The sequence below is a fragment of the Leptidea sinapis genome, chromosome 22, assembly GCF_905404315.1.
Source record: "Leptidea sinapis chromosome 22, ilLepSina1.1, whole genome shotgun sequence".
Classification (NCBI taxonomy): domain Eukaryota; kingdom Metazoa; phylum Arthropoda; class Insecta; order Lepidoptera; family Pieridae; genus Leptidea; species Leptidea sinapis.
In genome coordinates, this window is record NC_066286.1 from 13,249,530 (window position 1) to 13,321,618 (window position 72,089).

At 36.7% G+C, this 72,089-nt stretch overlaps 4 protein-coding genes across 5 annotated transcripts; 2 read left to right on the top strand and 2 right to left on the bottom strand.

Moving 5' to 3' along the window:
* Positions 1-4,891: 4,891 nt before the first annotated feature.
* Positions 4,892-27,296, bottom strand: LOC126970821 (probable cytochrome P450 301a1, mitochondrial). The gene is made up of 8 exons (XM_050816952.1): positions 26,608-27,296; positions 13,180-13,373; positions 11,966-12,167; positions 11,721-11,883; positions 10,720-10,889; positions 9,803-9,881; positions 9,119-9,316; positions 4,892-5,818 (listed from the first exon to the last, which is right to left on the bottom strand). The coding sequence occupies exons 1-8, from the start codon at positions 27,141-27,143 to the stop codon at positions 5,711-5,713; spliced, it is 1,650 nt and encodes a 549-aa protein (XP_050672909.1). The 5' UTR covers positions 27,144-27,296; the 3' UTR covers positions 4,892-5,710.
* Positions 24,123-26,106, top strand: LOC126970852 (tigger transposable element-derived protein 4-like). Its single transcript, XM_050817001.1, has one exon. It carries the CDS (start codon positions 24,915-24,917, stop codon positions 25,953-25,955), a length of 1,041 nt encoding a protein of 346 aa, XP_050672958.1. The 5' UTR covers positions 24,123-24,914; the 3' UTR covers positions 25,956-26,106.
* LOC126970880 (uncharacterized) lies at positions 27,287-30,198 on the bottom strand. Its single transcript, XM_050817029.1, has 3 exons — positions 29,731-30,198; positions 28,756-28,857; positions 27,287-27,806 (listed from the first exon to the last, which is right to left on the bottom strand). The coding sequence occupies exons 1-3, from the start codon at positions 30,001-30,003 to the stop codon at positions 27,501-27,503; spliced, it is 681 nt and encodes a 226-aa protein (XP_050672986.1). The 5' UTR covers positions 30,004-30,198; the 3' UTR covers positions 27,287-27,500.
* Positions 30,199-35,976: 5,778 nt separating this feature from the next.
* On the top strand, positions 35,977-45,688 carry LOC126970830 (gastric triacylglycerol lipase-like). Of its 2 annotated transcripts, XM_050816974.1 has the most exons (6): positions 35,977-36,456; positions 36,579-36,708; positions 37,533-37,686; positions 38,128-38,230; positions 40,281-40,575; positions 42,648-43,530. In XM_050816974.1, the coding sequence occupies exons 1-6, from the start codon at positions 36,256-36,258 to the stop codon at positions 42,758-42,760; spliced, it is 996 nt and encodes a 331-aa protein (XP_050672931.1). In that variant the 5' UTR covers positions 35,977-36,255; the 3' UTR covers positions 42,761-43,530. The 2 variants fall into 2 exon arrangements, with proteins under 2 accessions (XP_050672931.1, XP_050672929.1); XM_050816972.1 differs by lacking the exons at positions 35,977-36,456; positions 36,579-36,708; positions 37,533-37,686; positions 38,128-38,230; positions 40,281-40,575 and adding an exon at positions 40,822-42,187 and having other exon boundaries at positions 42,648-45,688.
* The last annotated feature ends 26,401 nt before the right edge of the window (positions 45,689-72,089 follow it).

The following is a 72,089-nucleotide window of genomic DNA, read 5'->3' on the forward strand; positions in this document are numbered from 1 at the left end:
CACAATTATTCTGTTTCGCCGCTCTTTAGAAGAATGCACTTTCCCATTGATTTGGAAAAAAGCGTTAATTGTACCAATTCATAAGGTAGGCCAAAAAAGGATTATTGAAAACTATCGCCTAATTTCTAAATTTAATATTTAGAGACGGTTTATGACTTTATTCTACAATAACTAACGGCATTTCTTACGCCCAACATGATTTCTTGAATAATAGAGAAAAGAGCTTATTTAAGTGAATTTTTATTGATGAATATGGAAAGGGGTGGGTTTCGACCATGAGGGCCACAACACTCTGTGCAACACAAGTTGCATTTATTAGGTATACACGGTGACCTCTTAGATGGATAAAATCTTATCTATCTAACCGTTGCCAAGATGTTTTTTAGGGAGGATTTAGGTCAGACTATGTATCTATTCCATCGGGCGTGCCGCAGGGCAGTTTGCTATGGCCCCTGTTTTGGAACGCCTATATTTACACTATAGGAGCTAGTATTGTTAACTCAGACTATTTATTGTATGCTGATGAAATTGATTAATAATTTTAACGAAATATTTATATGGATATGACGATTCAAAAGCGCCATTTTTGTCTATTCGATTGATTTATACGGGGAACGGTATTAGGGGCCTTGCTAGATACCAGCGTTTATGAGTGTTCAGGAACCCTTACGTATTTGGAGGTTGTCTGTTGTGGGTATAGTATGGTCGTCAACGTAAATTTATTTATTTTATTTATTTATTTATTTAGGTTCACCAACAGATTATACACTATTACTAGCTTATAAAAATAACAAAATAAGTATAAATTATGGTGTAAATCCAATTACAGGCAAACCAGCATGCATTTTTGAGTTGCACAAGTGCGGGGTTGCAAGTTTACAATGAAAGAATATTGTATTGTACTATTATAGTACTATAATGTAGAAGTAACAAGTGAAAAAAAAATACTAAAAATTAAATTTTGGATATAAATAAAAACAAAGCATACGTTATGTGGTTTCTGCACTCATAAATTGCTGCAATAATTTTTTGTAATGCGGAGGGGAGGAGGAGTGGATGTCAACACGAGTAGTTTTGAAAAGATTATTGTGCTCCCGGCAGATCCTTTCTAAAACACTATTAGCACCGAGTTCAGTTCTATATAAATTTCCAATAAAAGGTTTGAAATTTGTGAAACGTGCACTTTCGCGTGGCACTGAAAATTTAATTTTGGCTAGGATATTGGGACAGTCTAATTTGTGATTTAAAATTTTGTATAGAAACATTTGATCATTCACCCAGCGACGATTTTCTAGTGACGTTATATTAAAGAAATGCAATCTATCATTATAAGAGGTTAACTCGAACTGTTTTTTTTCATGTACTGACAATAAAAAAAGAAAGCGTTTCTGGATTCTTTCGATTCTTTTGATAGGATCCTTATAGAATGGATTCCAAACGGTGGAGCCGTATTCTAATAAACTACGAATTAGAGCAAAATAAACCATTTTAAGGGCTAAACATGATTTGAACGTTTTGCAATTACGCCAAACAAAGCCTAATAATTTGTAACATTTATTGATTGTTACATCTATGTGTGTATTGAAGGATAATTTCTTGTCTAAAATAATTCCAAGGTCTCTGATTTCATCCACTTCATCTAACAAAAGATTATTTAAAGAATATGAAGTATTAAGCGGAATTCGTTTCTTTGTAAATTTTATATGCTGACATTTTTTTACATTAAGGGGCAATTTATTTTTAATAGACCATTCGGAAATACTGTTTAAGTCATTTTGAAGGGAAATCGAGTCTAACGGATTTTGGATAGATTTAAAAATCTTTAGGTCGTCAGCAAATAACGAAAAATTTGAAGATTTTATATGGTTACACAAGTCGTTAATAAATACTAAAAATAATATAGGACCTAGATGGGATCCCTGAGGGACTCCAGATGGAGCCATGAATGGATCTGATTGATACCCGCAAACCACAACTTGTAGTTGTCTGTGCGACAAAAACGACGAGAGCCAGGACAGTAAAGTTCCTTGAATGCCAGCGTTATGTAGTTTACTTATTAACATTGAGTGGTTGACCCGATCGAAAGCTTTACTAACATCCATATATATAGCGTCCACTTGGTGTCCCTTGTCTATATTATCGATTACTTGAGTTGTAAATTCAGTTAAATTTGTTACGGTAGACATTTTATTGCGGAAACCATGCTGTTGAGGGACTAAAATAGATTTCAAATGAAAAGAAAGATAAGGACATATCAAAGATTCGAAAACCTTACCAAAAATTGACAATATAGAAATTGGCCTGTAGTTCATTATATCATCCGCTTGTCCGCTTTTCGGAATTGGCACAACATTAGCGGACTTCCATTTTTCAGGAAATATCCCAGTAGCCAGAGATCGATTATATATAAGATATAGCGGATAAGACAGAGATGAAGCGCAGTTTTTAATGAAATTAGCCGGTATTTTATCAGGACCAGCTCCTTTTCTATCGTCTAGTTTTTTCAAGGCTTTTTCTATTGAATTTTGGTCTAATAAAATTTTGAAAAGAGATTTGTTTGCTGAATCTGCAACTGCGTTATTATCTGTGGTAGAAAATATATTAGGCTTGATTCTAATGTCCGTATGATCTGGTTGTGTATAAACTGTGGAAAAGTGTTCAGCAAAAGCATTACAGATTGATGAGGGAGACGATACTTGTGTGCCTTTAAATGTCATTACGTTTGGAACCGTTCCCTGACTTTTTCTTTTAGATTTTAAAAATGACCACAGTACTTTCATGTTATTTTTACAAATTAAATCTTCTATACTTTTTTTATAATTAACGTAACAACTATTTATTAGAGTGTGACATCTTTTTCTAGCTTCTTGAAAATCGTATTCTGTGAGAGGACATTTTGTTTTTTTGTATTTCAGACGGAAGGCCTTCTTTTCCTTAATTAACCTGATAAGGTTGTGTGTAAACCAAATAGGGTATCTACCTCTACTAGCTGTCATTTTGGGGACGTGTTTTTCCATAAGTCCTTTAATAATGCTATAAAATTTTTCTATCATTTGGTTAATAGTGTCCGTTGTTTCGAAAATATTATCCCAATTATTTTCCCTTAACTCTTTGTTAACAATTTCATAATTAGCGCGATGAAAGTTGTATTTTATAATTCTGTTTGGACTTAGTAATTCCTGTTTGTGGAAATTAAATACGGAAAGTAATGGTGAGTGATACGGATCAATTTTACTTAACGAGATATCCGAAGGAAGTACTTTAGCTTGCAGTGACCCACTGCAAAAAACTAAATCTAAAATTTTGTTGCCTTTATTAGCGATGTTATTATACTGTTTAAAGCTATGAAGGGACATAAAATCTGTAAGAAAATAACCTAAATTGCAGTTAGTGTTAGTCGATTGGGTAAGAGTTACGTCTAAGTTCGACTTTACTGCTGCCCAATGTATAAAGCTGAGATTGAAATCACCGAGGAGAATGACATCACTTTCGTTGTCAGTATTTAATAAGGCTTCACTTATTGAAGATAGTTGCTTATCAAGCTTAATTAAAGTTATGGGTGGAGGTAGATAAACGCCGCAAATGTGTAATATTTGAGAGGATTTTCCTGTATAACCTGTAACCGTGACCCAGAGGTCCTCGTTATCACTTTCCCAACATGTGTTACGAGAAGAGCTATATTTCTTTGAAACAGCGATTAAAATCCCCCCACCTTCATCCTTCGAACTACTAGTGCTGCATCTATCCCTCCGAAAAATATTATAGTTGTCATTTATTATTTCAGCATCTAGCACACTACTGTTTAGCCAAGTTTCAGTGATAACTATAATATCGTACTCGCGCTCCATGGTATTCAAGTAAAAACTTTGTAATTTACCCGTATACTTCTAGCGTTTTGGTAGTATTCACTAAATTTGCTAACAGAGCCTTTTATGCATTTACAGATAATCATTAAACCACAAAAAAAATATACGAATAAAATTAGATCTTAATTTTACTAAGAAAATCACTATTTTTAATCCATATAGCAGGCGACGAATCATCCTTTCTCATCATAATGCGACCGTGACGCACCCAAAGGTATTTGTAACCTTGATCCTTTTTATAAGTGCGAGCCAAAGCATGGAGAGTACGGTTCGCTGGTGAGAGGTGTTCAGACACGTAGATAGGGGTTTTATCGGCCGCTATGCCGAGGTGAGAACTGTTCAGTTTGTCCAATGGGTTCGATTTGTTGAATTTTAAACATGCACCAAGAAATCATCTCGTTTTCGCGGCGATGTGAGCTTGAGGATAACAGACCGCGGCCTGCTGCTATTTGTGTTGACCTTAGCTATCCGGGTGCATGAGATAATATCACTTTCAGCGATTGGATAAGAAATGGTTTTACCCAGTTGTATAACCGTAGTAATAAGATTTTCCCTAGGGAACTCTGGAACACATTGAAGGTCTAAGTTGGATTCGCGTGCCCTCTGTTCTATTTCCGACATTTTATTGTTTAAATCACACACGCTATTCTGAAGTTTAGTATTATCCCCGAGAAGGGTTGACACCTCCGATTTTAGACACTTAATTTCGCCTTCCATCTCGTCGAATTTACTAGACATAAACTCGACGGTTTTGATAAGTTCTGGTATCTGTTGTATTAGATTCTGAAGTGTCGCCAACTGTGTGTTGATGTTGTGTGCCAAAGACGATCCCAAATTATGTATTTTTGTCGATATTGCCTCCTCAATCCGATGTGACAAATGTGTGAGTGAAGCCTAAATGAAGAGTGTTCTGGTTAGTGATCTCCAGTTCCGACCGACCAGATCGAGTCATCGGATGCCATATTTTTCTTTATCATAACAAAGTTAGAAATATCAGGTAGGTGGGCAATATAATAAAACGCATGTTTCTATACAAATATAAGTACTGTATTTACAAAATAGGACAACAGATGAAATAAAATAATCTAATTAAAAGGCGAACTATATTATAAAAAATATTAATTTAAACAATTAACAATGCTTCATACATGTATTTTAATGTTATGTTATTATTTTAATAACAATTCGTATTTTCGCCTTCATTAATAAAGAAAATAAACATTCAATGAGGTGTCTTGATCATGTTTGTTTTATAACTTAATACAATATTCATGGATTTAAAAATTATTCCATTTTAAAAATTAGTTTTAATTTTAAAAACATGAGACTGATGACATTCGGAAGATAAAACTCTTCTTGTAAAAACAACACAAATTGTAGGAATCTTAGATACTCAATAAATTTGATAATATCGAGAATATGAGAGCTTTCAAGTAAGAGAGTCCCATTGTGACACGCTGCCTGCTGCCTGCTCACTTTTGTTACTTGATAACAATAATTGTCTCTGGGTACATTCACCACTTGAAGAATTGGAAACCGAAAACAAAATACAACTGAAACTTTTTGTCTGGTTCTTGATTTAAATTGATTATAGGTTTTGATGAATAAACGGGTTCAGAATATTTTCTCACTACTTTCACGGTCGGGTTATTTAAGAGAGTGTTTACCTCATAATTAACAAGTATATACGCGCCATTTGCAAGACCCCACATCAATAAACAAATAAGGATTAGGCTAATTAATAAATTATGGTAAAAATTTTACCAAGGTGGCGGCTTGTTCGAAATGTGCTTCACATCATGTATTTGATATAGTTTGCAAAAGATGGTAAGTTTGTGGAGCGCCTACCGCGGCACCATGCGCAGTCGGAGCGGGCCATCGGGCGCGTACATGAACGTGACGGCATACTGGAGCGGCTCGTAGTGGTACTCCAGCCGGTATCGTCGCAGCAGCTGGACATTGATACCAAACATAATAATTAATAATTTACAATTATGTGTGCCCTGTTTTATGCTTCCCCGGGGCGTAAAAAGAATAGGGGAGTCCCAGGCCCAAATGTGTCGTAAGAGGCGATTCTGGCTTTTTAAATGTGGGAGAGTCACGCTGCGGTCTTATGACGTCAGCACAATCGAGCCAGACTCGTCCGGGTTATTATCTCAATCGCACAGAACACGGCGTGAAGTAGCGGCCTATGTTTCGCATAGGTTAGTGTCGAGGACCAGAGGCCAACTTGAGCATAATTTTTTGCCTCATGCCGGCGTATGTGTGTACGTTAGGGAGGATACCTGCTGTCGCCGTCTCGGCAATTTTGAGGGTAAGGACCTGTCAACTCTCTGGCTCCGCGTAGATTTAAAGGACCGCGTCCACATCTATGCGTGTGTCTACAGGTTCCATAGTGGTAGCGCAGAAACCGATCATCTCATGGGCTGCGTTCAAGCGGCAATTGACGACGTGTTTGCAAAGATCCCCTCCGCTGAAATAGTAGTCTTGGGTGATTTCAACGGGCACAACGCCGAATGGCTTGGATCACGTACCACAGACTACGCAGGGAGAACTGTGCATAGTTTCGCAATGGCGTATGGTCTGTCCCAATTGGTTGAGTCGCCAACGCGGCTCCCGGATGTGGATAGCCACATGCCGTCCTTGTTGGATCTTCTGCTGACTTCACATCCCGATAGTTACCAGATCTCTGTCGACGCCCCTCTCGGAACGTCCGACCATTGCCTGGTCAGGAGTGTAGTGCCTATCGGACGCCAACTGCAACATCGCAGACCACAAGCGACCCGCCGCGTTTGGCACTACAAGTCAGCATATTGGGATAGGATGCATTCCTTTGCATCCTACCCTTGGGGCAAGGTTTGTTTCCCTTCGGATGATCCTAGTGCCTGCGCCGTATCGCCGCAGTAGCCGATGTGATACTGCAGGTCATAGATATTTTTATAGCAAGCTCTGTAGTACCGATCGGTGGCACAGATCACAGCCCTGGTTCGATGTGTCAGCTAAAGCAGCATCTGACTGCAAAATAGGCGTATCGAACTTGGGTTGCAGCTATGGGCTCAAAGGATCCGAACTGCAAAGTTCTAAAGAGGAAATATAACCGTGCCTCCAGATTTTTTAAGCGGCAAATCGCCCGTGTGAAGTCAAAGCACGTCGTCCAAATCGGCGAGCAGCTTTCCAGTTCCCCGACTGGAACACAAAAGTTCGTGTCGTTGTCAAAAGCTGGTAACTTCAACCAGCCGTCCATGCCGCCGTTGCACATGAGCAATGACACCCTGGCCCATACGGCAAAAGAAATGCCGATCTCCTGTGCGCTCTTTTCGCCTCCAACTCTACTCTTGACGACAACGGAAAAACACCGCCAACCATCCCGCGGTGTCAGAGCTCTATGCCTGAAGTACCTACAGTTCAGACAGAAAACTGTTAGGCGAGCTCTGTTTTCGTTGGACGTCAGGAAGTCGAGCGGGCCGGATGGCATTTCTCCAAACTTGCTTAGAACGTGTGCCCCTGAGTTGGCGCCGGTGCTAACGCGTTTATTCCGGCACTCTTATTCCAAAGGCGTAGTCCCTGACTCATGGAAGTCAGCCCTTGTCCATCCGATCCAAAAAAAGGAGACAGTTCGGTCCGGCAAACTACAGGCCTATTGCTATTACCTCCCTGCTTTCCAAAATCATGGAGAGCATAATTAGCCACCAGCTCTTGGTATACTTAGAGTGTCACCAGTTGATCACCGACCGACAGTACGGCTTTCGCCATGGTCGGTCGGCAGGTGATCTTCTGGTATACCTAACACATAGATGGGCGGCGGCTATTGAAAGCAAGGGGGAAGGCCTGGCAGTTAGTCTGGAGTCTTTGATCGTGTATGGCACAAGGCGCTCCTCTTAAAACTTCCATCGTTTGGGCTTCCCGAGAGCTTATGCAAGTGGACCTCCAGTTTCCTCACTGGGCGCAGCATAAAGGTCGTTGTCGACGGTTGTTGCTCGAACCCGAAACCCGTGAACGCTGGAGTGCCCCAAGGCTGTGTGCTATCTCATGCTGTTTCTTCTGCATATCAATGATATGTTGAACACTTCCAACATACATTGCTATGCAGTCGACAGCAATGGCCGTATTCACGGGCCATGCAGGTCTCTCTCGGGAAATCGTTGACCAGTGCGGGGAGAAACGTGAAGACACACGTTACCGAGTCCTCTCTTGAAAAGGTCGCGGAATGGGGTCAATTGAACCTTGTCTAATTTAACCCCCAGAAGACTCAAGTTTGTTTACCACTAAAAAACCCCATTTGTCGTATCACTGCTCTTCGACAACACTTCCCTTAAAGCCTCGCCTAGTATCGGAATACTGGGCCTCGAAATCTCGAGCGATTGCCAATTTCGTGGCCATCTGGAGGGCAAAGCCAAATTGGCTTCGAAGAAGCTGGGCGTCATAAATAAAGCGGCAATACTTCAAGCCGGCCCACATTCTAGCGCTATATACAAAGCGCAGGTCCGGCCACACATGGATTATTGCTGTCATCTCTGGTCTGGCGCACCCCAGTATCAGCTCGACCCATTTGACGCGTGCAACGTAGAGCAGCTCGAATTGTCGGGGACCCAGTGCTCTATGAACGGCTGGATCACTTGGCGTTGCGTAGAGATGTCGCTTCATTGTGTGTCTTCTACCGCATTTATCACGGGGAGTGTTCCGAAGAGCTGTTTAACCTGATTCCTGCCGCCGAATTCCACCTTCGCACGATACGCCACAAGTTAGGATATCATCCCCACCATCTGCATGTTTCTTCCACGTACTACAAAGTGGAATGAGCTTCCTTCTGTGGTGTTTCCGGGACGATACCACATGGGTACCTTGAAAAAAAGCGCGTACTCCTTCTTTAAAGGCCGGCAACGCTCCTTTAATTCCTCTGGTGTTGCAAGAGATTGTGGGCGGCGGTGATCACTTAACACCAGGTGACCCGTACGCTCGTTTGTCCTCCTTTTCCTTAAAAAAATAATTTACAGGGTGAACCTAATGCGCTATTGTAGTTGTCCATAAAAATACCCAACACAGGACACAACACACACACGACAGTATAATTACACAAACATAATTTAAGGAACAAGTCTAAAATAATTTAAGGAATCCAAGATGGATGGATGGAATATGCTTTTTTGCACGCTGTTTCTAGGCACAAACGAAGGGCGTTCAAGTTCCTAAAATGCCGGCAACGCTCCTGTCGTTTCTCCGGAGGTGCAGGGGAGTGTGTCATCAGCAGGTACCTTGGCCAGCAGCACTTGTATCTCGAGGTCGGCGAACCTTCTGCCCAGACAGATGCGGGCCCCGAACCCATACGGCAGTGACGCGAACGAGTGCAGGCGCCCGCAGTCCTGGAGCCAGCGCTCAGGCTTGAACACGTCAGGGTCCGACACGAACTGCTCCATGTTGCCCGTCACTATGGTGGGGAACACCACTTGCACCTATAATTGGAAGTATTCTGGTTTGTACTCGTTGAGCTTCAATGTTTATAACGAACGTTCCCCGCTGTGTGTGTGATTTATTTTAGATAATGAACAAAGGTTCAACATCCTGTTTGCTTATAATTATATTAATATTATAACAATAAATGATATATTTGAACTTACATCTTAGACTTGTTTAGTTAACATCAAGAGAGGCCAGACCTACTTGTACCGATCATACATCGGACCTCGTCAAATGTTACAGCACCGGGTTCAAGTTACCACACGGTACCAGCTGACTAAAGACATTTATAACGTAACGTAATTAAATGTACCCAAATAAATGTTGAAAAGAAAAATCTCGAGCTTTCATATAAAATGCTAAGAAATTTTTTCCCAATCTATCAATATAGATATGTACGTATGTATACGTATAATTGTTATATTTCATCACATAAATAAGTATATATAATGTACCTATATCTATATATTTATCAAACTTACTCCTTTCGGTATGTGATACCCGCAGATGACGTCATCTTCTTGCAGGGTTCTTCCGTTACCGATGACGGTGGAATACATTCTGCAATTTATTATCTATGTTTTACTTATTTATATATCAATGGCACAAAAAATACCTAAAAGAAAAGAATTGTAATTCACAGACCTAATAGTTTGCACATATATCTACAATAGTTAGTAATATGTTTCGTTTTATTTTAAATATAGTACTAAACAGGTATGTGAAGATTATCTGTAGATAATATATAAGTGGTCAGTAAGATGCAGGGCCAGCCTCACGTACTACTGTACGTACAATACAGTAAACATACTGTATTAATGATGGCTCTATTACCTCGTACCCTCGACCTCACGGGTTCCGTCCGTGCGCTCTTCCAACTGAGCCAACCGTTCGAGTGGTAATTGTTGTCGTTATTATTAATAATTTAATTAAGTGAAGGATATTAAGTGATTTAAAATTAAAAGTTTAGTTAAGTTGAATTTAAATTTATAATAACAAATTGTTTAATACCTATTATTAATGCAAATATGACATAAACTATTTGTTTGTTTGTTACGCATAACAAATAAACATGCCGTAACTACTAAATTGGTCATCATGAAATTTGTATCTCTGACAAATGACAACGTATATTATGCTTTCTGAGGGGTACATGAAAGGAGGGCACGAAGAGTTGAACATCGGTTATCACAAATCTGAAAAGATCCCGTGGGAGTGCGATAAAAACTTAACATTGAAGAAGTCACGGGGAACCATCAGCCGGCAAGATGGATGAACAATTCTACCACTTACTTCACTATTGTTTTTTTAATTTGGCACTATTTTCATAGGTTCGTATAAATTAATAATTTAATATATTTAGTTAGTTTTTTATTTTCAATTCACGTTGCCCTCTCACCTGAATACTTCCCTCACGAAGGCTTTAGTGTAATGTAGCTGGTCCAGGTCGGCGTACGTGAGCGGCTGGTCCGGGTCCGGTACCACTCGCCGTATCTCGGCCGCCACCTGCTCCTGGTGCTCGGGCCGTGTGGCCGCCTGGTACAGGATGGAGCACACCGCCATTGATATCTAAACACGGTATAGATATCATAACAAGTGTATCTCTATGACGTACGTACAATAACAATAAATATATATTTATTGTAGATCCTTATACTAGAACACCTAAATTGTCAATATATTTGTTCTGTCTGATCTCTGGCCGCAAATATTGTTAAATTAAAAATTTCAAATATTTTTTTTAATTCGAACTTCGAACGCGTTTATTATGTTATAAAATTCGATAATTTCTGGCCATTTCACATATTATTGTCCAGGTTAGTATGTAATTACAATATTGGGATGGGGTGTGTCGTGACTGGCGGCGGTGATTCAATTATTATATGCGGGTCACGAGCGGCGCCGTATGTGACCTGCCCTGGCGTCATATATTGTGCGGGCTGCGGGTTGATAACAAATAAAGTTAATTCTTATACTTTCTGTGTTTTCTTCAAACAATACCGAAGCCTAGAAATTAACTTCAAAGAATTTTTGTGTGTAAAAAATAAAAAATGGCGATATAAAAAATTCAAAACAGAAGGTGACTGAGATGGCTACTGAAGGTATTAAAGTAAGGACTATTAAATATTAGAAGCATTAAAATTAAAATATATTTTATTATTTGTAAATTAAAATAAACAAATAAAGTCAAATTATAATAATACTATCTAAGTTTAAATTGCAACCTGTTGTTGAGTTGCTGCCTGCGTGCGTTACAAAGTGTTAAAGTTACAGTCCAGTGAATGACTTCTTATTATAATAGTCATCTCTGGAGTCTGCCTCAGTTAAATACTCACTGAATGACTTGTTCATGGTGCATAATAAAACTACGTTAAATGAGAACATTGTAAATCTCGTTACCGTGTCGATCCCCACCAAGATGAGGTCCAGCGCCATGATGGTGGCGATCTTCTTGTCTCCCTCGCTCCTCAACACACGCTCCAGCAGAGACAGCTCGTTCTCCGACGTCACCTTCTTGGTCTTCAGTCGCTCGAACGCCTCGTCGATGTAGCGCGAACAAAGCCTACGAGTACATCATTGAGTTATTAACATTATATCGAGTAGCCCGCGTGCCAGTGAAGCCACAGCTTACAGCGGCCACTCACTCCACGAAGAAGTTCATATTGTTGACGTATCTGGTCCACAGCGGCGTGGGGAAGTACCGCCAGTAGGGCGCCTTCAACTCCAACACCGCCACGTTCCGCAGGGCGTACTTGGCCGCGTCGATGATCCTCTGTGGCTCCGACTCCTTGCCCAGACCCCGGCTCAGACATCCCAGTCTTACGTCCAACGCTACGCGACCTATGCCTGAAAAGATCACAATTACTTTTTTAGTTCGAACAGTAATATTATACCTGCTATAAACTATGTTATATACAGCTCTAACATAAAACAACAGCCGCCTGTACTTTTAGATATGTCCTTAAAATATACTTGCTAATTAAAAAAAGAACAATAGAGGACACCTAATGAAGAAACCATCACGAATCCACAAAATGTGAAAAAAATATTATAAAGAATGAAACAAAATGAATGGCTAGACGATGTACGACTTTTTTTCAAGGCCTTCAATAATATATAAAAGACATATAAATAAGAACTGTGCAATCGAACACACACACATTTATAATGATGGGAAAGAACATAATAAATGAAAAAATAATAAAAGTAAAAGCAATGGATAAATATGTCGCTCCTTCGCACAAAGGCGGGCGGGCGACGAGTGATGGTGGGAGAGAAACCCTTGTCAGGTGAACAAGACGCGTGCTGTGAGCCGAACTACAGTCGCCCTCTTTGTCTTTCGTTCGTTAGCTTTGTTCGGTGTCGTTCGTTTATTTTCCGACTTCAAATATATTATAAAAAAGGGTAATTAAAATAAAATAAAATAAATATCTATACAACCTTCTCAGTTTAGTATTACTTACAATTTCCAATAAATTTCTCATTAGCATACTTGTACTATTATATATTCTTTGGCATTACTATTACATTATTCGTTATTATTAATATCTAATTTTTGATTGTTATTAATTTCAAAGTTGTTGAATTGGTTGCAAATTAATTTATTGCAAATATTTTTTACACTCTTTTGTTTTGATTGTCATTTGAATCTTAAATAGATGAAAATATAGTGTATAAGACCTTAATTTATCGTAAAGATATTTGATTTTTTTTAAATCATATTTAATACAAAAAACGATTACTAACAGTTAATGATACGAAAACAATTTTAAGCGAACGTTTCGTCATCTCATCATCATATATCATGGTAAACACATGGTCACACGATGGAGCTCGAGTATTAATGTTTCAGACTTACATTCAAGTGACCACTTGTGTATATCATTATCAAAATCCATCGGCAGATCCCCCTTCTCATCCCTGACGTCCTCCATGTACCGGATGAAGTCCACCGTGACCGTTTCTATGGGCGCCACGTACTTCTTGACGGTCTGCGGCTGCAGGATGGGTCGCTGGACCTTCGAGCGGAAGGTTCGCCATTGTTCACCGTGTCTGGAAGAATAGCACACGGCGGTCAGCTGGCAGGCAGACGATACATTCATTATTGTACGAGCTCTCACCAAATAACAATATATTAAAATTTAAAATATATTCGTAAATTTTAAGATTTCTTAATTATTGGAAAATGTATTTCAATTTTTAATACGAATACTGCATCGCTCATAAAAAGCACAAATAAAAATTAAAGCTCTAAATCTCTCTCGAAATAATTATTTATTTCGATCATCATATATCTTAAAATTGAGTTATATTTTTAATTTACGAGTTTGTTGCGTTCGTCCTTCTCAGGTCTGAGGCATACCTTTTATAATGGCTAGTAGTTTTTGACTTCAATAAGTGATTTTATATCGTATTTAAAAAAAATGAATTTGTATTTACGAGCACAGTTATTTATTCGATGTTCATGTACTTACAGCGAGTCTACTTTGAGTACAGTTTAGGACAACACAAGATAATAGAACGGCAATAAATGAAAGTCGAGAGAATCAGAGGTCTCGACAGATAGCAGCTCGCTATGTTAATATTCATCTAATTCATAATGTCACATGTACTTATAGTTTTCCGTGAGATCGTGTTCCCATACACCACACAATATAACTCTCTCTTTGTATTTCAGCCGTAGATCTGAGTGTGAGCCGCGTGTGCTCTTACATGTGGTAACAGAGCGAAGTCTTATTGGATATTATACAAATATAGAGCAGTGTACAACATGTCTTATAACAAACACTACAATGTTGTGTAAATCGTCTTACTAACGGACAATACAACTACCGTACGGACCTACTTCCATACTGAGATACATTGAAGAAGGTGACGCTGACGAACACTCACACATTTACTATTTAAACATTATTTAATCAGTATGTAGTAAGGAGATGAGCGTCGCTGCGCTAGTAAGTATAGTGGCACCGGTTGATACCTACAGGGTACACAGCCCACTGGCTTGTCACTACAAGCGTTATTATTGTATCGAACATAGTTTATAACAACCACTATATATTCATAGAACACAACTTGTTATTTCCTTAGCACGTAAAGCCCCATTCATTAATATTCCTTCATTTCCAACAACATGCCGTCAACATCGCCTGCGGAATGTGAATGTGTTACACGGTGTGTCACAGTGGTCACCACTCACGGTCGTCACTCGTCACACTATCTCACATATTATAATGATTCACTTACACTTCATTGAATTTGTACTGAAATTATTATTGGTAAGTAATGGCACTTTCCACAGATATTCAATGTTGAATGAACAGATGTTAACAGTAATAAATATTTTTTTCCAAACTCAAAACCAAAATGCATAAATTTACATTACATTTATCATATTATACACTTTGCATATAATTATATAAATATATATATATTATACAAGCTGACCGACAGACGTTGTTGTGTTGTTTTATTATGAATTTATCAATAATAATAATATTTATCAACAATAATAAATAAAAGGGAATGTATGTTCCCTAATAACTCCTAAACTATTCGACGGATGTCAATGAAATCTTTTGTAATAGATTCGTTGAAGCTCAAGGAAGGTTTACATATATAGTTTGTCGTGTCACGATCCTACCCACGCATTTACCATATCTCCCGAACCGTTTATTGACAGAACAACGTCTGTCGGGTCAGCTAGTATTTCATAACATTAAGAATTATTTCGTAAAATAAGCTCCCTGTTGTTATAATGAAAATGTTTCACAGCAGAACTGTCAAACCGTACGTCAATAAATTCTCTCATAGAAAATATGTTCATACAAAACAAATATTGGATATAAAAATAATTATGGGTCCCAAATCAAAATAAAATGTATCCTATCTCTCAAGTTGGAATAAACTACACTCCATGAAGTATTCCTCATCAAAATCCGTTCATTAGTTTAGGAGTTTACTGGACACAAACATCAGAACACTGTATTTATATAAATTAAGAAAGAGAGCCAGGTTTTTTGTTCGGTTGTACTGCGAAAACTGTGAACCGATTGAAATAATAATTATACCATAAGCTTATCGTGTTTCGGGGAAGGTTGTATACAATTTACGTTGATTTAACAAAACAACGTTTGCCGGGTCCGCTAGTTACTAATATAATGTTAAACATAAGTTATATATGTTAATTCATTAATTATGATCGTTGTAACTTAATACGGTCATAAAGGATGTTTGCCAACACATTAGTCACACATTAGTGTATTTAAACTTGTCCCCATAATAGCTATATTTGTATTGCTAAGTTAAATAAGTAAATATGGCTTGTATTATTATCGTCATCTATCTTTACATACCCAAATTTTGATTTAATAATTATTAAAAAGAAAATATTTTTATTCGAAAATCACATTTACGTCTAAAATTCTCAGCGAAGTAGTATTAAACACAACTAGGTCTCTAGAGAATTTCTCAAGAAGGTAATGTATGGTAAACACCGAAGAACCGGTTGGAAGGTTCGGCTGAGCTGCGTCGAGAGTCGCTCTCACAACTTGTTTTGAATGTATTTAACTCAAGGATTGTTAACAAACATGTTGTTATAACTACATCGTATTCAAAGGGATCGCTATGGACTACTTATTTTGACATTGTGTGTTAAATGGTTCTTCCACTCTACTCAATAACATTTTTATATTTCCACATATTTAATAAGTTGAAACGTTTCAGTGTTAGTTGCATCATTTACTCACGGTCTTGATACAAATGACTGTCAGACATGAGTCTGTCGCCACTCATCATTAAAGCTCAACGTCGTCCGGTGTGTTTCCATTCTATTCTATATATCGTGGCTTTTGCACAACAATCACCACAATTTCGCAAATTTTAAGTTGCTGTTACGTTACGTTACGTTAAGTTCCTAAGTTCCAATGAATTTTCCGTCAAATTTGGTCGTCCCCGGTTACTTTGAACCAAAAAAAAACCAGTTAGACAAACGTGTTAATAATTGGTTTTGCACGATTGTTATATTCAAGATATTTTTCTGTTGTAAGTAGTACAATTTAATTTTGTATTTCGTTTTCACCAACACTAAGTGTAAGTGGCCGCTAAGGGCTTGTTGGTGAATACGAGCGTTACGGTTTCATAAACAACACATATTCCTCGCTCCATAAAATAATGTTACACTAACTCTACACCGCTACACGTCATATATATAACAGTCGTCTTAAGATTCTTGACCTCGATGCTATGTAGAGCAAAGCGAAAGCGAGCAGCTCTATATAATTCTACGTGATTACTCTAACGCGTTATTTATTTATTTGTTGCCTGCTACGTAGTCTGCCGAGTTCTACGATATTTAATTAAGAAAAGAACGTCAGTAGCGAATAAATGAGTAGGTACTTGCAGTGAAACGTGCTAGAAGTCGACCTAAAAGACAAAAATAATAATTAGCTAGGTACTATATTATCTTAATGTTATGGGCGTTTGTAAGGGGCAGGGGCAGTGAGAGATGGGCGGTAAGTAAGGAACAATAAACTATACACCAATTACCATCAAGATCAATGAAGTCTCTTCTAACAACCTCCAGACAGCTATATTCTTGTGACGGTGGACTGTATCCGAGTGAGTACCGCCGGCCCTCGTGCAGGGACCGTCGACCCTTCCTACCAGTGACGTCTATTTAACACGAACTTGTTCTACTTAAAAATTTCAACTCACTTTGGTGTTATCGTTAATTGTCATCATCTATCTATCATGTATTACAATTGACTTGGAGCTGATGATGAGTGATACGCCGCGCCCGCTACCTGCAATATACCAACGATGGTTGGGACCACACAAAGGACATGCCGCATGCTTACAAACTGACCCAGCACTCGTGAATACTGAGTGTATTAGAGCATTTGTGAAGGAGTTATGTCACGATTGTTAACATAGTGTTCTACGCGTGAACTGATAAACATTCTGTAACATGTTAGCACCATTGTCATATGTGTTAGCACGGTTCACAACACTCACATACTAATATTAGCAGAGCCACGTTAATACTTTGTTACGAAGGTCAAGGTGGAGTTCTGAAAAATTTTAAAGATAAAGAGAGCGAATAGTACCGTAGTAGTGGAGATATATTTTGAGTGCTTTTTTTTGGCGTTGAGTAACCAATTATATTTATTAATATCTCCTTTCGATAAATTTATTCATTGGTACAAATTAATTTTGATTGTATGATAACATTACTTGTAGCAGTTTTGTTGCAAGTTTCGTGCTGTATCAGTGAACATTAGTGGAATATATCAACTAGCCCCGCCCTGCAAACACGACTCAAATGACAAGCGAAGCCGTTGCAGCTATTTAACAGAATTGTCCTGCTGTTACAAGGTGCAATTAGGTCCGGCTAACACGAGAGGAGATAGCCGTGTGCCAGCCGCAAGGTACGCCGTACCATTTAAAAAGGCATTTATTTTCTCAAAATTGTTTCTTTTAGAATTCTTTTTGATGTCATTTCAAATATACTATTACCGCTTCGGAAACAAATGACGCTTTGAGAGAAAATCGGGGAGATTTCGCATTACGCTACGCCTAACGTACATTTTTTTATGTCACATTGTCACAGTTACGACGAAAAACTGTCAAGCGACCAATCACGAGCCCACTCGTCCCCGATGACACGCGTGTGAGAACACTAAACCAATAATATGTTCACTCTTGAAGATTGTTTATTACTTTTGTTAAACAACCTCAAAATTACTAAACATGGAAAATAGGCGCACGCGCACAGTAGTGGTCCGCGACGGGACAGTCTGCCAAATGTTGACTACCGATAGTCAATACATAACAGGCGACATTGTCTGGACGAGGTAACTTCATTTGATTAAAGTTGTCAGCGGCTGGGTGTGAACTTGAACCCATCAATGTAGACAACTTATTGAACACCCTTGTGACTTGATACTCGTGTTACGAAACACCAACAACACAGGCATGGAAACAAAAGTCAATCATATAAAGTAACATTTACACTAGGTGCGGCTCTCGTCATTCATCTCAAGCTCCTTACGATGTGTGCTGCCTGCAGTCGTGACCATCCATAAGTGACTCATAGTTCATACAGTGGCGAGATGTTCCTGTACTTACCAGCTTTATGGCAACACGTTCTTTGTTATGACATACTTTATGGTTTGTACTACATCAACATCTTGTAACACTTTAGTACTATACCGTTATTTATAACTTAGGTCCTGGTGAATTATTAGAAGAAAAATTGTTGCTTCGCGTCATACCATTGATAGTTTTCCATATAAGAGGAATACAATCGAGCCCGATGTTATGTGATCACCGCTGCCCACATTCGTCTCACTCACTCACCAGCTTGGTGGAGTTTGTGTCCCGTTGGTGAGTACATTGATACAGGAATGGATTTGGCATTTCAGTAACCGGTTTATGGAACTTTATAGTGACCTGTTCTTTTAATAAATGTATCTTACTATTTGTATGAATGTGACACGAGTACACGACGGACGCAAAAGTTAAAAAAATAAATACATTTATAATATTATGTAGTAATAAAATGATACTTGTGATACTATCATATTTGTGTAAACAGCTTTTACATTACCGATTTATAATTGTCAATTTTTTAAGTTTTAAACGGTATATAGTATGTTATCGTTAAGAGATAGACTTATGCCATCTCGGACTTTTCTGTACATCTATATAAAATACACATTTCCACCATACATTATTTTTTAATTTCTCAAAGGGTTTAGAGAGCGTCTTAGTTGAAAGCTCCCAGACGGCTTATTTTTTTCCAACACCTCCAACATATATCGTTAATATATAGAAATATATTTACAAATCTGAATAGAGTATATACTAAAGCCTTACTCGAGAACCACGATATCCATTGGTTAAAACAGCATGAATGCAATAAATCGGTGCAGTAGTTTTACCCCCTTATTCATAATGGTCCACTAACTTTAAACAGCCGCTTAGTAGTGTTTTTTCTCATTCTGACTTAGGTCAATAGAAGAAGACAGAGTGATAATTAGCAATGCTTCAAGTTAGCAGACTATTATGAATAAGGGGGTTAGAGTTTATCGCGAACAGACAGACGCGGCGGAGGACACTTGTTTTATAATATGTAGTGATAATCTCACAATATAAAAAGTGTAATTTAATTAAAAAAGACGTTCGTATTTATAACTTTTATAAGATCGCAGTGTGAGGCTAGTATGTTTCAATGAGGTAACATTTGTCGGTGTTTTAAGTTAAGACACCGCGACCGCTCCATAGCTTACGTTTCGCAACGCTCAAGGTAATTTTTAATAGTTTTATTATTTGTAAACGTGACCGACGATCACTTCAACACGACACTTGCTAGCTGTGCCCCCCGGCGTCACCCGCAGCCCGCTACTTGAGAGAGTTTAGAGGCGCACCTTATAATGTGCATATTGAATGTCTGTATCTCATTCATCCCAGTTCTATCTAATATTTAATTCCCTCTCCTACTTTATGTATCCCAATAACCTTTTACAGGACGTTATTAAAATCCGTCTGTGAAGTGGTGTGTGTGTTTTTTATCCAAGTCTGTGATGATATGACAAGATAAGCGTTTTATAAACTGTATTCAAATTTAAATATTTTTTATTATGATATCAACAAAAAACGTTTTTTAACATTGTTTTTGTATTTCGTAATACATTTATTTTGAACATTTTTTATGACAATAAGGGACGAGACAAGCAGGACGTTCAGCTGATGGTAATTGATACGCCCTACCCATTACAATGCAGTGCCGCTCAGAATTATTGGGTTTTTCAATAAACCTACAACTGAGGTCGTCACCTTTAGACTTAGAATGTTAACTCTCATTTGCCCAGTAATTTCACTAGCTACGACGCCCTTCAAACCGAAACACAGTAATCGTAAGCATTACAGCTTCACGGCAGAAATAGGCGCCGTTGTGGTACCCATAATCTAGTCGGCATCCGGTGCAAAGGAGCTCTGGATTTTGTTGTAAAAGCATATGCAACGCCCCTAAAAGACTGATTAACTCGACTTAACCGAGTAGTAGGCATTATAAGTTTATGATTGTTTCCGGTGTAAACATTATGGTTATGACAGTTTCTAGCAATACATAACAGATTGTAGCCAGCTGCACCAGAACCACTACGAACCATGCCCGAGCGCGTTGTTCCAACTGCCTTCATCATCAATATATATGAGTAGATGGGAGGTCAGAGATCAGATATGGCTGGCTAACTAACATCGGATTGCGGAGTCATCCTTGTTGCTCGAGCTGGTATACCTGCTCCGGGTACTATCAATATTTATTTAATAAAGTCAGTTCACTAATATAATGATGTTCAGGTGAAGGTTGAACCTTCGTTTGTTACCTGTCCTATGTTGTTAATGACATATAAAGGTATCTTCACACAACTAACCAATTGTCTGGTAATTATCACTCATTGTTAATGAATTTATGATAATTGTAACGACATAATAAAAATTATTAAATCTTGTGTTATTATATATCTAACTAGCAGTTGCCCGCGACTTCGTCCGCGCATAATTTATGATTTCCTATGAGATTATTTTCCTGCTGGTATCAAACTTATAAACAAAAGTCCTAACGCTAGTAAAAACCGCACTTCATAATTCATTCATACCTAAGGAGGTCGCAATTTACATATTTATTTTTTGGAATAACGAGAGCAGACAGTTCTTTTTTTCTTCCCCGTAAACAAAATTTCAATTTACATATTGTTATAAGCCTCCACGTAAGTACAACTGGTCGTGAAAGAAACAATTTCTGAGGTGTACAAGGGCTGTTTTCAAAGTTTGATTCTGGCCATATTATTATAATAACATTTACGAGTAGCATGATTTCTTTTGATTAGTTTAAATTGCAATATGTTATCCGATGGCATTTAAAAAAAAAATAGGGCTGTCAGCCCTATTTTTTTTAAACTTCTATGTAAACATTTTTTGTTCTTCTGACTGAGTCTAGAGCACGCCACATACAACTGGCCACGCAAGAAACAATCATTTCTGAGATCTATACCGGCTAGTTTCAAAGTTTGACCCTGTGCTTTATTAATTATTGTCATCGCGTAGCATAGTTTAACCGGAAATTGCAGACGTTTCAATTCAAATTGGTAATCCGATGGTATCAAGGGAATCCTAGGCATAGACGCCAGTAAAAATGGTGGCTTCGATAACAAGTTCCATTGCAAAGTTTTGGAGAGTTTAGATTGCGCATTAAAATAATTGGAGAGCCAACTTTGAGGTATAGGATGTGAGGTGGTAAGTCTGGTGGCTCAAGACTGTGAAGAAACTCTACAGGATAATGCACAGCATCATCGACCACCACAGTACAGTGTCTAAAGATTCATGTTTTATTTAAATTAACTAAAAATTATTAACACTGCTAGCTGAGTCGTTTCTTGGAGATCGAATAGCTCTTTCTCTCAGCCATGCAGCGCAATTTACTCCAGATTGAACAATATTGGGGTAGATTCTGTCCGTTAAGCTTGTCAGATCTCTCACAACATGACCCAGATTACTGGGAATGTTTATTTTACATCCCTCCTCCAAAATGTTTCCATCACCAATGTCTAGCAACAAATTCAAGAACATAAGCTTTATTTTGTTTAGGACTTGGCACTGACTTAAAACATAGATATCAATATGTAGCACATATAAATAATTGTATTTTATTAAGATTAAAGGAAAAGGTTTGCATAAGAGGTGTATTAAATTAAATTAAATTTTTAGTTATTTGATAATTTTCAGTTTTTGAATTCGGTTTTCTTAAACGTAGTTTTTATTTTTATTTTAATTGTAATACGAAGTACGAATATAACTCAGGTTTATCATATATACAGTCGTGGTCAACTAATTAGGGACATTCAAGATACTGAAGAGAAATAACCGGTTATATACTTATAAATATAAAACCCTATTGATTTGTCAGTAACTATTATTTGCATAGTTTGTTCCAATTATTATGCAATAAATGGCTGTAAATAAAAGATTAAATAAATAGAAAAAAGTGTTTAATATCAAAGGTTAACCATATATTCAATTTAAGGTATAATTCTGTAGCTAGACATTTAATTAAGGAAAGTAAAGTAAAATGAAAAATAGAGTTAAACAAAACTAGTAATCTCCAGTTTTTTATTTCTTTAACAACTCACCTTTTATTACGTGTAAAACCAGTACCCAGTAGCAAAACCTTTGTAAGTAATAACCGCTTGATACCGATGTGGCATAGACATTATCAGTTTCTGACCTGTTTCGACAGGTATGTTTGCCCATGCCTCACAAAAATCTTCATTAAGTTTATCTAAAGTTGTGGTACGATAAGTGGAAACTTTTTTCTTAATTTTGTGCCAAAGGTGCTCGATTGGGTTGAGGTCCGGGCTATTTGCTGGCCAATCTAGCACTGATACCGACTGACTGTTAAGAAACGACTTGACTGATCGGGCGGTATGTAATATGTTTCGGGTCGTTATCATGCTGAAACGTCCATATAATAGGGAGATGTACTTCAGCGTAGGGAAGCATAGTTTCCTCTAATATTGCCTTGTATTGATGTTGGTCTAAATTACTATGAACTTTCCTCACAGGTCCCACTCCACGTCCAGAAAATGCACCCCACATTTTAATGTTTCCACCGCCACGTTACACATGCTTTTTTGTGAATCCGCGAATCATTTCCGCGCATTTATTGCTTTTACAGGACGCCGTACATATTGCCTTCCATCTGAAGAAATCAAATTAACCTTGGTCTCATCAGAGAATAATACATGATCCCATTGGACGTAGGTCCAATGTCCATATTTACGTGCAAACGTCAAACGTGCATTTCTATGTTCTTCTTCAACAATGGTACTTTGCGAGCCACTCTTCCGAACAACCCTGCTTCTACCAGACGTCGTCTGACGGTCCTCGCTGATACACCGGCTCTTTCGTCCGCCCTAAACACTTCGTGTTTAATTAAAACAGAGCCTAGAGACGGATCTTTCTTAGCTAACCTGGTTATTATTCTATCTTCTTGCGGAGTTGTTTATCTCGATCTTTTTTTTTTTGCTGGGCACATTTACAGCTGTGTTGTTGCGCCTCAAATGTTGCATACCATAGTTTTTGAACAATTGAAATATTCTGCTATACTTCGGTATGACCAACCACGCTCGAAAAACTTCATGATGAATTTTCGAAGTGTTGCATTGCAACTTTTATTTTTGCACATTTTTCTTCAAAATAGTTTTGAAAATTTAAAATTAATAATCTTGATTGCCGCCAAAACTACCACGAAACAATAGGAGAAGAAATAAAAAAATATTGAGATTCAGATTTTGAAAATAGATCGAAATATCTCAGTGTCCCTAATTAAATGACCAGCCAGAACTTTTGAATAAATAGCACTGTGATAATCTATCAGCTATACTTTAAAGAGGTTTAATGTTTAGGAAGTTGTTATTGTTTGTATAATGGGGCACATAAATGACTAATTATACTTACATGTAAGAGATATGGAATCTTGTTTAGACTAGTTGGAAAATAAAAAATAAATTCACAATTTGTTTTAACTAGAGAGTGTCCCTAATTAGTTGACCACGACTGTATATATACAGTCAAAACCGTTTATGGCGACATCGTTTAGAACCACATACCGGTTAAATTTATCAAAATCAAAGGTCCTGGCTGAATGTTATATGACCGCCTTATCTAAAACATTAGTTTTTACGACATTGTTTACTACGACATACCGCATTAAGCGACCACATTTGGTTTAAATTTTCGGAGAATTATATCTGTAGAACGACCGGCTCAGCTGTATTGTAAACAATTTGAATAGGTAACTGTATCCACATCTGGCACAGTATAATAGTCAATGGCTATTATCGTAAAAGTAAACAAAGTTTAGGGTCTTTTGTAATTCTTAGAAACAAAGCACATGCATGCCGTAGCCTCAAGGCCCGCTTCGTCATATCTCTTAAGTCAGTTTGTTATTTATCTTTACACAAGACGCACCAAAACATTATTGTTGAGTTAACTGTGAAAATTGTAACATGTCGCAAAAAAGAAAACAAATCAGTATCGAAGAAAAATCGCATATTATTTCAAAGCTAGAGAAAGGAATTCCAAACAAAGACCTGGCAAAAGAATATGGTGTATCTCACTCGACAATTTCAACCATTTGGAAAGAAAGGGAGAAAATTCAAATCCTTTACGACAAGAATTTTTTGAAAATGAAACGAGCCAGAACAACGCGGCATACGAAGATTGAGGAAGCTTTGTTGAAGTGGTTTAAATATCAAAGGACAAATAATGTGCCAATAAATGGACCAATTCTTCAACAAAAAGCAAACGATTTTGCTCAACGTTTTGGTGAAGATTTTGTTTGCTCGTCTAGTTGGATTCAACGTTTCCGGGCTCGACATGGCATTGTCGGCGGGAAAATGAGTGGTGAAGCTGCCAGTGTGGATAAAGATGCTGTAGACGAATGGATTACGCAAAAGTGGCCTACATTATGCGAAGGCTACAGTCCAGAAGACATTTATAACGCAGACGAAACCGGACTTTTTTTACAATATGACACCAGACAGGACTTTAAAATTCAAAGGAGAGAATTGTTCGGGAGGAAAAATGTCCAAGACGAGACTAACGATCATGGTTGCAGCAAATATGACAGGATCTTGTAAAAGGAAGCTTTTAGTTATTGGGAAATCTAAGAAACCAAGATGCTTTAAAAACATACGCTCACTGCCAGTAACGTATGAAAACAATGTGAAGTCATGGATGACATCGGAAATTTTTGAAAAATGGTTACGAAACTGGGACGCTGAATTAAAAGCAAACAATAAGAAAGTTCTTCTTTTAGTTGATAATTGTCCTGCTCCTCCGGCTGTTACTAATCTGAAGTGTATTAAACTCGTGTTCTTATCACCAAATGTTACATCTGTACTGCAACCTATGGACCAAGGTGTAATAAGATGTTTAAAATCTCATTATAGAAGACTGCAAGTGTTAAAGTTAATACAAAGCATTGACAGTAATAATCAGAACAGCTTTACGGTTCTTGATGCCATCTTGATGATATCCGAAGCATGGGAAAAAGTTTCACAAAAAACTATAGCTAACTGCTTTGGGCATGCAGGTTTTAAAGATCTTACAAGTCTTATAACAAGAACCTCAGATGATGTGATTGACGACGATGAAGAGGACAATATTTCTTTGGCTCAATTAGCCCAAAATTTACGACCTGCTTTATCTACTACTGAAACAGACGAGTTCATTGATGTAGATCAGTCTATTGCAATTTGTGCACCAGCTACGGAGGATGATATTGCACGTGAAGTTCAAGAGGAAAATGAAAATGACCAGGAAGACTCGGAAGAACAATTTACAGTGCCAACTTTGATTGACGGTCTAAATGCTGTTAGTGTATTACGAAAGATTGTTCTTTTTAATGAAGAGTTCCACATGCAGGTAAATTGTGACGATACGCTAATTAAATTCCAACGTGAATTACAAAATGTGTATGCACGACAGAAGTGTTTCAAACAAACTAAAATTAGCGATTTTATGCATACAAAAATGATATTGTTCTTTTATATTATACGTTTGTATTGAAGTAAACAAAATGCACTTTAATTTCCTACATGAATATACATATTATCTTTCCTATTAATACCTGTCACCGGTTGTTACAACTATCGGTTTTTACGACTCAATATGAGTAGTCCCTTCGATGTCGTTATAACAGATTTTGACTGTATCTTCATAATATATATATATATAATGAAAATGGTCTTTGTTTGAGGCTCTTTCAAGCCTAAACCACTGATCGTATCCAAATGAAACTACCACCATTCGATGAGAAATTTATCCTAGATGGTTTATTTTTTTTTATTGTATTTGTAATAAGATGATTATAATTTATATTAATTCCTTTTAAAATTCACCCAGCGAAGCGGGTGGGAACGGCTAGTTAAATATAAAACATAGAGACCGGAACACAAGTTATTTCCGTTATAATGATATGTAATATTTATTGCATGACTACAAATGAATTTTAAAACAATCATGTAAAATGAACCCGTTACGATCATTAACAACTTTTTGTAGAGCTGGTGAAAGTTGCCGCGCAGTAGCGAGGATAGAGCTCGCTTCTATAAATATGTATTTTATATTCATTTAATAGGTATACTTAATTTAAAACATAAGAATGTAAATAAGAAAGTAAGTGTTAAATAAACAAGATATAATAATGTATAATACTCACACTCCTACGACTCCGGGTAATTCTCCGAAGAAATCCTTCCGCACCTCCGACTTATACTTGACGAGGCACGGCATCGCCGGTCTGAAGGGCGTGGGACCTTCCCGCCTGTACATCCTCTCGATTTCATCAGCATCATAAACGAACAGGAGATCGGGCCTCCCGATTAAACCGCCGAGCCGAGTAATTTTTCCGTATCTTTCCAGGAAAGTCCTCGTGACTTTGGCGAATTCAGATATATCGAATTGTCCTATAACCGGGACCATTCGCCAGGTATTTCCCAGAATCGGGATGGGTTTCGGTCCGGGCACTTCCGAGTAGGGCTTGGCGTTCGCGAAAGCTTCATCCGTGAGAGCGGCGCTCGGAGCCACCTGGGACCTCTGACGTCTCGAGAAGGGGCAGCCCGTGGCGGCCGCGCGGCTGAGGGGCGCGGAGAACGGGCGCGAGGCCCCGCGGAGCGACGCGAGCGAGCGACCCATGGCGGCGACGGTCGCGGGCGGAGTGGCCCGCGACCAGCGACGACAGGCGGTACCGTTCATCGGTGGTCACGGACTCACGGACGAGGCGCGCGGTATCAACTTTCTACATTCACACGGTCGTCGTCACACGACAGTCCGCGTGTAGCATCACTTATATTATGTTTCAACAATGATTTATTTTGTAACATAATAATAAATAATACTTTTAGCTTTCAGTATTTTTATAATTATTAAAGCTAAACATTGTTTCTGTGCTGTATCACACATTACTGTTACTTGTCTAGTAAATATATTTTTCTATATAGTATTTATACTAATATTGTTCAACTCTGCTTTATCAATTTTTTTATAATTAAACCTTACTCCCGATGAGCTCACTTACAAACTGTATCTAGTCTTCTATATATTTGTTTATGTTTAAAACATCTCACTTTTAATATTATTCGGATTTATTGTACTATCTATGTTGTACATCACAAGTATATCAATGATCATCTGAGTCAATTTCGCCGCTTCAAAGGAATTCATTTGGCTCAGTTTCTCTGTTACAGCTTTGCCAATTCGTCCATGCACCGTATTATCGAGACCGAAAGGGTCATGTTGTGCCCCCCGGAACACTCTGAGCAAGCTGTGAGCCACACCACTACATGTCAATCTAGTCTCTTCTGTGCCTGTTATAATCTCTGAATCACTAATATCTGGTGCTTCTAAATCTGATGCAATCTTTGGATTAAAAAAAATAAATTGTCAGTATTATATGAAGTGATAAAAAAAGACTAATTGTTGCATGTCAACCACTTAGAACAAGGGCTCCTCTATTTATAATAATAAGAAAATTACATTTTTAATAATGTCTAACACATACATGACTGCATATGAATAATTTAATATTTTAAATTAGATTTGACATTGATTTGCCAATCACATTGATAAAGACTGATACATTTTGTACTCAGGTTGTGAAACTAAGGTTGTTATTATTTCAAACTCCTAACTCAATCATTGTAATTATTATCTCCACAATATATTTTAAGGAATACCCTGAAAAATTTAATTCTTAAAAGAAAGTAAGGCCTCAGTATTTAAAGTTATATTATTATTTAAAAACACACAATTAGTGTCTTAAACAATTTATCAAAAATTAATAAAAATGTATTATTAAATTAAAACTCCAGTGAAGTGCAGGTTCGAACGGGTGGTTAAAAAATATAACAGATGTCTATGTAGATAGAAACTTTTAATATTTTAAAAAAGTAGCTAAAGGGTTTCCTTCTCCATGAAACAGCAGCATTCACTGAAATAAACTTCTTGTAAGGACAGAGATTGAGAGATAGCTGGAAGATGCTGGCCATGAAAACTTGGTAAAATGCAGATGCAACTTGTCTCAATCAGCATGAAATATATATTTACAAGAAGTCCTGATAAGTAGTGAGCATTATGATATTCAGAATTTATTCCTTCACTTGTGATGTGAAACTTGTAAAGGTTTAATTATTAAATTCTAAATCAGTTAGCAGGTTTGTTATTGCAGCTGTATCTTTTGATTCAGTTTCAACTTTACTTTTCTTTAAAGGACCCCACATATTATAATCTCCTCTTGTTTAGAACCCTTATAAACATGCCACCCATTTATTAATTTGTACAAAACTATGATTTATGACTTCTTCCTTACCTCTGAACATTCACCATTTTGGACCTGAGTACTAATATTACTTCTATTAACTTTTAATAAAAACTGACAAGGCTCCCATAAATGCCAATTAACTTTGTATTCCTAAAAAATTAAAATAGCTACATATAGCCTCATATGGATACAATACAGTTAACTTCAACTCATCAAGTATACAAGAACCATACAATCTTTGTTTCGGAAATACACTCAAAATAGATACAAAATGGGCCTGTTTAACTGAATTGTATGTAATCACTTTAACCCCAATCCCAGGTTAAAGATATAAAGTGTGCAATAAGCATCCAAAAACATTTTATACACATGTCATATTATATAAGATGTTTTAATACTATGTGATGGTATTGCCCAATTAATAAAAAATATTTTCTTATATTTTTTTGTTTGTCTATCAAATTTAATTTTACCTTCAAATATTCAGTTAATTAGTAGTGATTAGTGAATGATAAACAACTTGTGCAAATGTCTACTTTGGTGATCGTTTTTAACAAAAGAAAATTATTGAATCAATAGTTAGTTGCTAAAACAGCAAATCTTAAATATCAGTTTGTTCATACAAACACTAATGCTTTGCAATAATTAATATTTAAATTATACAATAACAATAAAACACCTGACAAACCCTATCCACTGTTGAGTTAAACCCTTTAAATGTAAACCTATTACTGTGTTCTGTACATCAAGGTGGTGTGGAGTTCACTAATTATCACATTCACTCACAACTCAGAACGTCAGAACCCACACCTTTTCACCAAGGTGTTTGTTGAGTCTTCAAGTCCTTTCATATTTATTTTAAGACATATTTATTTATTCAATTAATTAAATGGATAACTGTCTACTTTAGTTCAAGAGAACTCCACAATAAAATGAGCCATACTGCAGGTTTTGAGATTAATTTTCAATAGAAGATTTAGAATAAGAGTCAGTATTAAAATTACCTATTTTATATACTATTACCTCATTTCCCGACTGTGCATTTGTTTTAACTTTTCTTAAATAGTTTGCAAAAGTTGACCGAATGTTTGTCCATCGTTCTTTAACGGCCTGACCTGAGAAGTTGTTACCGTACTTTGTTGCGAACTCTGCATAAGTTTTATCCTTAACAACTGTAGAAGTGTACTTTGGGTGTCTAGGATTCCATATATTTTGTTTACTCTGTATAAATTTTACTAAATTTAAATTCATTTTCCTCGTCCAAAACACTTTTTCCTTTGCAAACTCAGATATCATTGTTTGAAACTGCTTTTGAGTCCTGCTAAAGAAATATTTTAAATCTAATCTATATCCTACTGCTTTTCTTTAATCGAAGTATTACACATTCGTGCATTACTGTATTTAAATTGTTAACCTATAAAAGTTTAAAGATATGTAAACAATAACAATCACTTTTTTTTGTTGGTATTTCATACTGGTAACTTCTTAACACAGAACACTTTTACTCCAACGAGCTAACGAGATTTAAATTTTATTGCATGGAATTGAAGCAGAATAGCTCATTCATAAAGGTGCATTCCAAATTATCGGAGACACAGTGTGCAACATAAATAAACATGGAACAATCGTCCATGGCCACAGTGTGGAAACAGTGTAAAATGAAGAATGTTAATGGGTTCCGAAAATCAATTGAAATTTACCACAACTAAGTCTACATGTGTACAAGTACACTGGTCTTTGTTTCAATCCTAAATACCAATTGGCAATTTGTTTAGTTTTAAAACACATCTAAAATTCCCGCAAATATGTATTTGACGCGTGAACGCGGATGGTGATGTCACAGGTCAACATTCAATCCTTCCGTCCCTTGGGCCTTACAACCTGAGCTGTACAGCAGTGAAATCTTTTGGCACCACTCGAAGATATTATCTTAGAGCAAGACAGCGTTTTTAGTACGCGTTTCAAACGTTTTCAAGTATTACAGTTAGTTGCGTCAGGCTGGCGACTGGCGTTACTATTCTAAGAGCTTAGCTAACAAGAATGTCTCCAAAACAAAAGCAAAATATTTTCTAAAAAAAAACAGACGCCATTAAAAAAATATGTTGCTAGCTATGAAAATACTATTTACCCCGAGTTCCTCCGATGGGATATTTTTATACGGTTTTTATAAGCTTCACCTGTATGTTTGTATGTTTATAACCGACTTCTTTGTGCACGATTTTGACCCACTTTAAACGGCTAGATTTCGTTCAAAGTTTGTAGATTTATCGAGTACCGATGACATTACACTAATTTGATAATAAATTAATAGTTTAAAAAAACCGAAAAACACGCTTTTTATAGAAAACCGAACTAAAAAATAGAAAATAAATTTTAATAAATTTAAATTAAGAATAGTGTTTAAAAATTCAATAAATATAAATTAATAATAGTTTGAATAAAAAAAATATTTTAGAAATAGCGTGGGGTGCTTTTTAAGATATTATCAAAATGATAATCACTCTTTTTTTTTATATGAGAGGGGCAAACGGGCAAGAGGCTCACGGGATGGGGAGAAGTGAGGCAACCGCCCATGGACATCCGCAACAACAGGTGTGTCAAGGAATGCGTTGCCGGCCTTTAAGGTGGGAGTATGCTTTTTTCTTGAAGGTCCCTAAGTCGTATCTGTTCGGGAAGACCGCTCCGGTAGTTGATTCCACAAAGTGGCTGTGCGAGGCAAGAAATTTCGAACAAAACGCGCGGTTGTGCGGATGGTACCGATGGTGGAATTCGGCCGCTGGAATCAACCCGAACAGCTCCTCTGAGCACTCCCCGTGATAAATGCGGTAGAAGATGCAGAGAGAACCCACATCTATATGCAATGCTAGAGAATCAAGCCGATCGGAGATGACTTGATCGTCGATGATTCGAGCCGCTTTTCGTTGTATGCGGTCAAATGGAAGAAGCTGGTACTGGGGAGCACCCGCCCAGAGGTGAGAAAAGTACTCCATGTGAGGCCGAATTTGCGCCTTATAAAGTGACAGGCGGTGGTTTTTAGTGAAGTACTGTCTCGCCTTACTGAGTACACCAAGCTTTTTAGAGGCCAGTTTGGCCTTCTCTTCCAAGTGACCACGGAACTGAACGTCGCTCGATATATCGACGCCAAGTATGCCAATACAGGCTGTGGCAGTTACAGGAGTGATCTCGAATCGAGGGGATACGACAAAGGGAGACTTTTTAGTGGTGAACGCACAAACTTGTGTCTTCTTGGGGTTGAATTGGACTAAATTATGTCGGCCCCATTCCGAGACTTTGCAAAGCATAGTCTCGATTTCAGACACAAGTTTGTTCCGATTCTCGTCGACGCTATCCCGGGACATGTTGGCACGGCCGGTGTAGGAAGCATACCCTGTGCTGTCGTATGCATAGCAATGAATATTGCTGATTTGCAGCATATCATTGATATGCAGAAGAAACAGCGTAGGGGATAGCATGCAGCCTTGCGGGACACCAGCGTGTATGGGTTTTAAGTCGGAGCATGCACCGTTGATAACAACCTTGATGCTCCGATCAGCCAAAAAGCTAGTGACCCATTTGCACAACTTCTCGGGAAGTCCATAGGATGGCAGTTTCGCTATGAGCGCTATATGCCACACCCGATCGAAGGCCTTCGCTATGTCCAAATTCACCGCCAACGCCTCTCCCTTCGACTCAACAGCTTGCGCCCATTTATGGGTGAGATATGCAAGAAGATCACCAGCTGAGCGACCCTGACGGAAACCGTAATGACTGGTGCCCCTCTAGGTATCCCAAGAGCTGGCGGTTGATGATCGACTCCATTACTTTGGAGAAAATGGAGGTAATGGCAATGGGGCGGTAGTTGGACGGATCTGAGCGTACACCTTTCTTAGGGATCGGGTGCACTAAAGCCGCCTTCCATAATTTCGTGACTACGCCTCATCAGGCGTAGTAGTAGGAGAGCCGGAAAAGACGGGTAAGGACCGGCACCAGTTCTGGAGCACATGTCCGCAGCACTATCGGGGGAATGCCATCGGGCCCGCTCGATTTGTGAATGTCCAAGGTGAGAAGCGCCTTAAGCACGGCACTATGCCGGATTTTTACCTCCGGCATATATGAATCGCACCGCGGAATATGCGGTGGTTGTGCACCTTCCAGAATCGAGTTGGACGCGAAGAGGGAGCCCAGGAGATCAGCTTTCTCTTTCGCGTCATGGGCCAGCGAGTCATCATCCCTGTGCAGTGGCGGAATGGCTGGCTGGCAGAAGTTTCCTTGGACAGCCTTGGCGAGCGACCAGAACGCACGCGTTCCCGAGGGAAGGCGTGCAAGTCTCTCGCCAATTCTGCCAATGTGCTTCGACTTCGCGTCAGCAATAACTCTTTTGAAGGATCTGGAGACATGATTGAAGTGTTTTTTAAGTTCGCTTGAATGCACATCCTTAGATACCACCGCATTGAACCAAGCCTGATAGCACTCCTGCTTTCGGCGAGAGTCCATTTTGCAGGAGTGGTCAAACCATGGTTGGGACCTGCCACCGATAGGCACAGAGGAGGATGGAATGAAGAGTTCCATACCTTGCAGTACCACATCAGCAACAGCGTCAGCAGTGGCATCTGGATCTCCCAGCGAAAAACAGATCTGCCTCCACGGGTAGGATGCAAAAAAGCACCGCATCTCGTCCCACTCTGCTGACCTGTAGAGCCACACGTGGTGACAGCCTAAGAAGCGGGGCCGTGTTAGGCGCGTGATCGGCACGGTGCTCCGGATCAGGCAGTGGTCCGACGATCCCAGAGGAGGGTCAACGGAAACTAGGTAGCCGTCCGGATGTGAGGTCAACAGAAGGTCCAACAGTGAAGGTATATGATCTTGCACATCTAGGATTCGCGTTGGCGCAATAACCAGTTGCGTCAGACCATATGCTTAGGCGAAGTCGCGAACAGATCTCCCTGCATGATCGGTGGTACGTGAGCCTAGCCATTCGGCGTGGTGGGCGTTGAAATCGCCAAGAAACACGATCTCTACAGTGGGGATCTGCTCCAACACGGAATCTGTAGCCATTTAGATGTGTTCGAGGAGCCGGTCCGTCTCTGCGTTACCGCTATGGGACCATGCGTAGATTCGCGGATGGTCATCGCAGTCTACACGCAGCCAGATGATGGATAGGTCCTGTCCTTCAAGAAAACTCAGGCGTCGAGAACAAACATCCTCCCTGACGTAAACGCACACGCCAGCCCGTGGTATAAAGGAGTGTTCCAAATTATACCCCGGGTAAGAAAGGTAAGATGAATCAGCCAGGGAGGATATCTGTGTGGGTTAAAAAGAGCAGGGCCGGCTTCGCCGTCGCCAGGTGAAACTGGAGGGCATTTAAATTTGATCGAAGCCCCCTGATGTTGCAAAAGTCCACAGCGAGTGTGGAGGAGGGTGGTTTGAGCCTCCGGCTCTGTTTGCCCCGAGTCAGCGCAGATTTGCCCCCTCCAGAATACGCGGGGCAGCCTGGGCAACCACTGGTACAGGCCCTTATTGTGCACGCCCAGGGACGGATTCTCCAGGGCTTCATAGCCTGGTACCGTCCTGGAGTAGTCTCTTTTTAGTCTGTTCTACCATTTGTATTTGGGAGGGGGGGTGTAGGCCTCCGGTTTTCTATAAAAAGCGTGTTTTTTAGTTTTTTTAAACTATTATTTATTTTGTGTTTATCTGTAGATATTGATAAAGCTATAGTGTACGACTCCACATGATGTTGTAAGTATTCAAAGTCAAATTTAAATTATCTTAATTCTATTAGGCTTAAGATAAGCGCCTTTAACAGTTCGGAAAAAGTTGAGCTCGTGAGAAGAACATCAATGGCCACTCTTTTTAATCAAGTAGAGTATTTTACAATGACTGTAATTGAGGGGCTTGTAACACGCTGAAGTCTAATTGTCCAGGGTATTCCACGGCAAGTGCAACTGATTTTAGTCCGTTTCACAAAAAAAAAACACTTTTACATAGCAGGCCTGCTGAATTTCACTGTATCTCACACACAATTTATAATGTTTTAAGTAGAATCGCACTATATTTTTAAGCGTTTACATAAGATTCAGCGGGATTAATTAGGATAGATTATAGGTATCGCGTCACACGAGGGCGGCCTTTAAGGTTTTTACAGACACCAAATACGGGTGTTTACTAATTAGCGGTAATCAGCGTTCTGATTGTCCGAGGGAAGAAGAATGAGCAAGGTATCGATAGTAATTTTTAAGACTAATTTCTTACATTTATGCTGTTGGTTTTTTCTCCGAAAACTTCAGATACGATATCCATATTGTTGAAATCATAATTTTGCACGGCGGCCATCTTGGATTTAAAAAATGATCCCAAATTCGTTCTCTGCACCCTCAAGAACCTCTGATATAGCTGGCAACGGCGCCTCTATCGTGTCGATTTTTCGTTTCATCGAGTTTCAAATCATAACGATTCTAAAGAAGTTACACCTGCAAAAATTGTTGCAACAATAATTATAATTGAGGGGCTTGTAACACGCTGAAGTCTAATTGTCCAGGGTATTCCACGGCAAGTGCAACTGATTTTAGTCCGTTTCACAAAAAAAAAAACACTTTTACATAGCAGGCCTGCTGAATTTCACTGTATCTCACACACAATTTATAATGTTTTAAGTAGAATCGCACTATATTTTTAAGCGTTTACATAAGATTCAGCGGGATTAATTAGGATAGATTATAGGTATCGCGTCACACGAGGGCGGCCATTAAGGTTTTTACAGACACCAAATACGGGTGTTTACTAATTAGCGGTAATCAGCGTTCTGATTGTCCGAGGGAAGAAGAATGAGCAAGGTATCGATAGTAATTTTTAAGACTAATTTCTTACATTTATGCTGTTGGTTTTTTCTCCGAAACCTCAGATACGATATCCATATTGTTGAAATCATAATTTTGCACGGCGGCCATCTTGGATTTAAAAAATGATCCCAAATTCGTTCTCTGCACCCTCAAGAACCTCTGATATAGCTGGCAACGGCGCCTCTATCGTGTCGATTTTTCGTTTCATCGAGTTTCAAATCATAACGATTCTAAACAAGTTACACTTGCAAAAATTGTTGCAACAATAATTATACGTGTTGTTTTTATAAAATTCTAAATTTATATTATATTTCTTCTGTCTTATTACATATAATGTAGTATTTCTTACAATTTACTGATTTAGGGAAATGTCTATTCACTTGCAACATTATTTTACTGTCTGTGTGCGTGTTGGCGAATGTAGGTAGGTAGGTAGCTGTAGGTGCGGGACAGTTTCACTAGTGTTTAAAATTTAAATTCTCTTTGAGTATAGCAGTTGTGACTTCATGAATCATGACTTGTGACCATGCGATAAGGATCAAACTATGAAAATATGAATTGCTATGAAATACCTATGAATGAAACTATCGTTTCTGGGCGTTATTATCCAATGCCTTTAACTTTAATTAATATTTATCTTATAAAATAAATAAAAGTACCAGCCCCCAGTTCCCTGTACCAAAGAATATAATATTAATGATAATTATTATTTATGATGTATCCACATACAATTTGTCATGCAATAATGAACTCCAAAAGTAATAGTTATCACTTTAGGTTTGAAAATTTTAATGATGAACGCAATATTATGGAACACATAAAAACAGAATGGGACAAGGTCCATAAGACAACCGTGTTCAGGTATAAAGTTAGTGGCTTAAAAGAAAAGTATATTGCGCATTATTTCATACAGGTAAGGAGTGAAGTAGGAAAGATATTTAAAGTGTAGAGCTCTCAATACATATGTGTATACTATAAGATTTGACGAGACTCAGTTGCCTGTTTATTTGTAGATCCTGTTTTAATTAATTTCAGTTGAATCCTGATCGGAAATTGAAAAGGAGAATTCCTGAAGACATCAATGAAATTTGTCAAAAGTTTGATGACAGCAAGTTTAATTTTACCAGAGTTCCAAAAACTGAAATTATTCTAAATTTTTGGGAAGGTTCAAATTATTATAATTATTTATCTAATTTTAGTCATTACATCACATTTTGTTTAGCGTTGCTTCTTTAATAAATACCAAATATTGCTCATGAACTTCATCATACTTGTAATACAAACATTTATTTATACTTCTTGATGATTTGAAAATTTATGAATTTGAATAGACAATCATATTATCATATAAGTAAGGTATATCAATCATTTTTAAATATTATTACATATTCTAAAGTAGCACTTTCCTCTTTTTTTAAAAAAATTACTATTGTATTATCCTATACCTAGTAAAGTGCATGTATTCTGGCAAGTATTTTTATTGATTGAAGAGCAGTAGGAACCAGCAGTCTTACAGGTTACTTGATGCTATATGATCACTTATGCCCTTACTTTCTTTAAAAAAAATGCGGAATGACAGGAGAGCTTGGCAGACCTTATAAGGTGTTAAATAAAAGTAAATACATATTATGTTTTTGAAAACCAAAAACATGTACAAAAGGGACGAGCATCAAACCAAGGTTATTGTGAATCTACCAGTCTGCCTAGTGCCCCACCAACTTATTTAATATAACTATAACTTCAAATATCTTTGAAGGATTATATTAAAAGTTGTAGATTATAAAATACAATAAATTAATTGTACTATTACTTATAAAGAAGTCATTAACTGTAAATTTGTTGTCTTGTCACCTGCCAAGTGCCAACTTATGTAAGTGTTGAGCTGGATCCCTCACCTGAGTCATCTGTCCTGCTAACTAGTAATACTAAACATTTGTCACCTATCTAACTATATAAGTTATGCCTCCTAATGCATTATTTAAATTTCAGAACCTGAACAATTGCATACAATTATTGTAAATGTAAGCCCCATAAACAGATATCATTCTTTGATTTGTCCATCAGTAAATAAGAAGTTACCACAAATAGTTACAGAAGATAGTCTAAGGGTTGTGCTGGAAGTTTACTATTTAGCAAAACATTGGTTTGTATTTATTTTAAGATTTTATTATTTCTTATTTAAAAAAAAATCAGTTCTGGGTGTAATATTAAGGAAAATGCTTTTTCCCCATCAAGTATTGAACTGGATTCAAATTCAAATATTTTTATTCAAACTAGGATTTGAAATCACTCATTGAATGACAAACTATCACCCATTCGAAAATCTATGCCTCAGGCCTTAGAAGAATGTGAGAAACTCAGTTTCTCAATTTTTTAATTTTAAAATTGATTATTAAATAGGCAAAGGGTGGTCGTTCTTTTGTCATATGTACGGTTGGTGGGAACACATATTGTGTTAAGAGTATTGGAGTAGTTTTAACCAGAAGTGGGGGTTTGTATCCCTCATCGTCTTTCAACTGTGGTTCGTTTATTGCCTATAATTAATTGATATGCTTCAGAAATATTAATTTGTAATTAATTTTAGTGATCTCCGGATTGGATTTAATAGTCTGTGTGCTCTAGCATCTGTGAATCATTTACACTACCACCTGTTTGTTATCACCCAAACATTACCTGTTGAGACTGTTGTAAGTAGATATTGAATAATTTAGTTTTAACAGTGAAGGGAAGAGTGAGCTATCTCCATAAAATTATAATATCACCCGCGCGAAATCAAAGCGCGTTAAAATATCGATTCGAGCAGCTTTTAGAGACCTGAAAGGAAAATAAAAGCTAGGATTTGTCGAATGCCTCTCTTGGTAACATCACACAGTCGTTACTGACGCCTCAGCACATGGGAATTGACACACTAGCGCATACAGTAAACGAGACTACCATCTCCTTCACACTGTACCTTACAGATAGTCACCGGATATTGTGGCAGCTCCGTGAATGCTGGAGTTTCCCGAGGCTGTATCATATGATATGTTGGATGCCACTGACATATTGTGTTACTATGCAGATTCCAGTACTGGAGATGCCTATACATAGACCTTGCAGGTCTCACCATGAAGAAACTTGTATGCTCATTCTTTTGTTAAATCAACCTTGGTTTAACTTAACCTTTTAATCTTGAACTTTTAATTTAACCTCTAGAATAACCCCCATCTCTCAGTCTCTTCTGTGACACGCCCTTAAAAAATACCTTACCTAGTATTGGAATACTGGGGCTCGAAATCTCAAGAGATCTCAAATTCCGCGGTCATTTATAACCGCAAAGACAAATTGGCTTCGAATAAATTGGGGGGTCATAAATAGAGCACGGCAATACTTCAAGCCGGCCCACATTCTAGAGCTCTACAAAGCGAAGATCCGGCCACACATGGAGTATTACTGTCATCTCTTGTCTGGCACACCCCAGTATCAGCTGTCCCCCATTTGACCGCGTGCAACGCAGAGCTGTTCTCATTGTTGGGGTCCCAGTGCTCTGTGAACGGCTGGATCACCTGTCGTTGCGTAGAGACTTCAATGTCTGTCTCATACCAGAGTTATCACGGGGTGTATTCCAAGAGCTTTTTCACATGATTCCTGCCGCGTACGACATGCCACAATTTAATATATATCTTCTGTTAAGAACGTTGTGATATAAGGGATCAAATGATGTTTGTTGTACAAAAAAAATAATCGGCGAGCAGCTTTCCAGTTACCCGACCGGAACACGCAAGTTCAGGTCGTTGTCGAAAGCTGCTCTCGGTAACTTCAACCAGCCGTCCATGCCGTCGTTGCAGATGAGGAATGACACGCTGGCCCATGCGGCAATTTGCCCTCCAGATGGCCACGGAATTGTGAAACGTGCATGTCACAAATTTAATTTAAAGGATTGTGAATTAGATTAGATATCTTTCATCTTAAATATAATAGCTATACAAAATATTGTTAAACCTAATTTATAATAGATAGTTGTGTTATAGGTTGTATGTTTATTACTTTTAATTGCATAAGTAGGTACTTAATAATTATTAAGTAGAACCATTCAGTTATTTTTATATTCAAAATGTTATATAGCTAGGTAGTATTATCATATCAGTATTAATATGGATGTGTGGCGTTCCTCCACAGTACGGTTTTTAAATAACTTTCTTCCACGTACTACAAAGCTGTGGAATGAGCTTCCTTGTGCGGTGTTTCCGGGACGATACGACACGGATATTTAAAAAAAGCTCATACACTTTCCTTAAAGTCTGGCAACGCTCCTGTGATTCCTCTGATGTTGCATGAGAATATTGGCGGCGATGATCACTTAACATCGTATGCTCGTTTGTCCTCCTCTTCCGTAAAAAATAAAAGTATAATATGTTTACAATACAAACAATCTAGTCTACCAAAGGATCGGGTGTGCCGTGTGGGTTACTGAGTGTTAATTGGTCAGCTAATACAACAGGGCTACCTGATGGCGGCCTCAGTTGTTTTATATAACATATATTTCTGTAATGTGATTCACAGCGTTCCCTCTATGGTGGAGGCTGGGTTAGGTCTCACCTATACAGAATAAACTTGACCTATTTAATAAATTAATTCACCAGTAGAATGATATTATAATATCACTCATTAATTTAAAATAGGTGGAAACAGATCAAAAGAGTATTTCGTTACATTATTTATTTAAGTCACTACGATGTTATAAACAATTTGTTTTAGAAATGCGGTAACATTTGCGGGCCGCTCTGGGTAACACAAGACTATCCTGTACCTGCGTTTTGCTTCGAAACATCTCCACAGAACATCCAAGTGGAGGCTATTTACAAATTGATCGGCTACTTGCTAAGTAATTCGATAGCGCACAATATATTTATAACGAGGGGCGAGCCGCTGTCCGGCGAGGGCTCCGCAGGGCGGGTGTTTGTGTGGCCGAGGAAGAGTGTGGTGGGCGCCAAGCAGCCGGGAGGATTCAACGTGGCCGCGTGTGAGCTGAGCGGCTGGTTCCCGGTCTACAGTGAGTTACATTTACAAGGTCGTCGTCTGACCACGTGTGGCTATCTGTGCACTATACTACTGCTATAAATGTTTTAGTTATTTTTATTAGTTAAAGTAATTTCAGCTTCAAACGTTCAACATCGCAGGAGCCCGCACCTCGCCCGCACTGTCCATCAACATATAATTACTATGTCCGCACTCCGCTGTGTATCGGACACTCTTGACTCTTATTTATTAATTTGTAATACTTTTGCCCTGTGCTTCCCTGGGGCGTAAAAAGAATAGGGGAGTCCCAGGCCCAAGGGTGTCGTAAGATGCTACTAAGGACTTTTTAGAAGTGGGAGAGTCACACTGCCGTCTTATGACGTCAGCACAATCGGGCCAGACTCGTCCGGGTTAATTACCACACTCGCACAGAATACCAGCGTGAAGTAGCGGCCTAGTGCCGCTATGTTTCGCATAGGTTAGTGTCGAGGACCTGAGGCCATCCCCCTCCCCCCTCCACCAGAATATGAAAGCGGTGCAAAAAGAGATATAACCTACCAGAGCCGGAGAATCCCTCCCCGAGCATTCTCGCTCGGACTGCCCGTCGTATTCTGGGGAGGGCACAGAACCGCACATGTCCGAGGACAAACGAGGCAATCCACGGCACCCCCTCCACGCTTAATGTGGACTTTTACAACATCAGGGGGATCCACAACAATTTAAATGCCGTCTACCACCTAGAGACGGCGCAGACGGCCTTGTGTTTCTTTACGGAGACTCAGATATCTCGACCTAGCGATACGTCATATTTACCGTACCCCGGGTACAAAATTGAGCATAACCTCATGCCTCATACGCACATACCCCGGGTATGTGTGTACGTTAGGGAGGATATCTGCTGTCGCCGTCTCGGCAATTGTTAGGGTAGGGACTTGTATCTATATCTATCTTCTTGAATGATTGATTAGATCTTCTTCATTGCGTGGTCAGTATGAAGTGCCATTGGGATTGGATGACGGTGAAGAGTAGGTATTTAAATATATTTGTATATATATATATTTGTAGGAAAATCAGTTTTCTACAGCCTGTGTTACTCGCTGATAATGTAGCTTCTAAAATCAGCGAGTAACACACTGAAATTCCTACGATTATATGTATATCTTGAGAACCCCTGACTTATTTATTCTACCAGTAAACCAAAGTCATCGCCCTGAGCTCGCTCTAATGGCGTAGAGCTGGCGTCAGCTGAGCGGCGGATCAAACGAATAAGGCGGGCCATCTCGCCTCGCACCGTATTCCGCTGTCCTCTAACCGATGCCGCCAATTATTGCGTCACAAATTACACTCAGTTACGCGGCAGCTCGTGTCTGAATCGAATGTGCACATTTTGCTCTCGCCGTCAAATGCGTGATTTTTACTGTTATAGTGTTAGTTAGTCATAGTTTGTTAGTTTTTTGCGTCATGTACTCGAATGAAGAGAATTTTTCATGCTCATGTGTCTACGGCGCAACAATTGTAACTTCGCCGCATCTCGTAGGGATTACGATTTACGAAGAAAGTTGATTATGCACTTGACACTGTTTGTCGCCGCCCGCGCGCCCCTCGCAGATAGCGTGAATGAAATGGGAAAATGGCCACAGGCAGAGGTGTCCATACTTTTATAATTGCGTACGCCATAACTCATGTTTTCCCTTTTTTTTTAAATTTGATTATTTCAAATCGAATTTGAAAGTCGACTACTCAAGAGAAACATGCACCTTAAGATATAGTACAGGTTTTTTTAACATCCTGTATATTGTATACTGCAAAGATAACTACAAAATATCTAAACATCTCATTTTATAATCTAAGTGTACCTATATGTATAATATGTTGCACAGGCCTTACAGTACTTATTATTAGGAGGTTCTGCGATATAAATTAAATTATTATGAAATGTTGAAATGCAACAGTTGTGTGTTCCTCTATAAGTTTGCATGCCTTGTGGGTTAGGATAAGAGCACTTGTTAATTATAAGCCAACAACACATTATTATTATATTACCTTATCTTGCAAATAAAGATGATTTGATTTGATTTGATTTGTATTGTATTGTCCTTGTTTTAGGTGAAGAGGATTACGAAAACTTGCAGAGAGAAGACTTAGAGAGTGAACTACTCAAGTGGAAAATAGACAATTATGATGAATTGATCCGTGATGTTGAGATGTTGTTCAAATAAGGGAGTGGTCCCTTGTGGCCAAAGTTCAAATAAATTTTGTTTTATGTATTTAACGTGGGCAGATATAACCTATAAACTTATGGAGCACCTTATGTAGAACGTTCTAACAGCCGCTTTAACTACAAATAAGAAAACAAATATAGTGAAATCGAAAATGGCCGATTTATTGCGAATTATAAATATTTCCTTTACAAAAGCTTTATCCAGTAGTAAGTACCTATTAAATGATTATAGGTAACTTTTACGATGGTACGGAGTCCCATCCCTACGCGACCGACTCTAGGGGTGACCAATAGGTCATCCGTAAATGACGGGTGGTGATGGTGGCTGCACAGTGACTTGTTGTTCTTCAAAATGCGTATTTTAAATGTAAATAAGTTTAATGCTCGATTGTTTCTATTGAAAAACATTTCTCGTAATTATTTTTATGTAAGACTATACATTGAGTCACCTGTTTTTTGCTATAGCCTATACCTAGCTAGGTTCTTAAATTTTAAGTATTTAAAATCTTAAATTATTTTATAAGGAAGTTTGGGTGAGATTCGGCTTTTAGAGGTTCTTGACATTTTTTAAATATTTGTTTTACTACTCAAATATGACCTATGGTCTCGAAGATGTAGGTACTTACACATTTCAAAAGACACAGAATCTCACCATGGGTAGAGGGAGGGTCGAAAAATTGCCAAAATCACCTCACGTAATTTATGGATCCCCTCTAAAATCAGTGATAATTCTAGGATATTACGATATGTTAATAAAAATTATATCTATCAGTTTGTATTATTTGCACATTACTCATGCACAAAACTATCATATCGATACACTAAGCGTGACCTATAAAATAAGTTATAAACTATAACGACAATAAAACAGATAAATAGATATCTAATTGTAACAGTAGGTACCTGCATGTCGTTAACAGTCTTTGTTGTTCCAATGCTAAATATCTATCGATAAATAACTTATCGAACGCTTATCTTTGTAAAAAGACACAAAGTGAGTCAGCCTCATTTGTTTACAGTTTCCTGAGCTTCTACCACTAACAGTCATATTCATAACATTACTCATTGTCGCACTCTGATTGACCTCCGACCGGCATACGATTACGTTTGTTAATCAGTTCAGTTTATCGATAGCTTCATGCGCGCGCGTATCTCGCCAGTCATGAAGCTGTATGTTTTGTTGTTTATGGTGTTCCTCGTCATACAGTGCAGTGATGCGCGGTACACGGACTGGTTTCCGCAGAATTTGGTAAATGTATTCACGAATAAGACATCCAAGATAACAGAGTACGTGCGTTCTAAAGGTCGGAGTTTGAAACAGTTTTACGTCGATAATGTGAAGAGTAAACTCACTTCCTATCTTGGGACAGACGATGTGGAAGTCACAAAGGATGAGAGGTTCGAAAGGCGATTTAGGAGTTATATAGATGATGCAAAAGCCACAGATAAAAAGCTTTTCGATGTGATCGCTCCAGAAACGATGAACTACGAATGTAACGACGAGGACCCAAGCTTGCGCATGACGACGCCTCAACTTATCGCATTCCATGGATATGCTGCGGAATCTCATGCCATTGTAACCGCTGATGGTTATATTCTCACGGTACACCGAATACCTTATTTTAAAAACTCAACATCTAAAGTGAGCCCTCGCAAAACAGTTCTCCTGCATCACGGACTATTAGGAAGTTCAACCGATTGGATCATGGCCGGGCCGGACAAAGGGCTGGCGTACATGCTGTCGGAGTACGGATACGACGTGTGGCTCGCGAACGTCCGAGGCAACACATACTCCAGAGCGCACGTATCTTTGAGCGTTGACTCGTCCGCGTTCTGGAACTTTACGTTTCATGAGGTCAGCCAGTACGACCTGCCCGCTGTTATTGATTACATTATGGATAAGAAAGGCTGGGACTCTAAGATCGACTACATCGGACACTCGATGGGAACAACGGTGCTATTCGCTTTGTTATCGACAAAGACTCATTATAACAAAGTACTGAGAGCGGGCTTCGCCCTCGCCCCCGTCGCTTACATGACTGAAATCAGGAGCCCTATAAGACTGCTGGCCTCGTACAGTAATAATCTGGCATATCTTTTAAAACTACTCGGTGCAAATGAGTTTTTACCTCACAATGCCGTTCTGAGATGGCTTTCAAAACATGCCTGTGAAATAAACAAGATCGAGGAAGCAATCTGTGAGAACTCGATGTTCGTCATATGCGGCCATGACGCGGGACAGTTCAATAAAACTTTGTTGCCGATCATTCTGAGCCACACGCCGGCCGGCGCGTCGACTAAGACGCTGGTGCACTACGCGCAGGAAATACGAGCTGCTGGAAAGTTTCAGCAATTTGATTACGGCCCTGAGGGAAACCTATTAGAGTACGGGTCTGTCGAAGCTCCCGAATATCAAGTTCATAAAATAACATTGCCGATAGCTCTCATCAGCGCTGAGAATGATTGGCTCGCGAGCGACGTCGACGTCACGAATCTTTATGTTCAATTAGCGAACCCTATTGAACACTACATAGTGCCGCTGAAACAGTTCAACCACGCAGACTTTCTGTGGGCTATCGATGCGCCAAAACTTGTGTATTATAAGTTGCTGCAACTGTTGGCGGAAGGTGTCACCTACTCGTCTAGAAACAAACATGCACAGGAGTTCACATAGCTAGGAAATTATATTTATCTTAACTAACTCGTACAAAAGTATTTTAAAATTTATTTTTTGTTGTGAATGTCTGAATTTAATATATTGCCCTTAATTATTATTAATGTAATAAATACTCATCTATTTTTATTTACAAAATTTTGATATATAAAATTTTAATTTTAGGTACATAGTAGTTTTGTTTGTTATAAAGCTGAATAATTTCAAATATTTGTCTCTTTATGTAGCAATAAATATATTATTGAAATACAATTGAGGATTTTGTTCGTGATATCAAAACAGCAGCATTTTATTAAATTAGCAAAAATAATACACTGTTACATATAGGTACGTACGTATTTTATTTATAAACCTTAAGAACAATTTTTCACATATCTTCTATTTGTCTATCTGTTCTACTTTATCTCCGAAACGGCGGGAATTAGGTACTTTGACATTAAGAAAGAAAGAAGAAATACATTCATTTCACAAACACTCACAGGATATATTTAATAGAATAAGATAAAAGTACAAAACAAACCGAAAAAGAACATATTTAAATAATGATTGATGGAATATTGGAGAGTTCCTGTCTGTCTGTGATTATCTGTGACACGGCCGTGGCTATGAAACCACTGATTTTCAGCGGTGCCCGTTTAACTCTGGGAGATACAGGGCGATCTACATATTATAATAAATAATTCATATATCCCATATATCGCCTATGTATACTTATACGTTACATAAAAATGTCACTAAAAACAGGCCTAATTTCATATTGTAAGAAATGAAATGTCTATTGACAATCTACCCGTTAATTATATCACTAGTGAAATTATAATATCACGGCTTCGACAATATTCCTGTGACATATACATAGATTTCAATTTTCATGTAATGTTCTATAATGTTTATTTGAACATTGGTTACAGGAACATCAATTATTATTTAATTATAAAAAATATACGATTATTAGTTCATTCAACAGAAAATTAGCTACTCGTGGTGGATCCCTTATATTAGTCCGTAATAATAATAAAAGAGAGAAAAGATATTGTGGCATTGTCGATTGAACAAACCATAGAGATCTCATGCGTGGAGCTAGAAAATTACTTAGTCTGTGTGTACAGGCCACCAAAATAATATTTGTAAATTTTTATTGGTAATGAAAGATATACTAACTAGACTCTCAAAAAATAACAAACATTTAATGGTTTGTGGAGACTTTTTGTAAAAGCTCAAACGACTTACTCAACTTATTTAAATCTTTTGACCTTACACATTAATTTCATGAGCCGACGAGAACAACTTCAACAACTGCATTGACAATGTGTTTACTAATTTTAATTGCTTTGATTGTAAAATTATAAAAAATTTACAGTCTGAACATAGCGGGCTTAGTGTATTCTCTACCTTTTTCACAGTTTATTCAGAGTATTATCGTCAAAAGTAGACCAATAACTAAGAAACAGGTAGTAAAACTTAACTCAATATTATATAAATTGTTACAAGAACAAAATTATGATTACAGTAATCCGAATAACTATTATAATCACTTTTTAATATGTGTAACTGAAACTTTTAAAAGGAAAGAGACAAAAATAAATTTGAAACAAAAATTTAATGATTGGGCTACTAAAGGTATACGCATAAGCAGGGACAGTTTATTTGAACTTTATGACGGTCTTTGTCATGTAATGATAGTGTGAAAGAATATTTAAAAACGTATTCTAAAATTTTTAAAACTGTATGTAAAAAGGCCAAAGCACTTCACATATTAAATAAAATAAAAAAATCAGATAATAAAATAAAAACTATTTGGAATATTATTAATGCCGAAACGGGCAAAATAAAAAGGCATGTATCTGACTTTACCATAATAAAGGATAATAAACTAATTAGTTGAACCAAAGAAATAGCAAAGGAATTTCAAAGCTATTTCGCTAATATTCCCTTAAAAACTACCGAAAACTTGAATTCGTCAGCTTTACTTTCCGCTATTTTGCTAAAAAAATCAACACCATGTGATAATTTATTTACTTTTCGGCACATAGATTCCAAAGTCATTGTTAAAACTTTAAAATTAATTAGTAAGTAAAATACTGGAGACATGGGGAATGTCTGTCAATTTATGTCATAATATAATTGACACAATAGCACCTTACTTAGCCACACTTTTTAGTATCTGCGTGGACACAGACTTAATGAAGGTGAGCAAAGTTGTTCCATTATTGAAGTATGGGAATAAAACAGACCCTAGTAATTATAGACCTATTTCTGTGCTCCCAGTACTGAGCAAAGTTTTTGAAAAAATTATGCTCAACCAAATGCTCTCCCACTTCCATTTAAATAACATATTGGTAAACGAACAATTTGGATTCACTAAGGGTCGCAGCACTATCGATGCCGGCTCTGTACTTCTTCAACATGTTTTTCAGGCTTGGGAGAGATCTAAAATATTATTGCAATATATTGTGACTTGTCTAAGGCATTCGACTGTGTATCTCATGATAATTTGCTTTGTAAACTGGAACACTACGGAATTAAAAATAGAGCACTGTTAAAGTCCTACATTAAAAACCGAACTCAAAAGGTACAGATCCAAGATGCTAATTTGCAAGGTTCCTTTATTAAAATAGGAGTACCTTTGGGATCTATTTTAGGTCCTTTTTTGTTTTTAGTTTATATAAATTATTTACCGCTCTATGTACGGGATATGTGCAATACTGTTCTATTTGCAGACGATACTTCTCTTTTATTTGAGGTTGATAAATAAATCCAGACTTTGAAAAAGTAAATAGTGTCCTCAAACTTGTTCACCAATGGTTTACAGCGAATAACTTAGTTTTAAACTCAAAAAAGACCAAGTGTCTTAAATTTTCCGTATAAAAGATGGATTATACCAATAAAATTATTCTCGACAATGTTAATCTGGATTTTGTAAATGAAACAATTTTACTGGGGATTAGATTAGATGCCAGATTGCAATGGAGTCCTCAAATTTCACATTTGGGGAAAAGACTTAGTTCAGCTGCTTACGCTGTAAGAAAAGTAAGACAGCTTGCTGATGTAACTACAGCTCGTATTGTTTATTTTAGTTACTTCCACAGCATTATGTCATATGGCATACTGCTGTGGGGTCGAGCAGCTGATATACAGTCTATATTTATACTGCAAAAAAAGGCAATTAGAAGTATTTATGATCTACGTAGCCGTGATACACTGAGAGAACTTTTCAAAAAAATAAATATAATGACGGTGCCTGGACAATATATGAAAATATTATGTATGCTCGAAGAAATATTAAAATTTTTTATAGAAATTGTGATAAACATTGTTTTGATACGAGAAATAAATATAAACTAGCATGTCCAAAGTACAGATTGTCTAAAGTTAATAATTCTTTTATGGGCCTATGTATTAAATGTTATAATAAATTACCTGAAAATATTATAAGTCTTAGTGAAAATAAGTTTAAGTTTGTTATTAAGCGCATACTATCACAAAATGCGTATTATAAGATAGAAGAATATTTAAATGACAAAATTATTTGGAACAATAATTGTAATTTAGTGACAAAACAAAATAAATAGATGATAGGTAGTTAACTGGTATTATATGTACCTACAACACCATAGATGACATTTATATTTTTATTATTGACATTTATATTGTTATTATTGTTACATTTATATTTTTACAATAATGTATTAAATTATTCTATTGTATTTATGACGTGGAAAAGTGTATTGTATATACCTACTTTCAATAAATTGTTTTGATTTGATTAATTGATTTAATAAAATATATAGGTCGATGTTTTAAAATAAAAAGTATTATTAAATGAAACATAAAGCGACAATACTGTTTCTATAATAATAGACTACACCTATATTTTCACTCAACTGCGTATTAATTTAATTTTTAATACGATAAAGTGTTTTAAGTCGATAGTAGCTGTTAGCTTATGTTTTTAGTTAGTCTCGTCAAAAATGATGCCATTGCAATATGCTACATATAAATGCCGAAAAATCGACTTATTGCCTTACTAGGAAGCGGAAGTTGGATGGCCTCATATCCCCGATACTGAATGGGACGGTATTGTGCAAAATACATATTTGCCAAGTAGTTGTAGGTTTTATAGAACTACATGCGCTTTAACAACAAAAGCTTTGATGTCCACGCCGTCCCTAAACTTGTACTAAGACCTAACAAACGGAGGCGAGAGCCAGCATGTATAGAATAATGATCCATACGCCGACGAACTGAGGACTGGTTAAACAATCGAATTAATTGGAAAAACGGGAGCCTTGGTATACTGATGGAACCCAGTTCGGGATCTGACGTTGTCTGTGGAATTTACGGAGTGTTCCAAATTTGGCAAATATGTCAACTTGGGTAACCTTGCCTCCGTTTCCCACTCGGAGGTATACGTCATTATAGAAAGTGCGGAAACCATTCTAGATAAGGTGTACGTCGGCAAGTGTATCCAACTCCGCAACTCAAACAGAACAGTCTCAAGACTTGTAGACAACTGCCGGACTATGCTGAATATTCTGGGAGAAACAAACACATAACATTTGTGGGTTCCATGACATGCAGGGATCGAACGTGGTAAATTTGTGCTAAAAGCACTTAATTTCGCCCTGAACCCTTCTATGGTGTCCAAAGGAGTATTGTTAAATCAATCCTTGATACATCATGTTCACAAGAGTGTTATATTTGACGTAATATCGCTGCATCACAGTACAATCTACTTGGAAATGTATAACGCTCGTTTATATAACAATGGTCATCTCTCGTTCAGACTTATCGATAGCGTATAAAAACATCAGCATGATATTAGTTACATGGAGATAATACAGGATGTTATAGTAAAAAAAATATAATTTATACTTTGATAGTCTATACGAGTAGGTACTCGGTAAATAGCCAAATAAAAATATTGTAGTTATATATTTGGAATGCGCATTGGAATGTTAATAGCAATCTAATGATAGGTACCCTTAATAATAAATAAATAAACGTTTATTTCAGACGTTTCCATCAATAATTTATTAATAATAAATGTTCCTTCATTGCTAAGTTAGTATTTTTATTTATTTATTTTACTTTAATTAAAATGGCTAGCTGCATTTATTATTAATTCAGACATTCATCTCACAGTACTTCAGGCATTCTGTCATTATTCCCGCCCATTCATCCGCGAACAAGTCACATTCAGGGTTTGCGTTCAAAAGAGCATTGAGTGCCGTAAGGATGCGGGGTATACGTGACTGCAGTGCAAGCGCTCTGTGCGCCTCTGCGGAACCGCAAACAGTTCATTCCTACAAAGAACCGACACAGCTTATCACATTACTTGTTGATACTCCCGCCGAACTTCCAAAGAATTATAGCTCAGAGACCCGAAAAGAAATTTGGTTGGATATAGGTAAGGATAATATCCCGTACCTATATCCGTTTATAAAGGTTATAAACCTACCTCAGAAATACCTTCTGAACTTTTTCAAATAGAACCACATAGGCGTCCTCGTACGGTTTCCAGATGCCGGCGATAGATTCTAATTTTGGTCTAACTAGCGCATTGTAGATCAGCCGGATGACATCTGCGTGGCGAAAATCCCATGCATTTCTAAGAACGAATCCGAGGTGCCTATGGGATTTTCTTGCCAGAGCAATAACATGATCATGAATGTTCAGTTTATGATCAAATATGACCCCCAGGTCTTTGATCTTTGCAGACCTAGTGAATATTTGGCCATCGATTTTATAGTCGAACTTTATGGGGGTGCCACATTCGACCATAAGTCATCACATAGCATTTCCTAAGGTTGATGTCCATTTTATTTTTGATTCTTTGAGAACAGCATCTATGTCGCCTTGCAATGACGCGCAATCAGCTTCTGACCTTATTTCTACAAAAAGTTTTAAATCAGCAGCGTAGGTATACCAAGCACTTAGCGTGTTCGATGACTGCTGGAAGATCATTAATCATCAGTAGGAATAAGAGTGGGCCAAGAATAGTAGATTGTTAACCGAGGGTCGAAAGAATCAATTCCCGAGGTATTTAGACGCCCGAGCGCAGCAAGGGCGGCTATAGCCCGAGTAGGAATTGTTTATTTTACCCGTGTTAAACACTCTACTTTTCATTTCGGATATGAGGAAAATAAAAGCAGTTGTTTAACTCAACTATTTATTGATAATATATAATAATATTAGAAGTACCACCTATTTAAAATTAATTGTCAAATTAGGAAAATTTATGTCGACTTTTTAAATTTTAAATACGGAACTCACCGCGTAATTGTTGTGGCTTATTCCGCTCAAAGAAGTTTGTGCTAAGTTCACACTGGCTGTTTAGAAAGTCACATGGCCGAAGCATTTTTTTAATTAGTTTTTTTGCATAAAACTCCACAGCTGACAGCAGTTCTATTTTTTAAAGTTTATTCCGGCGAAGTAATTTGTATGAGTTCTTCCATCTCTAAGGAGGGAAGTAGCATTTTCCACCCAATAATCAGATCAAAACAACATTACTTTCCGAGTATGAGATTCTCACTAACTTCGTTTCAATTGGTCCCACATGTGCTCGATCGCGGACTGTCAGCTGGCCATGGCCATGAGATACTTTTAGTACAGCTTGGGTCGCTCGAGCTGTGTGTGCACAGGCATTGTCTTGCAGTGGTACCGCGTAAGCTAATCCCAACCCAAACCATTATGTTGAGACCTAAACCATTACGTTGGGAACTAAAACGGATCGTCCTATCATCATAAGAAATTAGATTTCGGACTCGTGTATAAATTGCCCCACTGATTAATCTAAGTAGCGATATACTTAAAATCTTCAAATTAATTAACCTAAAAAATACAAAGGACCTATGGGGCCATTCGGCTTATATTGTAAAATAAATACTTGACATTATAGAACCTGATTTACATTTATTTAATTTGATTATAATTATATTTAACGAATGCATAGATGAGGGTGTGTTCCCTGACCTCATGAAATACAGAAAAGTTAACCTTAAACCGGGAGTTCTTTTGACCCTGCTAATTTCAGTGCTGCCTGTTTTTAGTAAAATTTTTGAAAAACGTTTGCTTCAGCAGCTATAAATGCATTTTTGTAAATTACTGAACAAAAATCAATTTGGTTTCACCAGGGCTTATCAACAATTAATGCGGGTACTAGACTCATTGAGCACATCTTTGACGCCTGGGAAGAGTCACAGGAAGCATTGGGTATTTTTTGTGATTTGTCCAAAGCGTCCACCATTTTGACTGCGTCCACCATGAAACTTTACTCCTTAAACTAAAGCATTATGGAGTAAAAAATAAAGCCCTTAATCTGTTGAAGTCGTATTGAAGCGAAAGTTCAGATAGTCAATGTAAATGGCAAACGGTCTTCGGTCCTTTCTTGTTTATTATGTATATTAACGATCTACATGTTGTGGTAGATGATAGCCCTCATGGCTCTATTGTATTGTTTGCTGATGATACTTCACTTATTTTTAAAGTGCTTAGTAAAAAGCTTCAGTGGGGTCCACATATTGCCCAACTAGCAGATAGACTCTGCGGCATATGCTGTTAGAAAGATTATAGAGTACACTAAGTTCAGGCATTATCTATAAATAAATTTGAATGTTTTATAAAAAAATGGCTCTGTCGTAAAGCCTATTACTACACAGCTGAATATCTAAGTGATCGGACAGCCTGGGACTAGATTATAATTATTTTATAGAAATAGCATTTAAGTACAATATTGTATATTTTTATTAAAAAGAGCGCAAAAAAGAATGCTGGGAGAGTTTCTTGCGCCGCTTCTTCTCTCTCAGAGCGTCATTTAATTCCGAGCGGTAGTAGTATCTAGTATATTAGAAATGACATCAAAAAGAATTCTAAAGGAAACAATTTTGAGAAAATAAATGCCTTTTAATCCCCCAGTTCAAATACGGTCGTGAGAATCTTAGACGGCTTGCAGCTTAAACCCTGGTCAGGGGAATTCGAACAACTCGTCGTCTTGACATTTGCTGGTCTTCGTGCAATCGATTACGGATGGTTTGGTCATTGACTCGGGTACCATTGTCAGCCGTAGGTGGCGTTGTCAGGTCAAAGTCAAAAATATTTTATTGACATAAAATCAACAAATTGCTCGACAACGTCAATCACATGCTAATTACACAAAAGTTTAAACATATGTATTTTAGATAATGCAATCCAATATAACAATACAAGGCTGAACCATAAAATCCATTAAAGATAACAATATAATACTAATCAATTCCACATTGTAATATCGTTTTAGTAGGTACTCATCAATACTGTAATAAGCCTTCGACATAAGTCTGTGTTTAATAAAAGATTTAAATTTATGTATTGATGATAGTGACGAGTTGTTCTTTTTCGGAAGCTAAAAATGACTTAGTTTTGCTTAGCCGTGTGTGAAGAAGCGTTGTCATGGTGTAGGAGAACGCGGCTTTTTGGTCGTCTTTCGAAAACTTTTTTCTAACACCCTTGGTAACCAAATGGTAGAAGTACAGCTCGGCATTAACACTCTTTTGATCTTCAAGTGGAGTTGTGCAGATGGGTCATGGGACCCGTACCTGAGAAAAAAAATACGATATTTTTTTTACCAACGTTTCTCGCCTGCCTCACTTTTGTTGAACTATTCTTATTTTCAAACACCCATTCACAAGATTGCTGTTTTTTTTCGGGTTCAAAACAATAAAACCACGTATCGTCTCCTGTGACAATGTCATAAACAGCATTAGAATGTCCGTGGTCGTACTTCATTAGCATCTGTGAGCACCATTCCACGCGAGCCCGCTTCTGCTCAGCTGTCAGTTCTTGAGGGATCCAATAACAACAAACTTTCCGAACTTTTAATTCTTCGTGTAAAATTTTCTGAATTTGGCTCATACCAATCACCAATAGTCCTCGAATTGTCTCATAGGTAATCCGCGGGTTTTCTTCAATTAGCCGCTTAACAGTTGCCACATTATTTTCGTTGACGGCAGTTGAAGGCCGCCCTTCAAGAAATTCGTCATGTAAAAAACCCGACCTCTCTCAAATTCAGCAAACCATCGCCTTACGGTACTCAAGCAAGGTGCTTCTCTCGCAAAAGCATTTTGAAGTCGAGCGGAGAGAGAGAACTTTTAAAATCTTAAAAAATCATCGCTCTAAAGTCTTTTCGACTTAATTCCATTTTCGTTGCGTGCGTAGAACTTTGATGTGTGATAAAAAACAATTGAAAAATTATTTTCGGCCAAATTTTTTTTTATTAATAAGAAGGTTGCAATGTTTCAAAAAAATATAAGATTTGAAATTCATATAGTTCCAATTAGCTAGAAGTGCAAATTTTTAGAGTGCCCCCATGTATTCAGAGCCTGCTCTACTGCGCTCTGTTTTATTTTATTTTATTAGGAAAACAAACAGTATTACATGACATAAATAGGTTAAATAATCTATTAAACATTTTCAGTTTTCGCATATCAGAGACTATAAGCGTTACAAATAATGAACAAAAATACAAAAAAAGGTCAAGAAGTAATACAATAAAAGTATATAGATATAAATACACGAAGACAAACTGAATGGATATTATAGTATTCAGGCATTCAGCAATCAAGAGAACACACACTCATCCAACACCTCGTCAATGTACCTCTTAACGCGTTTGGTGACGTATTGAATATATCGAAATCAGGCAAGTCTACTGATATCTGATTTATTGCTTGCTGGACACCTTATAAAATATGAATGTTGCCTGTAATTAGTACTGCAATGAGGAACGTATATAGTACATTTTGTCCTGGTGTAGTTATTGGGCGCTTTGATTCCAATTTGTGGTGTTAATTTAGAAGAATCTATCTTAGAGTGAAGTAACTTAGAGTAAATAACAGTATCAGCTATTTGACGTCTTATTTGTAATGGAAGTACGTGATGCCTTTTACATCTTATTATATAATCTGCATCATATGTATTACACTTATATTGTAAATATCTTAAGAAACTTGTTTGAATTTTTTCAAGTCTATTAATGTGAACTTCATATTGAGGGTTCCAAACCTGAGAACAATATTCAAGTGTGCTTCGAACATATGAACAGTATAGTATTTTAATGAGTTTTATGCTAGAGAATTGAGAACATATCCGTTTGATGAAACCAGAAGATTTCTTGGCCTTTTTAATTATATTATCGATGTGTTTTTCATATGTAAGTTTACTGTCATGTGTAACACCGAGGTCTCTAATTTCATTAACAGAATTAAGAACAACCTTTATTTTATATTTATATTCTATTATATTATACTTACGAGAAAAAGTAATGGAATGACATTTTAACGCGTTTAGGTCTAGTTTATTAAGAAGACAGTATGCCTCAAATCTTTCTAGATCCGCTTGAAGAAGCTGACAATCTGAATCTCTGGTAATATTTAAGAATATTTTCATATCATCAGCATACAGCAAAAAATTTGATGTTTCAAAGCAACCGCCTACATCATTAATCAATATATTAAATAATAGAGGGCCTAGTAATGAGCCGTGTGGCACTCCAGAACACACAGTAATCCAAGAAGAGGCATAGCCTTTTACAACAACTTGTTGAGACCTATTTTCAATGTAAGAGATGAACCATCTGAATAGATTTCCAAGTATTCCAGCAAATTGAAGTTTCTGTAACAGTATGCAGTGATCAATTCGGTCAAATGCTTTACTAAAATCGGTGAAAACAGCATCTACTTGTCCACCTCCATCCATACCTGCAGTCGTGTAATCAATAAATGATAACAGATTAGTGGTGGTCGACCGATTCTGCATGAAACCATGTTGTTCAGGTAAGAACGTAGATTTTAGAGAGCTGTAAACCTGAGTGTAAATAATACGTTCAAAGATTTTGTCAAATATACATAGCTTGTAATTTTTAATGTCATTTTTATTTCCATTTTTGAATACAGGAGTAACCAAAGTGGATTTCCAAATTTTAGGTACTATACCTTCATTAATTGATCTGATAAAGATATTGTCAATGGTTTAACAAGGCTCAATAGCCTTCTTCCTCTTGTTCCAATGAACAAGAGGATATAAATAATGGGTCGATATGATCTGGTCCCGATCCTTTTGTAAGATCAACTGACTTAAGGTATTTCATAACGGTAGAATCATCAATATGTACGGTGCTGATAGTGCTGCTATAAACAGAAGGACAATGATTAACTGTATGTCAGCTTTAATGAGGCTGTGACGTGGGAATGAGGAAATTAGACTGATAGTATTGAGAAAAGAGATTAATTATTTTATCACCTGTATTAGCTACACGACCCTCTAATGTTAATGTGGATGGTAGGGAATTGGAGCCTTTTTTATTTGATTTTACATAGGACCAAAATAGTTTAGGATTCGCAGCAATAGAAGTTTCCATAGTCTTAATGTAATTCCTATGACATTCATCCTCCAATTCCTTAGCTCTTTTCCGTAGGATAGAAAAGGAAACATAATCATCGGTGTTGCCATATGTGTAATATTTATTTATATATTTAAATTTTTCTTTAAGTATTTTATTCAGAGGTATAGTGTACCACGGTGGAAAAGGTTCCTCATTAATTTTTACGGTATATAGTTATTAATTAAGTTATATAAGGAATTATAGAAACGGTCCACAGCTACATCCAAGGCCCCACAATTTAGATATTCATCCCAATCGATTCGTCCCAAGTGACGAATTGATATTTACATAATCACCTGATCGGTACAGATATTTAAACCTAGGGCTAACCTTAAGTAAATCAGTTTCACTAGGAGTTAATGATATAAAGAGAGACTTGTGAGCATCTTCCGGTACTAAGGGGTCTAGACAGGTTTTAACGGATTAGGTATTATTACTTAGAATCCAATCTAGTACTCGGTTGTTGATATTATAAGAACAATTGAACTGCCGCAAGCTTGCTTCTAGTAAAATATCAAAAAAGTATATTTGCGCGTCTGCCTTAATACCTGTGGGATCGGGGTGATCATCATTATGGTACGTAGTCCATTGGATATCTTTCATATCGAAATCCCCCGCAATAATAAAAATATCATCAGGACAGATATCAACTACTAAGGATAGTTTATCTGTAAAGTTTGATAGCTGAGAATTAAAATTGTAGCCAAGATGTTCATCACATAAATAAAGTACACAGAAATGTATTTTGGTCATACCACTCTTAGATTTTATCATCACCGTGACCCACAAGTCTTCGGCAGATGAATTGCATTCAGGCTGAACGAAAGCTGTTAATTCACAGCGAACTGCAATTAAAACAGCTCCTCCGTATAATTCCTTCGTAGCCGAGTCTCGTCTCCATACTGTATAGCGATCATCAAATAATTCGCTATCGCTAATACTCTCTAACAACCAAGTTTCCGTAATAAGTACGACATCATAATTACTTAAAGGAAGGTTCCGTTTAAAAGCACTTGTTTTAGTTCGAAGCCCCCTTGTGTTCTGATAATAATTTTTTAAATTATTAATAGCCATTTGAAATTAATAATCTGAAGCACAATTATTACATCTAACATTAAGAAACCTACACCCTTTAAAGAACATTTTTTTACCTTTGTGACTACAGTATCCAATGAAAAAATTATGATAATAAAATAAGCAATAGGGGTAAGCAAAGGTATTATTGAGAAATACACGTCCTTTAAGAAATTTACAAACGACAATTCACAGTAAATATTCAGAATACGTCTTGAAAATGGGATAAAATATTGATGAATGCAAATATTTAAGCATATAATATGTCTGAGAAAATATAAAATAACAAAAATGTATTTGAATAATGCAAAGAGGTACAAGTTAATTACTATTATATAGAGATAGTAAATTGGTAATTCAAAAGTACGCACATCCGTCTGCACTCATCACTTCGACCGGTCTTGCGATAACAAGAACAAAGGACATCGGAACTGTATGCATTTTTCAAGCTTCTTGCAGTAAAATATAAGTGTGTACTAAATATCGTAAAGAACAAACAAATTAATAAGTGTTATACTAAATACATAAGGTTATTATAAAGAGATACGATATTAATTATTAATTAATTTTCCCTAAATCCTTTTCTTCTTTGATAAAAAACACGGGAGATGTATCGGACTTTCGGGCCATTATCTTACAATGTCTAACCTATATATAACGAAAGTTCTTCTCCTTTGCTAACAATTTTGCTTTACTGAGCAGATTTTTATAAAATGGAGTCAAGTGGTCGTTAAGGTAGAAGTTACCTGGATTATCTTTGTAACCAAGATCCGACAGCTTGTTGCTTTTAGTTTACGAGCTGAGGCGAAAAGCTCTTCTTTCTTATACCGGTTATTAAACGCAATTAACATGGTTTCTCAGTGTTGGGTGAGCGGGTCAGTGAACGTGCGATATAGTTGATTTCACTTCTTTCCAAAGATATGTTGCACAACAGGCCAATCTTTTCCGCTATATCGTATACATTTTCGTTTTTCTTAAGTGGTATTTATTTATTTATTTAATTTAGGTACAAAAACGATTACAAAGTAAAACATGTGTAATATAAAATAAAATAAAGATCTTATCACTATAAAATTGTAAATCCAACTATTGTACACAGCGTTATATTATTTACAATCACATTGAAAATATGTAAGTACAACTAATATTTGAGTTCTATGGTACAGTGCTTCTTAGTTGTTATTTTAAAATTATATAAACTTTGATTAAATATGTCAATTTCACAATTTTTAATACTATTTAACTCGTTATATAATTGGCACATACGATGAAGTGGATTATTATATGCGACATTGTTGTAACAGTGCGGTATTGCAAAAATTGTAGGCATACGAGTGGCTTGCTTGCGAGTAATAAAGTGAACATCTGTTAATAAATCATTGCTAAAAGTCCCATGCACAATCCTGTGTAGGATAGCCTGAGGGACCCCGGAAGTGGGTTCAAAAGGAATAGATTCAAAACCATACAATGCAACTATCTGGGAACGATTCATGAGATAACTATGTAACCAACGATGAAGATTACCATTAAAACCTAAGTGTTCTAGCTTTACCCGATCAAAAGCTTTAGAAAAATCAATATACACTGAATCCACTTGGGATTTACTATTAAAAGATTGACATAAGTAATTTGAATATGTTAACAGATTGGATGCAGTAGACTTACCACTGACAAAGCCATGTAGAACCGGATTGAGTCTATGCTTGAAATGATTATAGAGTGAATTATACACTATACTCTCAAATATTTTGGCAAAACAGTTTAATATACTAATAGGCCGGTAGTTTTGTTGCGTCAGTTTTGTCACCTGCTTTATGTATGGGAGTGATTTTAGCAATTTTCCATAGCTCAGGAAAAACCCCTTCACTTAGTGATTTGTTTATAATAATTGTCAAAGGTACTTTCAGAGACGACGCACACATCTTAATAAATATTGGTGGTATCATATCTGGTCCACTACCTTTGTTAATGTCGATTTTGTTGATGTGCTTATATACTTCATATTCAGAAAATTTAATTGAACATATTGAGTAACTGGAACTTGGAAAATCTGGATTATACGCTGTAGTTGAGTTATTAGATTTGTAAACAGATGAGAAGTATTCAGCAAAAAGATTTGATATATCATTTCCAGAGCTAGCAGTTTTATTCAAATATCTAATTGACTTAGGCAGATCATTGGTAATACGCTTAGATTTGGTATATCGCCAAAATGCTTTCACATTATTTTTAAGACTGCACTCTATATTACATATATAAGACCGGAAACATTGGTTCATCAATAATTTTGAGCGAGTCCTTAGCAGAGCATACTGATCATAGTCGCGAGGGTTGTTGTAGGCTTTAAATCGATGATGATATTTACTTTGCTCTTTTAATGTCTTAATTAGTGGTTTGGAAAACCATGTAGGATGTCGAGTACTTTTACGTGATCCAGAAGGCGTATTCTTATTAATTATATCCCAGAGATTGTTATAGAAAAAATCTACGAAATCATTGCATTGTAATGAATCAGCACTGAACCAATCAATGTCACCTATTTCTGTGATACATTTCGCGTAGTCAGTTTTTCTAAAATTTAACATAGGAAATAGTGTGTTCTCTCTTAAGTGCTTGGATAAATCTATAGTAAAATCAATTGGTGGATGAAATTTATCTTCTGGTCTGTTTATAGGAACAGTACGAGACACATTAATTACATTCAGATCTGTAAGTATTAATTCAAGAACATTATTACAGCAATTTGTAATTTTATTATATTGCATTAAGTTAGTTTTGTTCATAAAATCATTGAGGAAATGTAACCTATCGTTGTTCTTGAGAGCAATGTTCGTATCGCTTTGCCATATAGTATCGGGTATATTGAAATCACCCATGATGATAGTTTTAATAGTAGGTGATGATGTACATTTGTTTAAGAATTGTTTAAATACAGCAATTGGAATATATGCAGGTATGTAAACCACGCAAAGATTAATAATAAAACTATTTATACGGAGACGCACCCACAGATCTTCAAGATCAGTTTCGTTAACGTTTAAAAGTTCGTAGTTTATATGTTTTGATAAAGCAATTAGCACTCCACCTCCATGATCTTTGTTATGCTTTTTCAAGAAATTGGAATCCCTATCACGCCTTATTACTCGATATCTAGCATCAAAAATTTCTGAAGAAAATACAGCATCAGTTAGCCATGTCTCACATAAACATATTACATCAAAGTCAGTAAATAATATAGTGTTAAAAATATCTACACATTTAGTATTCATACCTCTAATATTTTGCAAATAGACTTTCAGACCCATAGTTGGTCGTAAGATGAACTAAAAGAACCTTGACATAAAAAATAAACAAATATTCTTAAACTATTTTATCTAAAGATTGGGAAGATTTAATGAGGATATAGCGGGAATTTTCGTCCTTTCTTACATAGATGTGACCATCGCGAACCCACACAAACTTATATTTACTCTCCTTTGCCTTTAGCCGAGCAGCAGCGTGGAGAGACTTGTTCGCAGGTGACAGATGTTCAGCAACATATATAGGCGATCTATCTCCACCAATGCCCACGACGTTCGTGTTGAGTTTATTAGAGGGATTCAATTTATTATACCGAGACAGGGCAGAGAGAAATTCATCACGGCGCCTAGGGCTCGTCAATTTAGCGACGATTGTTCGCGGTTTCTTGTTGTCTTTATTAATTTTGGTAACTCTGGTAACTTTCATAACATCGTAATCTTCAAGCTTTAATGATACAGTGGTTGCAATCTGCTTTATTATGCTTCTCTTTAAATTCTCAGATTTGGACTCATTAACACCGTGTATCTCAATATTACATTCCCTCAACTGCTGTTCTAAAAATCTTACTGTCTCATTTAGTCTACTGATTTCCGCAATATTTTTATTAATAAGCTCATCATGACGTTGACTGTCAAGCACTAACTTTTCCACTTTGATGCTGAAATCATCATACTTTTCACTCAGAAATGTAACAGAGCTTTGAAGTTCTTTCAGCCGCCCTTCCAAAGGCGATATTACTGTCGTCATTTGAGATAAAATCATCTGTGGTAGTTCCTTCTTCATAGCTTGGACTATCTCATTTTTAAGTGTGGTCAATTGAGCATCGGAAATAAATTGTGATAATACGACGGCTTCATTATTAGTTTCACTAATAAACGACGGACTGCCACTATCTTGCGCTATCTTAATGGGTGTACTTGAATTATCACCACCGCGCCTGGCTTTAGCAGAGCAATCTGGGCTTATGCCGTATTGCATATGCATAATTGCAGAGGGATGGTTATCCATCCCTCTGCAATTCTCGACTGTGGCAAGGTTTTGTTACTATTATAGTTCACGCAGGTTTGATGGAAGCAGTTTTTACACTTGGGGCATTTTACGCACGGTTTAGTACGTCTTATTTCATCATTACACCCTGCACAGATCATAGACATTTTTTGCAAATAATGTAAATATTAAAAAACAATAAAAGAAGAGAAAAAAAAAAACAATAATAACACTTTATTAAATATTACTGTAGATTTGACCACAGAGCTATGCGTTATCTAGGATTCTGTATGAAATATACAATGTAAATTTATCGGTGTCTTGATTAGAGCTCGAACGTCATAAACACGATTGTTAGTTTATTCAGTTTGAAAGTACCCTCCACTTATACAGATTCACTTTATATGTATTTGCGCACAAATCCACGACACTTGATAGTTAGTTAATTATTGAACATCGCAAATGATAGTCCCGCGAAGTTATAATAGTGAAACTCGTTTGATTATAGTCACTTCTTTTATTAAATGTGGCACTTGTTAATCCATACAACACTACGCTAAGTTAGAAAAAAAGGTGTTCGGACTTAAGCAGTTTTAGTGCAAGTTTTATTTAAAATATTTGTGGGATAACACTATGAGTTGGAGATTGGATAACGTTCTATCTTTAGAAACTAAGGTAACACATATTTAGCAACAATTATAATTTTAAACTTTATATCTTACTAAGATCAATGTACAATGTATGAACGATACATCACTTATGATGCCAATCGAAAGAATGCCCCGTATCTCCACGTTATTCGCCCTTGCAAACTGATCACGATCATGTAGCTCCTTTGTAAGTCTAATCACCTCCTCCTTTAATGTTGGGACCTCACGAACCACTCTTTCAACGTTCACTATTCTGGACTCCAAGCCCTTGATAGTTCCAGAGAAGTCACCGATCAATTGGTGTGCCAGTTCTAGTGAATCCTTTAAGTTATTAACGTCATCTCTGATCACATAATATCCACCGCTAAAGAGGACAACGGTGCCAGTTTAACCATAATATTGTTTAGTTGTTCTTGCATGCTGTCCAGTTGAGTGGGCTTAGGCGAGCTTCCACCTTTGCAATATGTGTACCTCCATGCAGCTCGACGCTCTGGTCCAAGTTTGGGGTACCCGGTCTCCGATATACCCCCGCACAGCTATAATCGAAATTACGCTTGCATCCCGCACACTGTACTCCGTCATTTAAATCCTTTTTACAAGTATCACACTTCATCACTTCGACAAAAACTTAAAAATGTTTGTAATAAGAGTATAAATTATATATATATCCGCTATATAGTCCGTGCGTCTGTCTGTCAGCAGGCTGTATCTCAGCTGTGGAAGCGTCTGTATTACTTATTGTTTTTCGCTTTATTAACAAATTATAATTTTTATATAAAGATTAAACATACACATACGTGGGCGGCGGTTACCGAAAGCCAGGTAGAAGGCAGATAAAGCGAAGGCCTTTGATCGTGTATGGCACAAGGCGCTCCTCTCCAAACTTCCATCATTTGAGCTTTCCGAAAGTTTATGCAAGTTGACCTCCAGCCTCCTCACTGGGCGCAGCATACAGGTCGTAGTCGACGGTTATTGCTCGAACCCGTAGCCCGTGAATGCTGGAGTGCCCCAAGGCTGTGTGCTATGTTCTACTTATGTTGAAACTTGGAGGACAGCATTGGTGATGCCGTATACACCCATGCAGATCTCAAATTATTTAGATAAGACCTACTTAGTAGTGGTGTGTCTTAGATTAAAAAAAATACAAATATTTTTACCAAATAACATCAATAATTACATTTTTATGTTTAAAGATTGATAAAACATAAAGTTAAAAAAAAACAACTGTATCTCTGAATAATATGAAACCTAACCCCCTTATTCATAATGGTCCACTAACTTAAAACAGCTGCTAAGGAGTGTTTTTTCTCATCCGGACTTAGGTGAATAGAAGAAAACAGAGTGAGAATTAGCAATGCTTTAAGTTAGCAGACCATTATGAACAAGGGGGTTAGTATATGAAAGTAGGCCTTACTTAGATCGATAGTTCATTAATTTAATGATCAGGTAATTGTTGGAACTGAATTCATAAGACGTAATATTAACCTACAAACCTCTTCACGTAAAAACCATTTGTGGAATAATAAGCATCTACAAGGAGTTTTAGTAACATTACCAATATTGTTATCGTCGTAAATTATATAAATTAAGTATTATGAAGACCAACTACAGAACTGTACACTGGATATTGCCCAACACACACTTGGCTGTTTTATTAGTACCTCTACAACTCGAGATTATGAATTCTTGCAGTAGATAGGTAGCTACCATGTTGGAAGTCGTCGGTGCATTTTAAGTATATTTTCATAACATTGAAGCATCATTTAATAATATCATTGTTAGTTTCTGTGGAAAACGTTCGAACAGCAATTCTCACGAAGTTAGTAATTAGATACCTATACCTACCTAATAAGTGAACTTTCATAAATTAACAGGATCTTTTATAATATCGCGAGATACGGATTCGAAAAAATCGTTTGCTACTCATAGTTTGTGAATGTTATTATTTTATTTATTCTTTTAAGGTCCACCAATACACAACACAGAATACACATGTCAATTCATGAGATTGTAACATAAAGTTCATAAATCGTGTTCCTGCAATTACAGGTGAACACATCATGCACATAAAAATACAAACGATTTAGTTCTTCTAATATTTACAATTCTCGTGTCGCGGTGGTTGTAGTTAAACTCCTCGGAAACGGCTAGACCGATTCTCATGAAATTTTGTGTGCATATTCAACCCCCTTTATGTTAAGTAGTATTAATTGTAGTCCACGCCATTTTCTTTTTAATTTAAAGCTATTTTATTTTTATTTTTTATGATACAACATTAAAAAATACACACAACCATAAATTTTCACCCGTTTTTCTACGATCAAAACCTATGTTTGTATCGAGATTTTAATATTATTCTATTCAATCCACAAATACGTAATACGTAATACCTCTTGTAAGATGGCAATCGAATTTATTGATTATTTTAGTATGATAAATCTTATGTACGATATATTTGTTATTTCTGAGAAGCGGTCGTCATATATTTTTTATACGCCACAATTTTTTTTTATTACTTTATATGGCAATACAACGTTTGCTGGGTCAGCTAGTAAATTATTATATAAAAGTAAATTGAAGTCCTATAACGCTAACATGTCAAAACAATAAAAAAGATAAATTAATTCCACAAATCATTACAGCTACAATACAGTCACTTCAATATAACCACTAAAATACAATATATTTTTAATTAAATTAAAAATTAGAAAATTACATTTAAAAATTATATTTTTAATTTAAATTAAAAATTAAGTCATTACACTTTACAAATCTTCAGGTTCTTAAGGTTTCTCTTAAATTGTGCTACTGTATCTCCAAAAACATCTACAGGTCGCTTGTTTGAAATTATAGTGTTGTATTGACGCAACAGCCTATTCAATGGGGAGTTATATCCGAGATTAGTGTTTGCTCGATCAGTTCGGTTTATATTTTGCCAGTTGAGGTGCTCTAGTTGGCATGTGAATATTTATCTTGCTGAATAGCTGCGGACAATCCAACATCCCATAAATGATTTTATAGAAAAATATCTGTTCATGGATTTGCCTACGATCCTCCAAGCATATCATTTTATAATTTGCTAGAATGTTACTAGCTGTCGAGATGTCTCGTTTTTAGGCGAAATTTTTTAGATTTTTTTTTTGGATACTCAACGCGTTGTATATATTTGTTATAGTAAGGGTTCCAAACAACAGAACAATACTCAAGGCAGCTTCTCGCCAGCACATTATATAGTACAATCATTGTTTTAGAATTTTTAAATTCCTTGGTATTCCGCAGAACAAACCCGAGCATCTTAAAAGCCTTGGAAGTAATGTTATTAATATGTTGGTCAAATCTTAGGTTGCTATCCAAAATCACTCCAAGATCCCGAATCTGCTCAACGTGTTTAAGAAGTGTATCGCCTATTTTCCACACTACATCTTTACAGCTATTTAGCCTTTATCTGGAAAATCTCAGATGAAATCATTTCTCAGCATTTAATACCATAAGGTTACATTTACAACTGTGAACTAAACTAAAAAAATGCTTTCGACAAAAGATACCAAATTTGTAGCGGTAGACTTATTGGCAAAGAGACCGTGCTGACGTGTAGTTATAATACGTCTTAAATGCCATGTGAGTACTTTGCAAACAGTGCTTTTAGTTGATGTTACGTCATCCTTGTTAATATTTTTACTTCGTAGAATTGGTTGGAGAGTAGCGTTTTAAAACTATATAAGTATAAATATGTAGGTATTCAAATTGATATTCAAATATTTTTATTCAAATAGGATTTAAAATCACTTATTGAATGTCAAAAACTTCCACCCATTCAAAATAAAGTGACTCAGACCAGAGAAGAACGGGCACAAGAAACTCAGCGGGCTTTTTTTAAATAAAATATGGATTAGTATGTAATATCGTACAATAAAAATTTATAATTAGAGAGCCTGTGGATGTTCGCTCCATTCCCAGTCTGTGGCATGATTAAGAAAATCATTTATGTTATTAGAACCTTTACCACACAAACGTTTTTTAAAACTTCTTTTAGATTTCGATTTTCGATTGTAACACATTTTTTTTGTACATTTTCTGGAATATGTTGTAAAACCATATGCTTGGCCCAATAAAAGACTTACTAACTCGACTTAACCGAGTAAGTTTATGTTTGTTCCTCGTGTAAATTAAACGTTTAGAATATTATCAACATCATAGTCAAAATATTTATTTTTTTAAATTCTAATGATTCTTTAGGACCTAGGATATTAATAGCGCGAATAGCTCTCTTCTGCAACACAAAGATGGTATTAATACTGGCTGCACTGCCTCATAACAAATATACCATAGGATATAATACCTAGGTAACACTGAAAATATTTAGGAAATAAGAACGGCTTAATGTAGAAAGTTGCAAATACTTTTATTGTTTTTCGAAGGAATGTCCGTTCCTCTCTACACATCGTCGCATTCGATGGAACCACTGAGAAAAGCAGTGGGCCCATTCTTCCTTAAGAGTCTCTTCTATGGCATTTTCGTACGCTTTCACCGCATCTTCAGGGCTCGTAAAGCGAATACCTCGAATTTATCTTTAGTTATTGGTAATAAATAAACGTCGCAGGGCGCCAGTTCAGGACTGTACGGCGAATGACTCATTATCTCGACACAGTCCGTTTTGCGGAGTGGAGCATTGTTGTGGTGCAGGAGGATCCTGCTTCGAGGGCGCTGCTGTCGATTTTTTTCCAAGACAACAGGCGAACAGCGATTGACATACCAGTCTGCAGTAACTGATCTTCCATCTTCTAGCACAAATGTTGCGAAATGACCTTTCCGACCAAAGAATGAGGCAATCATCTTTTTTCCTTGACTTCTTCCTTTCTTTACCTTAGTTGGCCGATTCTCGAAAGGAAACACCCACTGAGCTGATTGTCTTTTGGTTTCGTTGGGTTCGTAGCAATATATCCAGCTTTCATCATCTGTGACGATGTCAAATACAGCATTTGAGTCACCGTCGGTGAACTTATCTAACATTTGGCGACACCAGTCCGCATATGCTGCAGAACTAAGCCTATACGATCTTTCAATAGGGGGGGGGGGGGTATTGCAATTTGGAATCAAAAGTAATGCCATGAAATATAGCAGATTCCACTGGTTTTACCACCTTTCCGCTTAATAAAATATTCGCATCTACATTTTTTACATTTGGCGCGGTAAATTTAATATATTCAGTTTAATGACTATTTAACAATAAGTTATTGGAGCTGAACCAGTGCACGATGTCATTGTTTACTTCTTCATATAAAACTTGGCTTCTTTTCACTTTGAATATGAGTGAAGTGTCATCCGCAAACATTACCTCCTTGAGTTTTGTTTTTATCATTTATATAAATTAGGTAGAGAAAGGGTCCAAGAATAGGCTTTTGTGGTACACCCATACCGAGAGGAGTCCCGGGAAATCTGCCATTCTCATCGACCCTCTGAATCTTATTATTTAAATATGAGATCAGAAGATCGAGTGCAGATCCTCTTATACCATAGTGACATAGTTTCCTGACTCAGCGTTTCAGCGTTTCACGCGACTGTTTCAGCGTGAATGTTGAATACAATCAAAAGCCTTAGAAAAATCACAGAAGACACCAAGTGCATTCTGTGATTCCTCCCAGGCCTCAAAAATATTCTTGATAAGTTCAACTCCTGCAAAGTCAGCTTCAGTCGAGCGGCCCGTTTTATTATCTAAAGTAACACACTGCGGAATTTCTATATTAATATGAGTGTTCAGTTTTGTGTCGTTTAATTATTATCTATATAAAAGTTATATTTTTAACCGACTTCAAACAAGGAGGAGGTTCTCAATTCGTCGGTATTTTTTTTATGTTTGTTACCTCAAAACTTTCGACTGGGTGAACCAATTTTGATAATTCTTTTTTTAGTTGAAAGCTGTAGCTTCCCGTGTGGTCCCATTGTTATTTGGTCCAGATCTGACAATGGAATCTATGAGAAAACCATAAAAGTCTAAAATTTGCTATACATACGTATAAAAGTGGATGATAAATTTACGAATAACTCCGTATTCCGATTCCAAAAATGACAATAATCGTAGCTATAATAAGATTAATTAATTAGATTGTATAAAAATACGCAATTATTTTTATACTTTTTAGTGCATTTGATATCTATTGTTTTGAAATAGTGTTTTTGAAGTCGCTTGTTTTTTTTGTTAATTTTTTTTTTATAACTGATATCGATGAAACTCGTGTTTTTTCTTTTACTCGATACAATATTGTTGAGAAACTTCACAATTATGATACTGACAATTATGTGATGATGGACTTTGCAATTTTACAATAGAAAAGTATTTGGCCAGACTCAAATGATATTTTAAGAAGAAAAAAGTACTTAAAAAATTACAAGCATAATATGTAATTATAGTATGTTTTCCCTATCTTAGGTAGAATATTGTGGAAAATGAGATTATGAGACATGTACTTGTTGATTTTCCAAACTTATTTAATTATTCTTTTGGATTATTTTGGACGTCTGTTTATTCAAATGACTACGTTAGGTACGTAACTAGCAACTAACATAATGTCAAAAACAAATATGGGTCTACCAGAATTCTATCAGACACTATTGGTGTTATTCCGAGATGAGTTTAACAGCGGCTGGGACTTTATTATAAAAGTAGTAGTAGAAAGTAGGTATTATTTTTCTTAAGATGTTAAAACGAGCAATTTCTATTTCCACCAATTTTGAGCAAAAACTTATCGATTTTGTGAACGTATCTATAGGTACATAAGATAGGTATAGAAATAAAGAAAGAAAGAGGCTTGATACAAGGAAAACCTCTTACACCAAAATTTTTCAGAGCAGTATTGGAAAATAGGTTTAAACGATTGTTTAAAGCTATTTTCCCAAATTATTCCAACTATTTTCCAAAATTAAGGCCAATTGGACTCTCTAGTCCGATTGGCCCTCTGGCCAACTACATGTAGATTGGCAATAAGTGCCTAATTCACGATTAGCAGATGACATAGCACTCTCTGGCAATTTGGCTCTAGATCTCGAGCCAATGACGTTCTTACTTATGTCATTGTCTCGTGCGAATGATGCAAGCAAAAAAGTCCGCCTACAAATGACCGACAGCAAAACAAAAATTTAAAAAGATTATATACTTATATCTTGGAATGCAAATATCTTAGCAAGCAATAATACTAAAATTGATAGTCTAAGTTCAAAACAAAGGTAATGTAATTTAAAAGAATTGTTAATAAAATGTTTATACAAAAGGAAAAAGGAAAAAGGTTACTATAACATAAATGACTTTCTTAACGATACTACAGAATGGGAATGGAATGACCGCCCTCAAGCTATAAAATAATCAACTTTATTGTACTGTTGTGTAGTGTATTTTAATAGGACTTGCAGTTTTGCCGGAAATCGAGATAAACTGTTTTTTACCCTTAATCCCCCCCCCCCCCCCCTTTCCACTTCCCGACCTTAGATCGCCCGTAATTTATTTTTCCTTTCATTTTTGTTATATTCTCTTCCATTTCCATTAGTTTTCATCCTACTATTATTTTTTTTTATTTTAAAAAGTATCAACACTGGTCTATTTTAACAAACATTATGCTCAGCTTTTAGTTCTATATTATGACAGTAAGATATTAAACAGCCATGGATAAACAGTTTCCTATTTAGAGTATGGAAATGAGATCCAAAAGATGGTTTTTATGCAGTGAAATAAGTTGGACGGCGTTAGAGTAAAAAATAATAAATAACTAGCAGTTTCCCGCGACTTTGTCCGCGTGCACACATAACTAAGCACGTATAAAAACTTACCTGTAAATCTTTGCTTCTTGAATGTTTAATGACTTAAAAGTGAATGAAGATATCGCAATATTTTTGAATGTCTGTGGAATGAAACTTAGAAGACTTAATTATTGGAATCCATAGTATATCTATTAGCTTTTCCATGATGACAAATAAAAACCTCTATCATATTATTTTTATATTGATATATTTATATGTTTTGTTTGTTTTTTTGTTTGAGTGGGAAAGAGTCGTACGACAGTAACAGGTATAGATATGGTTTTCATCGATATAATAACTCAATTCAATTCGATAGTTCAAAAATCTTCAAATGCCTTGGGGCTAGTTCGTGGGGTGGGTCATTCTGGTCCATGTATGTGAAATGTTGCTGCTTGGTGTGACTGGTCGATCCTGTCATAGCGAACTTTCCTTTTATTTGTATTTAAATGATGTTAAGTATTTTTATTATTAATTCAAATGTTGATACAATGTAGATAATAGCTTTTTTGAGGTAACTACTTGGTTCATTTAACTACTCACTTTTTTTCTTGATCAATTAATTCGAAACGTTCCTGTTCTGTCGGTCAAGATTCTATATCTCGGGACTGCGTTTATCGATTTGATATTGAAGCTGTGTAAAAATAAAACTTCTACGTTATCGTAAATACGATACGTCGTTTATTCCGCAGAAACATATATTTCGACAGTCTCAAGGGAATCAAAATTTATAGGATGTAGCTCGCGACGTCATCCGCGTACATTATATAAAGCAGCAAAAATAATATCCTTGCATCTAGCGTGATGTAGCCTATAATATGTTGTCCCGATCTCTTATTAATTCTACTACTACATGCAAAATAAGAAATCTATTTAGTAGCTTTTTCGTTTAGCCCGGACATACAGACAGACATTCTATAAAATTCTTTTTTGACTTCCGTAGTGTTTGTGGAAGCGAGTTTTCTGAAAAATAATGTACATTTGTACACTTTTATTATCTATATTATGTATAGAAAAGTCGTTCAGGATAATTTGAAAAGTAATTGAATAAAAAATATTGCCCAAAGGTTTTTTGTTGGAAAGCCATAAAATTATTTATCAAATTAGATTCACACAATAATATGAAGTTTGCCTCTATTGAAGAAAAAGTGAGAGATCTTTGTGTTTATTCAAAAGATGTGTTTTGTAAAAGTTCTATCGAATTATTTCCCGTTGGTTACGTTTTGTTTAAATATAGTTCTAATTGATTTTAATGATTGGCGCCCATTGCCATAACAATTTATTACAACTTTAATGGCATGGGTAAGAGCATGGTTTATTGTTTTATTCATCCTTTAGTATCTAATAATAATATATCTATTATCCCCACAAAAGATCTTACACTATCTAATACGGTAGATAGTGGAGTGTAATTGTTTTGACGGCTGGTATTTGTTAG

Excerpts from the sequence above, each read along its gene's own strand:
- LOC126970821 (XM_050816952.1), bottom strand. The coding sequence starts at position 27,143 with ATGAACGGTACCGCCTGTCGTCGCTGGTCGCGGGCCACTCCGCCCGCG. Across the intron at positions 11,884-11,965 it reads AATATGAACTTCTTCGTGGA|GCTTTGTTCGCGCTACATCG; the intron begins GTGAGTGGCCGC and ends ATGTACTCGTAG. Across the intron at positions 5,819-9,118 it reads TACAAGTGCTGCTGGCCAAG|CTGCTGCGACGATACCGGCT; the intron begins GTACCTGCTGAT and ends ATCAATGTCCAG.
- LOC126970830 (XM_050816972.1), top strand. The coding sequence starts at position 43,901 with ATGCGCGCGCGTATCTCGCCAGTCATGAAGCTGTATGTTTTGTTGTTT.
- LOC126970852 (XM_050817001.1), top strand. The coding sequence starts at position 24,915 with ATGACACCAGACAGGACTTTAAAATTCAAAGGAGAGAATTGTTCGGGA.
- LOC126970880 (XM_050817029.1), bottom strand. The coding sequence starts at position 30,003 with ATGATATCTGAGTTTGCAAAGGAAAAAGTGTTTTGGACGAGGAAAATG. Across the intron at positions 28,858-29,730 it reads ATGCACAGTCGGGAAATGAG|GAATACAAAGTTAATTGGCA; the intron begins GTAATAGTATAT and ends TTAATTTTTTAG. Across the intron at positions 27,807-28,755 it reads AAAATGGTGAATGTTCAGAG|ATTGCATCAGATTTAGAAGC; the intron begins GTAAGGAAGAAG and ends TTTAATCCAAAG.